The sequence below is a fragment of the Pinus tabuliformis genome, chromosome 6 (assembly GCF_031772625.1).
Source record: "Pinus tabuliformis cultivar Carrire ecotype Pingquan chromosome 6, CPIR1, whole genome shotgun sequence".
Lineage (NCBI taxonomy): Eukaryota > Viridiplantae > Streptophyta > Pinopsida > Pinales > Pinaceae > Pinus > Pinus tabuliformis.
In genome coordinates this window covers 25,454,098-25,526,186 of record NC_142292.1, presented here as the reverse complement: position 1 = coordinate 25,526,186, position 72,089 = coordinate 25,454,098, and the positions used below count along the sequence as shown (strand labels likewise).

Below are 72,089 nucleotides of genomic sequence, written 5' to 3'. Positions count from 1 at the left end.
ATTTCTTCCTCTTCTTCATGTGTCATAGTAGATATTTCAAGTTACTAGGTGTTTCCATTTCCTTTCTTCAGGTCATCAATGAATGATAATTATGCTTCACAATTCCCTTTGAATCACTTCAAACTACTTTCTCAAACAAGGCTTATGCAAATTAAAAAAGAAAACTACACAATTTTTTTTCTTCGCTTTATATGAGCTCGATCTTGAAATGCCTGTAACTTTGTAATTTCGCATCTCCAAGTTCTGAAATTTCTGCCTGTGATAGCCCTCTGAGTCTTCTTTCCAACTTCGCAAGTCAGATCTCAGTTGGATTCTCGAAAAAAGAGTTATGCCCAATCTCCTGCGATGACCTAATTATAGACTAGTTCAGTAGAGTGAACTTGTACGATGTGCCATGTGTCACTGTTTCGACCTTAGATTTTGAAAACAATACCCAAAAAACTACAGTATGTTTTCTTTTTGTCGATGTTTACAAAATTTGAATCAGATGCTCAGAGATAAAGTTATGATGATTTTCCCAAGGTGACCTGTTTGAGATTTAATTCGAGAGCCTACAAAAACCCTAACTTCCTCAGTTCATATCTTCGAAAATATAGCGAGACAAGATCTGAAATTCGGTCACACAGTTCATCACAATTTCGTGTCAAATGGGTTTTAATTTCAGATTCTGAAGCTTGATAGAAAAAAAGTTATAGTGAAAAAGCCACAATGACCTGTTTGAAGCAGCGAAACCTTAGAATCCAAATCTTTGTTACCAATTGTTATGCAATCAACTCACAAAATAGAAGAAAGGGATAGATCGATGGCTTAAAATGTAGCCTCTTTGAGGGGGAAACCTCCTTTACATTACACAAATGAACAATTCTTGTATGATACAAATGACAAGACCTCCTTTCTATGTATAGGAGTCTAAGCGGTCACAATATAATCAGAGTCGACATAACAATAATAATGTAAGGGCAAAAGAATAACAATAGTGGCTTCTATGGGGCACAATAATAACAATAGGGGGACAACATGGACACAACAATAACAATAAGGGGTACAATGACAATAATAATAAAGGAATACACTAGTATTATAGGGACCTAACAATTGACTAGCCACATCCCCTTTCAAGTGGGATTGGGATTTCAACCATTATGTCCTAGTGAAGTTGTAATGTCTCTTGTGACTACACAGACATAATCTGCACATGTTCTGACTGAAGTTGATAAAACCACCAAGTTTATTGAACACATCCACCAACAGGTTCATGATTTCCTGGATAAAGCCAACACCAAGGTACAAACAACGTCATGATCAACATCGGGTGCCACATGGGTTTCAAGTGGGTGATAAAGTTAGGTTTCATTTGCAGAAGGAATGCCTTACCAAAGCCCATTGGAAGCTTCGACCACTTTGATATGGGCCTTACACCATCACCAAGGTTGTGGGTGACAATGCTTTCGAGCTACGTATTCCCCCATTCCTTCTCTTGCACCTAGTATTCAATGTGGTTTTCCTTTGGCCATACTTTACACCATTGTTGAACACATAAGACATTACTGAGCGACTGACACCAAAAAATCTCAACTCATATTGCATTGAACAGACCACAATTGATCAAATAATGGACACACAAATTAAGAACAATTTCCAACGGAAGATCCAATTGTATTAGGTTGTCAAAGTCGGCTAGCTCCTGCACCAAGGCAAGTGGATCACCAAGGACCAAGTTCAGCAGTAGTTTCGCCATCTCATGGAGGCAGTCAACACAATGGGGACCATTGCTTCCTAAGGGGGGAGGACTAATCCTGATGGATATTAGTGACCACCCTATTCCACTTGGACCCCCAACACTATTTCCTTTTAATTTCCTATTTTCCAACATACTTTCTATTTTTAGCAGTTTTTTTTTTAGGTCCTGAACTTCCAAAGCCGTTTGAAGGCCTTAAACAACATTTTTTGGTGAAATGGGAAAACGCAGGCTAACGACTAGTTGTTTGTTGTTGAAAATTATAGTCCTCAGATATATCTTTCTGATGCAGGGTATACCCCCACTTACACCCATAGTATGCATATATGCATCCACACTTTTTTCCAAGGTATTTAACTCTCAAAGGAGTCAAATCTTCAACCATCAAATGGTTAAGGCCCTCTTTATCCATTCCTTTATATCAGAACTCAATCACTCCGCTAAAACCTCCTTTCGGGCTTTAAACAACCCTCAAGCCTTTGTTATGACTCTATTAAAGTCATTCATTAAATCCTTCCTATCGGGACTGTCAGGCTAGGCAGTAACTTTCCAATAGGCAGTAAAACTGATTCGATTTATTTCATTAGGTATGCTATTGTTATATACAAAAGGGTGTGACTGCTCAGTTCATCTCCTGATGACTGTTCACATTCCTAATTTAACTATTTACATAAATTCACCCAATCGCGAGGATTAGGTGTCAACATTCCACACCTTAATCTGAAGGGATGTTGGTGAGTCCAAGCATCGTTCTGAATCTTTCAAGCTTTTCTCTTCCAAGCGTTTTGGTGAAGATGTCTGCAATTTGCTCATTTGTGGAACAATGACGGAGATGGATTGTTTTGGCCTCAACATGATGTCGGATCAGATGATATTTAGTATTGATGTGCTTTGTTCGATCATGTAACTTTGGGTTCTTGGCCAACTTTATTGCAGAGGTGTTTTCAATCATGAGTGGAGTTGATTGTACTTGTTTTACCTGCAAATCTTCAAGAATTTTCCTGAGCCACACAATTTCTTTTGTTGCTTCAGCTGCTGCCACATATTCTGCTTCTGTTGTGGAATCTGCTGGAACTTATTGTTTGCGTGATCTCCAGGAGACAGCTCCTGATCCAAGACTCATAGCATATCCTGAAGTAGATACCCCAGTTTCTTTGTCTCCATCGAAGTATGAATCAGAGTATCAGATCAAACTGAAGTCATCCACCTGTGTGTACTTGATTCCAAAGTCTTGAGTTCCCTTCAAGTACTTTAGAACTCTTTTTGCAGCAAACCAATGTCCCTCACAAGGCTTTTGCATAAACCTGGAGAGGATTCCAACAGCAAATGAAATGTCTAGTCTGGTAGTAGTAAGGTAGTTGAGACTTCCTACAAGTTGTCTATACTTTGTTGCATCCTCAAATTCCTTTCCTTCAATAGATGTGAGCTTTAAGTTTTGTTCCATTGGAGTAGTAAGAGGATTGCACTCTGTCATGCCAAATCTGTTTAAAAAATCTCCAATGTATTTCTTTTGAGAAAGAAATATGGATTTTGGATGTTGGGTTACTTCAATGCCAAGATAGTAATGAACATAGCCCAAATAAGTCATTTCAAAACTTTTCCCCAATTCCTTCTTTATGGATGCAATGTAACTTTCATTGTTCCCTGTCATTAAAAGATCATCTACATATACCACAAGATATACAACTGTTTTTCCAAATTTCTTGACAAACAAAGTTGCATCATCAAGATCAAAATGATTGAAGTTGAGTTTCAGAAGATGCTCAGTTAGTTTTTCATACCAAGCTCGCGGTGCTTGTTTGAGGCCATACAAGGACTTCAAAAGTTTGCATACTTTATGTTCATGTCCTTTCACAGCAAATCCTTCAGGCTGGGACATAAAAAAATTCTCTTTTAGATCTCCATTCAAGAAAGCAGTTTTTACATCCATTTGATGGACTTTCCAACCGTTCTGGGCTGCTAGTGCAAAGAGTGTCTGGATGGTGGCCCATTTTGCTATGGGGGCAAAAGTCTCCTCATAATCGACCCCTTCTTTCTGTGCAAAACCTTTTGCCACAAGCCTAGCTTTGTGCTTGTCAAGTGAGCCATCAGCTTTGTACTTGTTCTTGTAGACCCACTTGCATCCAATTGGTTTGGTTCCAAATGGAGAATCAACCAGCTTCCAAGTGCCATTCTTTATGAGGGCATCATACTCCTTTTGCATCGCTTCTTTCGATTCATCATGAGAAGCAGCTTCTTTAAAGGAAGTTGGTTCAAAATCTGTAGACAAGTTCAATTCACAATCATAAGAAACATCCATATCAACATGTGAATTAGAGTCATCTACATTTGTCGGTTTGAATTTCTGGTTCCTGTTTTTCCAATTTCATCAGGATGAACACTTTCAAGTGTCTTCGTCAGCCACTTTGGGGGACCTTTCTGAGATGGTCCAGGCTGCTTTGTTGATTGAGTTGGGACTGAATCAAGATTGAGTCTCCCAATTCTATCAATTACATCACTTAAAGCATCATCCGTTGTTGGAGTTTCATTCGGTGGAGAGTGTTCTTCAGAAGAAGATTCTACATGTTTATCTAGAATAGGAATCCCCCCTTCAAGATGTGGAATCTGATTATAAAATTCTTGAAATGATTTTGTTTTTGCGAATCTATCCAAGCGATCAAGTTGCCGCTCAACAACATTGTCAAATTTGGATGATTCAAGAAAAATTACATCTCTAGATACAACAAACTTTTAATTTACTTCATCATAGAGGCGGTATGCTTTAGAGGTGTTTGAATACCCCAGGAAGATACACTTATGACTTCTAGCACCAAGTTTGTTTCTATGTACCTTTGGTATCAAAGCATAACAGGTGGAACCAAATACCCTGAGATGTTTTACCAAAGGAACATGTCCATACCACAATTCATAAGGAGTCTTGTTTCTTATAGCATTAGATGGACATCTATTCTTTATATATGCAGCACATAGAACAACATTAGCCCAAAACATTATCTTTACATTTTTGAAGAAAAGCATGGATCGTACCATATTCAAGATTGTTCTATTCATTCTTTCAGCTACACCATTTTGTTGGGGATTATAAGGCACAGTTGTTTGATGTTTGATCCCATGTTGCCAGTGAGAACTATTCCCACCATGGATATGATTCTAGGAAGCAAGTGAAGCATTAAATAAATCTTCATTTACTCCAATGTTACATTGTGCCTCAACATAGTGAGCGGATTCAGGTGCTTTACCTTTGTCTGTATCATCAGTTTTACCTTTCTGTTGGTTTCTTTTCTGCTCAATTTTTTCCCATGGTAGCTTGCATGTTGAGGCATCATGTGATCCATTTCTTTTGCAGCAAATGCAGTGCAGATCTGCCTTTTCTCCTTGAGAATGTTTGCCCCCCCTGCCTCTAAAATATTTTCCTCTTCCTCTTCGTCCACCTCTTCCTCTTGTAGAATCTTGAGCATGATGCTTTTCTTTATGAGCAAGGCACACGGTCTCTTCAGAATATTCAGGGGCTGTCTTCTTTCCAAAAGCTTTCTCTCTTTCAGCAAACTTTTTCACAAGAGAGTCAAAGGTTATATCTTTGAGATTTCCATTTGCTTGCAAAGACTCAAGATAATTGGAGTAAGTAGGATAGAGTGCCTTGAGAAAAGAAATAAGAGGGATATCTAGCTCAACCTTAGTGGAATTGATATCATGCATTATAGACTTTACTTCAGATGCAAGAGCAAGAGAATCATTATTTTGCAGTTCAAGAGTGAAGAGTTTAATCATGAGATGAACAACTTCAAGTGCAGAATGTGAGTCATAGAGTTCTTTCAGCTTTTGTAAGGCTTCAAAGGTAGTTGAATATGACGAAATATGGCGACTCACCTCTTAATTTACAGATGCTGCAATTAATGCATAAGCTTTGCTATTCTTGTTTTCCCAAATGACGAGCTCTTTGTCTGAGGTAGGTTGTACTGGGTCTTTGTCTCCTTCTCTGACACACTCCTTTCCACAACTCATTGAAGATGAGGGTGTGTTTTATCATCCGGGACCATTCAGGAAAGTTCTCCTTGCCAGTGAGAACTATTCCTACCATGGAGATGATTGAATGAATTCTGTAAAAAAAACTTTTGCTGATAGAAAAGAATATGTCTGCCAATGTACTCAAAAAAGCATTCTCAAAAGATTTCAAATCCATAGTGTGACCCATATAAATCCATCATTGTATAAATTCACCTCACATAAACCTCATATAAGTTTCATATAAGTCCATCATATAACTCTCATAAAACTTCACCTTATAAATCTTATATAAATCCTATAAATACCATGGTCATGCGCATTCTTTGAATTGTAATTTACAACGGTCAACCTCGGCAAAGCATCAAACCAAGTTATGGGTGAACCAAGTTATGGAGGCCAGTGCTCAAAACTTATTTGAAATTTGAACTATTCAAAGCAGCAAATGGAATTCGAACTATTCAAAGCAGCATTCGAACTATTCACGTATGGAGGTATGGGTGAACCAAGTTATATGGAGGCCAGCGCTCAAAACTTATTTGAAATTCGAACTATTCAAAGCAGCAAATGGAATTCGAACTATTCAAAGCAGCATTCGAACTATTCAAAATGTATTTGAAACCATTCACCATACCATTGGATCGTATACCATTCAGGCATGTCAAACCTCATTCGAACTTATTTAAAAACAACAGCTTCAAAACGTATTTCAGGCAGTATTAAAACATTTGTGATACCGCTTCCGCTCATCACGCTTTCAGGTAGTATTTAAAACAGTTGTGATACCGCTACGCTCACAATCACGCTTCCGCTACTGGGCTCATCACGCTTCAACAACCTTAACGGTGGTATGTCGACGGAGGGTAGTATAACAGTTCACCGAAAAGCAGCAAACATATATGAAACAATGTTCATATACCATGTCAGGCAGCATTCGAACCGGCAGCAGCAAACGTATATGAAACAACGTTCAATTCAAGCGTTCAACGTAACACCGCAATGATACACAATCAATTCAAGCGTTAACCAAGCAACAAGGAGGAGTGGTCAGGCGTTGAGGCAATGAATCACAATGCAGAGGACAGAGGCGTTGAGGACAGTGCTCAGGTTAGAATGACAGAGGACAGCGCTTAGTGACAGTGCTCAGACCAGCGTACAGCCCACAGTAGCAAAAATGAAGGGAGTTACAACTTAATTTGAGAACTGGCTCTGATACCATGTCAGGCCAGGCAGTAACTCTCCAATAGGTAGTAAAACTGATTCGATTTATTTCATTTGGTATGCTATTGTTATATACAAAAGGGTGTGACTGCTCAGTTCATCTCCTGATGACTGTTCACATTCCTAATTTAACTATTTACATAAATTCACCAATCGTGAGGATTAGGTGTCAACAGGGACTTTTAAACTCCTTAAGTCCACATATATAACCTTTCCCCTCTTATCATTGGTTATATATATATATATATATATATATACCCACAAAACCTTTTATTCGGTGTTATTCCTTATAAAACCATTTATAAAGGAAAACATATGCAAACACACCTTTTTCCACCTTTATACGGCTTCTGTACATTTCCCGAGGCTACCTCTATCGCAATCGGGCATCGCTCCCTTCGTAGTTCATGCATACATATATGCCTCACTCCCCCTTTGACTCCGATATGCGACTATCGGAATCGTTAATATATGTTTTAGCCTTAAAAAGGCTCAACAACACATCTATCGCAATTACATGAATTACGTTGAAATCCCGCTCTGAACACATATAGCGGATCTCAAATTCTATGCACCCGCATTCATAACTATCGTCGAGTCTACCTCCTTCGAGCCTTTCCGCTATAACTTTTGATCTCCCCCTTCTCCGATATGCGATAAGCGATCACTTCTGGACCGTTGATTTGGACTCTCGATCCGACGGTCTAAGATCCATCGCATTTTCGCAATCGCTCTTCTCGATGGTCGGACCCCTACACTTCAAAGCGCAGATCCGATCAATCTTCCAGACTCGATAAGGACATAAGCCACTCTTTATAAAATTTCAAATCCGGATTCCAAATCCGACTGTGTTTTGCGGCAATTCTTAGAGTAAGTTGGGTTTTACACTTGCGGGACTTAAGCTTTGTAAATAACTCCGCTGATGCGATATTTCGCTTTCCTATTCAGTGACATCATCTGGACCGTTGATCTTCCATATCAAATGGCTGCTGTGCACTGACACTTTACTCTTTCACTCCTCCTTTTTACTTAGTTTTTACGCTAAGTCTTCAGTTCTTCTGTGGTTTTGGATTTCTTCAAGGTTTCACCTTCCGCCTCCATTGCTCAACTTCCCTAAGCTTAACTCTTAAGCGAATTCTCACTTCGCTCCTTCTCTCCAGAGCTACACTCTGTCTCTTCACTTGGACTCAAAGATCCCTTTATGATTCCTCTGAATCATTTGCTCCTCTACGCGACCTTCAGAACTTTGCCTGCAACCCTGTTACAGAACCTACGAATTCATGAGTAATTCATCCATGAAATACTCTTCAACACAACATATATATATATATATATATATATATATATATATATATACAGTCAATTACATATCCGAGACTCTGTGTCTTGCACATGCCTGTTCTTCAATATCGTGGCCTCTTTTTGAGCTCTCCCATAGGCTTACATTTATGCCAGAAAGCTCTTTTGAACTAATCTTGGTTCAACTCCTAAATCCTCTGAACTGACTCCTAAATCCTTTGTCCACTTCTACTTCAATTAATTCCTAAATACTCTCCTTAGTTCCTCGAATCATGGAACTGCTTAAAGAGTCCTAATTGACTTTAGACCTTTTTGTTATTATTGTCCACTTATGTTCTCATTTATTTGACAACATTTACAACTTCCTCTCATTATCTAATTAATTCCTATTCTATGCTCAAAAGCTTAATATTACATTAATTTATCACTTAGGAATCCAATTTCCTAAAAATACTTGACCCCCTATGTCTACTTAATTACAATTATTTTATTTTGGGTGAATTCTCCTGCATCAGACTCCCAAAGTAGAAAATATTCATGATCTCCTGATCATGGGTCTTCTGATCTTTGTCTTCCTGGATCCCACACTTTGTGTTGTAACTACCCAAATGTCGTGTTCCTTTGTTGCTGCTGCACTTTTGCTGTCTTCTACTCCATCTTCTTCTTCTTGTCAATCAGGTTCAATTTCTGATTGATCATGCTTCCTATTGTTGCACTTCTGTTGTCTTTTGCTCCATCTTTTTCTTCTTGTCAATCAGGTTCAAGTTCTGATTGATCATGCTTCCTGCTGCTACCATTTTCCTCCATTTGGACTACTTCATTATCAGTTGCCACATTTCTTCAATAGCTGTCTCCAATACATCTTTGGACTGGTCCATGTTTTGTTTCTTACTTCTGCCTCTCTCTTTGTTTCAGGTTGTTGTTTCTGTCCACTAATTCTTCAATCTGCTGTTGTTTACTTTCAGTTTGTAGTTGTTGGTTCCTTACTTGTTCTTCTACTCTTGCTCTTGTTCCAACTTTTGCTTTGCTTGCTCCAAATTTTTCCTTGCTTGCTATGCTGACTACCTCCCTATCATCCTTACCATCTTTCATGATTATCTCTTCTTGTATTGAATCATGACTGTCTAGCACTCTCTCCAGCAATTTAACATCTTTGTTCCATGGATTGAATTCTTCTACAAAACCTTCTTCTTTCATATTTATTTTGCTACTCATCCGTGCCAAATTTCCTCCAGCATCCAAAACCTGCACTCACAAAATACTTTTTAACATCAAAAACATAAGACTTTTGTGCCTTATCTTCCTTTGGCAACAATTCAGCTTGTTGCTCTGTTTCTTTCTCCTCTGTCAGCACATCAGCATGCTGATTTGAATTCTCAAAAGAACTCATGAGACTGTCAACTAGTCTCTGTTATGCTCTTAACCTGCAAAGCGATACCCAAACATAGAATTTGCGAAGAAAAGATACCGAGAACACAAAATATGCGAAGAAAATATACCCAGAGCACAGAATAGCAATGATTTTATTATCAAGAGAGAAATGTTCACAGGCCTCTTCGAGGGGGCAACCTCCAATAGAGCAGAGCTCGATTACAAAACAAGACACAATACTCCTCGTAGGGAGTCTCTATCCTTTATATATGACTCATACATGCAATACCACGAGCCAGTATCGTGGATTTTATTAATACCATCTATCTAATACTACCGCCCATTTACCATCTAACTAATACTACCGCCCATTTGCAACTAACTGTGGTCCCGTCATTAATTGCGGGTTAACCACTTACAATTATTAATATGGGCTTTATTGACTCTTGACTATGACGTGATCCCATGACATAAATAAGGGGGTTAGGGTGGGACCCTAACATGCCCTCCCCCTTAAGACTAGCCTTGTCCTCAAGGCTGAAGCTGCGGAAACTGTTGAAGAATAGCGGTTGGTTCCCAAGTTGCATCTTCCGGCGAGGTGTCTTTCCATTTTACTAGGACCTCCTTAATCACGCGGCCACGCAGGTGCTTGTCTCATGTGTCTAGAACCTGTTCAGGTTGAAGCCAGATTGATCCTTCTTCATCCAATTCAGGTAGACTGGTTTGAACTCGGCAATTGTTCCCAATCACTTTCTTGAGGCACGATACATGGAAAACTGGGTGGATTTTTGCTGTAGGTGGCAAAGCCAGCTTGTAAGCCACTTCTCCAATGCACTGAAGTACTTGATATGGTCCGTAGAATTTTGGAGAGAGCTTTTGACAGCCCTTGTCTTTGAGTGATGTTTGCTTATATGGTTGCAGCTTCAAAAAAACCTGATCCCCTTCTTGAAATTGGCGCTCTGAGCGATGTTGGTCAGCCTGTTGCTTCATACGGTTCTGAGCTTGATGAAGATTCTCGCGCAAGTGGGCCAGCATGGTTGCACGGTGTTGTAAGAGTTGATCCACTGCTTGTACTTTGGAGCACCCCGTGAGATAAGAAGTAGGGGACGGCGGAAGTTGTCCATAGACTGCTTCATAGGGAGTCATTTTGGTGGTGGCATGATAGTTGGTGTTATACCACCATTCCGCCAGAGGTAACCACTGTGCCCAAAGGTGTTGTTTTTCTGAAGTGAAACACCTAAGGTAGGTTTCTAGACATTTGTTGATGGCTTCGGTTTGACCATCTGTTTGCGGATGATATGAAGTACTGAGTTTGAGTTGAGTGCCTTGTATTCTGAAGAGCTCCTGCCAAAAATTACTGGTGAAGATTGGGTCGCGGTCGGACACAATCGAAGTGGGCATGCCATGCAATTTGAAGATTTGATCCATGAAAGTCTGAGCAACCAAAGTAGGTGTGAATGGTTGGGGTAGAGCGCAGAAATGAGCATACTTCGATAGTCGGTCCACAACCACCATGATGACTGATTTGTTCCCAGACTTTGGAAGACCTGTAATGAAATCCATGGAGACCTCCATCCAAATTGACGCCGGAATGGGAAATGGTTGTAATGTGCCTGGTGTGTTGACGGTTTCCCCCTTGTGGCGTTGACAGACGTCACATTCTGCTACAAAAGTAAGGATGTCCTGTTTCATGCCGGTCCAAAAAAATGATCTTCTGGTGCGAGCGTATGTCTTCTAAAAGCCCGAATGTCCTGCAATGGGAGAGGAGTGCAATTCTGCCAAAATGCGACTTTTGAGGGTGGATGTTGGTGATATGACGACTCTGTCCTTGTAGCGAAGAATATCATTCTGCCACGAGTAGCCCTTGCTGGAATTAGGATCTGCCTGTAATTGAGAAATGAGTTGGGAGAGCTCAGGATGTGAAAACCATTCCCCGCGAGCCTCTTCAATCCAGTCAGGAATGGGGAGGGATATTGCGAGCAGAGTACTTTCCTCCTCAAATTGGCGTGACAATGCATCTGCTACCCTGTTGTCTTTCCCTTTCTTGTAAATGATCTCATAATCATAACCCAGCAGTTTGGCTAACCATTTATTTTGTTGGGGGGAAGATAGGCGTTGCTCCAAAAAATATTTAAGACTGTGATGATCTGTGCGGATTTGGAAACGTCGCCCCAACAAGTAAGGTCGCCAGGTCTCAACTGCATGTAAGATGGCCATCATTTCCTTCTCATAGGTAGATTGGCCCAAGTTCTTCCCACTTAGTTGTTGGCTGGTGAAGGCCAATGGTCGCCCTTCCTGCATTAAGACTGCTCCAATACCTGTTCCCGAAGCATCAGATTCAATGACAAATGTTTTGGTGAAGTCCGGTAGTGCTAAGACCGGAGTGGAACACATGGCGGTTTTGAGAGCGGTAAATGCCTGTTGTGCTTCTTCGTTCCAGAAGAAGGAATTTTTCTTGAGAAGTTGCGTCAGGGGCTTCGCTATGCGGCCATGGTTGCGGACAAATTTACGATAATAGCCTGTGAGACCCAAAAATCCTCTCAAGCTTTTCAAGGTCTTAGGTTGAGGCCATTCTTGCATTGCCTGGATCTTTTTGGGATCAACCTTGACACCTTCACGGCCCACAATGTGGCCTAAATACTCAACTTCTTCCATGCCAAACGCACACTTAGACATTTTGACAAATAGTTTATGCTTGCGGAGCAGTTGCAAGAGGATATCTACATGCTTAAGATGTGCCGCCCAAGTGCCACTATAGATGAGGATGTCATCGAAGAAGACCAGGACAAATTTTCTGAGATATGGTCTGAGGAGGTGATTCATAAGGCTCTGAAAAGTAGAGGGGGCATTACAGAGACCAAATGGCATGACCAAGAACTCATAATGGCCTTCATGAGTTCTGAAAGCTGTCTTGGGAATGTCAACTTCCTTCATGCGAATTTGGTGGTAGCCTGAGCGAAGATCCAATTTAGTGAAGAATTGAGCCCCATTGAGTTCGTCCAGCAAATCGTCAACCACTGGGATGGGAAATTTATCTTTGACTCTTAACTTATTGAGGGCCCTGAAGTCTGGACACATCCGCCACTCCCCATCTTTCTTGAGGACCATGACGACTGGAGATGAGTAAGGACTAATACTAGGACGAATGACACCTGCTTCCAACAATTCCTTGATGATTTTTTTTATTTCATTCTTTTGGGTGAACGGATGTCTGTATGGCCGCACATTTGGGGGTTGGGCCCCTGGGACCAATGTGATGCTATGATCATGTTCCCCTCGCGAGGGTGGAAGTTCATGAGGTTTGTCAAAGACCATCCGATGTTTATTCAAAATCTGTTGCATCTCAGGATGAATTGGCGAAGACATGGTATCTACTACCTGGATGGCATTAAATTGAGCTACTACTCCATGATGGCCCTTTTTTAACAATTTTTCCATACGATGCGAGCTTATGATAGAAGGGGCTCCCGCTTGTAGCCCACGGAGGGTATGTGTGTAGTCGTTCTGCTTAAAACTCATATATAACTCCTGGAAATCCATTGTGATTGGCCCAAGAGTGCGGAGCCATTCCGCACCTAGGACAATGTCGCAACCCCCCATGTGTATTGCAAACATGTGGGTTTTCAATTGATAATCCCCCATTTGAATTTTGACAATTTCACAGCGACCTTCACATTTCATTGTGCCTCCATCTGCAATCTGGACTTGGAAGTTAGAAACTGCTCGGACATAACAATGTGCTGCTTTAGCGATCTTTTGGTGGATGAAATTATGGGTACTTCCACTATCAATCAAAACTATTACTGGCCAATGTTTAAGAAAACCCCTGATTTTAAGAGTTTGAGGTGAAGAAATTCCTGCCAATGCATGTAGCGAAATCAAGTTCATCAGATACCATCTCCTGTTGGTTATCTTCTTCGGTCGCCTCTGGTTCCTCAAGTGGTGGATCTTCCTCGGTGGAGCTGTAGTCAGTGGCATCTATTTGAAAAAACTTGTGCTCTTTGCATTTATGACCCGGGGAATATTTTTCATCACAGTAGTAACATAGTCCTTGCTTCCTTCTTTCGGCCATTTCTGCAGGTGACACCTTTTGAATCTTAAGTGTTTGGGTCATATTGGGAGCATGTGAGGGACGACGTTTAGCGGGAAAGTTGGGGCGGCTGGATTGAGCTGTTAATGCCCGTTCCACCTTACGGGCTACCTGGCAAGCCTCGTTCCATGTGGGGGGGTGGTGGAGTAGAACCTGAGCTTTGATGGCTTCTTTAAGACCGTTGACAAAGCATTCCATGTAGAATTCATCTGTGAGACCCTTAGTACGGAAGGCTAAGGCTTCAAAAGCGGTAATATATTCATCCACTGTACCCGTCTGTCGGAGCTTAGTGAGACACCCCAAAAAAGAGTCTTCCTGTTCAAAGCGATTTCGAAGAGCTTTGGTAAATTGGCCCCAATTCTGAAATTGCCCATTGCAACGCTGATACCATTCCTTCCATTGCCATCGTTCACTGTCCAAGTACATGGTGCCCACCATAAGCTTAGTCCCCTCATCTATGGTATGATTCAATTGAAAATACTGCTCCATTTGTGAGAGCCATGTGGACGTGTGAGAACCGTCAAATTTATGCATATCCAACTTGGGAGGTCTCTGATTGGGTGGTGGATGGGTGTGCCAGACGTGAGGAGAGTGGCTAGACTCCCCCTCATGGTATTCATGACCCTTATACGCCTCCTCGTGGGCTGGCTCCTTGCCCTTGTCCTGTATTAGGCACTCTAATCCTTTAAGATGATTTTCTATCCTTTCCACCACAGAGTGGAGGGAGTGCACCTCTTCTTCTATTTTTTCTATCCTTTCATTGGCCATTGCTTGAGTCCTTTCATTGGCCATTGCTTGAGCGCGAGTTTCTACCATACACCCGTCTGACTAAAATTTGGGACCGCCGAAAAAAAAATTTGTGCCAAGAATTGAATGGTACCACTTTGCTCAGCTCGTCGTCCTGATTCTGATGGGCTAGGTCACCAATAAGCGCCCGGGAAGATCTCAGACTTTTTTTTTTTTTTTTGAAAACACCTAACGGAGTTTTACTCCTTTCTGATCAATACTGCAGTCGCCAAATCCTCAAAATGTCAATGCCACCAAAAGTCCTGCGAAAATTATATCCAGGTACAGGAACCCTTTCCAACTACTCCGATCTGGCTAATCTGGGAGATCTGAATGGTGGAACAACTGCTGCTGCTGATCTGGAATATCAGATCTGGTGGATCTGAGAGATCTGAATGGTGGAACAACTGCTGCTGTTGATCTGGAATATCAGATCTGGTGGATCTGAGAGATCTGAATGGTGGAACAACTGCTGCTGCTGATTTGGAATAGATGATGTGTGATCCCTCGAGAGAAAGGGAACTAAGGTCTTGGGGAGTGTCAGGTGCTACAGATCGCAATATACATAAGGGTCTGACAGTAGTACTCGGCCCAATGTTTCAGGGCTCTAACTAAGGAGGATCGACCGTACCCTTAGCCGTACAACCCGACTACCCTCTCGTACGGGCGAGTAATCTCTCCGAGTGCTGTTCTCGGTGTACTGTAGCAACAAGACGGCCGAAGGTTTATCTATGGCGAGGTTTCAAGGGAGCTAGGGGGCTTCCTATATACCCAGAGGGTACGTGGAAGATAGTCCGTGCGCGGTTCTGTCTAATGTGCTACTACTCGAAGGGGTACCCACAGGGGTTACAAGGGAGTCCAACAGACGTGACCACCTCTTGTATTTCCTGCGTGCATGCCTCCCCAAATCCGCAGGTTTATGCGCTTAACGACAGATCCCGTGGTTTAAAGACGCCGGAACACGTCTCTAGCCTAAAAAAATTTTGCTAAAATTTGGAGATCCCACCGAGCCCTGGAAAGTGCTCTGATACCACTTGTTATGCTCTTAACCTGCAAAGCGATACCCAAACATAGAATTTGCGAAGAAAAGATACCGAGAACACAAAATATGCGAAGAAAATATACCCAGAGCACAGAATAGCAATGATTTTATTATCAAGAGAGAAATGTTCACAGGCCTCTTCGAGGGGGCAACCTCCAATAGAGCAGAGCTCGATTACAAAACAAGACACAATACTCCTCACAGGGAGTCTCTATCCTTTATATATGACTCATACATGCAATACCACGAGCCAATATCGTGGATTTTATTAATACCATCTATCTAATACTACCGCCCATTTACCATCTAACTAATACTACTGCCCATTTGCAACTAACTGTGGTCCCGTCATTAATTGTGGGTTAACCACTTACAATTATTAATATGGGCTTTATTGACTCTTGACTATGACGTGATCCCATGACATAAATAAGGGGGTTAGGGTGGGACCATTAACATTATGTTTACAACTAGGATTGATAGAAACAATGATCTTCTCTTTCTGAATCAATCCATGAATCTGCAATAAGGGTATACCCGTAGGAAGTAACCCTTTAGGTTCCCTAGTTTCCTTCTTTTCTGTAAAAATGAAATCTTTGCTAGGCTGTGTGTCTGTCTGTGTGTGCTTATCCACAAGATTTGATTTACGTTCAAAGCGCTCTAGAAGAGCTTTTTTGAAGGCATCCCAAGTAAAAAACTCTCCCTTGAAACGTTGATGCTCGTGCCACCATTTGCATATGTCACGGTCCAAATACATTTTTCCCCTGATCAACTGTCTCTCATAATCATAGATGTATTGTGATTTGAAATATTCCTCCATTTTTTCTAGCCATTTAACTGGATGAGAGCCATCAAATATATACAAGTCCCTCTAGGCCCGCCATCACAAAAATATTGGTGAAAAATTGAAATGGTCACAGATCCGTCAATATTGCTCAGAATCTCTATTATAACCTGTTTTTAGAACTGGAACAACCTCTCTGCATCTGCCCATGTGGTAGAAATCTTGATCCAGACACTTGAAATTTCAGATCTGTGCTGCTACTCTCCCGCCGTCACCCAAAATTTCTGCAAGAAGAGCTGATTTTAATTCAGCGATATCTCCCTCATCCGGACTTCGATTCGACTGATTTTTTTTTTGAAATCATGTGTTTTTTCACAAATATTCCAGATCTACAATTAGATCTGGCACCAGGACTTCTAGATCTGCGCCGCAAAATCGCTGCCCTGAAAATTGTCTACAACCCCACTGATTTTTAAATCAGCGATATCTTCTTCATCCGGACTCCGATTCAACCGATTTTTTTTTTGAAATCGGCTATTTTTTCACCAGGAATACAGATCTGCAATTAGATTCTGCAGATCTGGCACTAAAACGTACAGATCTGATCTTCAATTTCGCCACCCAAAAATCCCTGCAAAAAATTAAAAAAAAAATTCCACGGTTTGCCCAAGAAAGTGCTCTGATACCACTTGTTGTAGCTCTGATACCAATTGTTGTAGATCTGATCCAAAAGATATACGATAACAGAAATAACCCAAGAACAATAAGATCAAATATAGATAGAAATTCTTCTTTATTATCAAAACCCTTATGGTAGGGCAACACCATACATTCACTCCTTAAGGAAGGAGAACACTCCACAAGCCATATGCTTGTTCATACAAGAATACTTCTCTTCATCTTCCTATGTGGAGTCTCTAGCCTTTATATAGGCCTCATACATACAATACCATGCATCATTACCATGGTTTCCTCATAATTTAACATCTTTGTTCCATGGATTGAATTCTTCTACAAAACCTTCTTCTTTCATCTTTATTTTGCTACTCATCCGTGCCAAATTTCCTCCAACATCCAAAACCTGCACTCACAAAATACTTTTTAACATCAAAAACATAAGACTTCTGTGCCTTATCTTCCTTTGGCAACAATTCAGCTTGTTGCTCTGTTTCTTTCTCCTCTGTCAGCACATCAGCATGCTGATTTGAATTCTCAAAAGAACTCATGAGACTGTCAACTAGTCTCTCTTCTACATCATCTGTCCTAATGATGTCTTCCTACTCTTGTCCACTGTAGTGAACTCCTTCTTTTAGAATCATGCTGTCATACTTTGAATTTTCTAGCAAATATTCCAGCAATGCAATTTCTTTGCGACACTTTGCAAGTGTTTCATCATCACCTCCAATCCTAAGTTCTTTCTGCTGCAATAAGTCACTGCTTCTCTCATTTAAGATAAATTCTTCATCCTCCTTTACTTCAGAGTTTTTATCTTCTAAAAGATACTTCTCCATACTTCTGACAGTTTCAAAAGATTTCTCAACCTCTGCAAAACACTCTTTTATTAGTGTTCTTCCTCCCAAGGTTAAATCCTTTGCATAGGTTATTTCTTAGCATCCTTCAATTGATGTCATTTTTCCTCAACAACTTCCATGGCTATTTCCATTGTGCCTATCATCATAGTGAATTGATGATCTTTTACTATGTTTTCAGCGAACATAGTCTCTTCTTCAAGTCTTTAATCTCTTGTTGTTTATCTTCTCCAAGAGCTATCCTTGTCTCACCATCTGCATTATCATTCTCCTTTATGACAGCTTCTATAGACTCATCCATAGACTTTTCCTTCTGTATGTAGTCAAATTCTTCTTCTTCTGTGAAGTTTTCTTTGTCACATTTTACTTCTAGATGTTCATCTACTCTGAAGATATCTTCAAAATGATGCTTTTTTCCTGCAATATCTGTCGTCATACACAAACTATCAGTTTTAAAAATATAAGACTCTGTGGTCTCACTTGATGGTTCAGCCATCATATCTCCTTGTTGTTCTAAATCCTTCATATGATTAAGAAATTCTTTGACCGTCTCCTCTTCAATTTCTTCAAGCCCTTCACTTGGTTGCTTGATATTTTTCTTCAACTGCATATGAGACCTATCTATCTCATCCTCTTCCAAAACATAATTTAGATTCTGCTTGTCTTCTTCCTCTTTTATGACAATATCAACAAATTGTCATTCTTTACATGTTTCACCTACAAACATACACAATTTGTCAGATTTAAAACCATGTGACCCTTTTGCCTCATTTGAAGTTTCAATCTTCAAGTCTTCATCTTCACTTTCTCCCAGAATTTCTCCCTGTCCTGGTTCACAAATGGACTCTTCCATTTCTAATTCAGCTTCCTTGAGTTTTCCCCTCAACCACTTTACTTTCTTTTGTTGTAGCCTTCTCTGCAGCTTATGCCACTTCACTGGCTTCTTCCTTAATACCCAACCTAGTCTCTGGCTTTCCTCTAGTATCCTCCTTAATGCATGAAGTTGTTCTTTTAACTCTACAATCTCTTTGTCAATTTCCTCTTGACTCATCCTCTTGCCATTTGCTTTGGCGTCCTCTTTCTTCATCTTTCTTATATTGTGGATTCTCTCTGAACCTCTGCTATGACTATCAGTAGTCATCTTCTTCTACTCTTTCTTCATGAGCTCCTCATTTATCTACAACAAGCCTCTGCAACAACTAGTCCTCCTCGCTGCAATCTTACCTCACTAAGCTCTCCTCACTTGGTCTTTTGGTAAGCACGGTCCTCTATCTGGAACCTCCTCTCGAGCAACACCTTTGCTCCTTCTAGGCTTCTACAATCTCTCACTCTCACTTGAGAACACTTCAACTGTTCTCTCTGTCCAATCTCTTGTTGGATTCTTCAGGTTCACTGCCACTTCTCCATCAGAGTATTTTCCTTACTCTATCTTCAAGAACACATCTGGTTCTCCTCTCACAGCTTCTCTTGCTGTCACTTGTTAACATAAAAAACATAAGACTTCTGTGCCTTATCTTCCTTTGGCAAAAATTCAGTTTGCTGCTCTGTTTCTTTCTCTCGTCATCACATCAGTATGTTGATTTTAATTCTCAAAAGAACTCATGAGACTATCAACTAGTCTCTCTTCCACATCATCTATCCTAGTGATGTCTTCCTGCTTTTGTCCACTATAGTGAACTCCTTCTACAATCATACTGTCATACTCTGAATTTTCCAGCAAATACTCCAACAATGCAATTTCTTTGTGACACTTTGCAAGTGTTTCATCATCACCTCCAATCCTAAGTTCTTTCTGCTGCAATAAGTCACTGCTTCTCTCATTTAAGAGACATTATTCATCCTCCTTTACTTCAGAGTTTTTATCTTCTAAAAGATACTTCTCCATACTTCTGACAGTATCAAAAGATTGCTCAACCTCTGCAAAACACTCTTTTATTAGTGTTCTTCCTCCCAAGGTTAAATCCTTTGCGATGTCCTTCTTCCTCAATAGCTTCCATGGCTATTTCCACTGTGCCTATCATCACAGTGAACTGGTGATATTTTACTATGTTTTCAGTGAACATAGTCTCTTCTTGAAGTCTTTCTTTAATCTCTTGTTGTTTATCTTCTCCAAGAGCTATCCTTGTCTCACCATCTGCAGTATCATTCTCCTTTATGACAGCTTCTATAGACTCATCCATAGACTTTTCCTTCTGCATGCAATGAAATTCTTCTTCTTCTGAGAAGTTTTATTTTTCACCTTTTACTTCTAGATCTTCATCTACTCTGAAGATATCTTCAAGAGGTTGTTTTTCTCCTACAATATCTGTCATCATACACAAACTATCAGTTTTAAAAATATAAGACTCTGTGGTCTCATTTGATGGTTCAGCCATCATATCTCCTTACTGTTCTAAATCCTTCATATGATTCAGAAATTCTTCGATGGTCTCCTCTTCAATTTCTTCAAGCCCTTCACTTGGTTGCTTGATATCTTTCTCCAACTGCATATGAGACCTATCTATCTCATCTTCTTCCAAAACAGAATTTAGATTTTGCTTGTCTTCTTCCTCTTTTATGACAACATTAGCAAATTGTCCTTCTTTACATGTTTCACCTGCAAACATACACAATTTGTCAGATTTAAAACCATGTGACCCTTTGGCCTCATTTGAAGTTTCAGTCTTCAAGTCTTCATCTTCAATTTCTCCCAGAATTTCTCCCTGTTCTAGTTCACAAATGGACTTTTCCATTTCTAATTCAGCTTCCTTGAGTTTTCCCCTCAGCCGCTTTACTTGCTTTTGTTGTAGCCTTCTCTGCAACTTATACCACTTCATTGGCTTCTTCCTTAATACCCAACCTAGTCTCTGGCTTTCCTCTAGTATCCTCCTTAATGCATCAAGTTGTTCTTTTAACTCGGCAATCTCTTTGTCAATTTCCTCTTGACTCATCCTCTTGCCATTTGATTTGGTGTCCTCTTTCTTCATCTTTCTTCTGTTGTGGCTTCTCTTTGAACCTCTGCTATGACTATCAGTAGTCATCTTCTTCTCCTCTTTCTTCATGAGCTCCTCATTTATCTGCAACAAGCCTCTGCAACAGCTAGTTCTTCTCGCTACAATCTTACCTCACTAAGCTCTCCTCACTCAGTCTTTTGGTAAGCATGGTCCTCTATCTGGAACATCCTCTCGAGCAACACCTTTGCTCCTTCTAGGCTTCTACAATCTCTCACTCTCTCTTGAGAATACTTCAGTTATCCTATCTGTCCAATCTCTTGTTGGATTCTTCAGGTTCACTGCCACTTCTCCATCAGAGTATTTTCCTTACTTTGTCTTCAAGAACACATCTAGTTCTCTTCTCACAGCTTCTCTTGTTGTCACTTGTGCGTTAGTGTAAAAACACACATTCTCAATTTAAAATAGAACATATTACCTCACTTTCAAGATCTTAGTATGATCTTGTTTCACCATTCCACCTGTACTTTGAATGGATTTCCTTTGTCCCTTGCATTTGCAAGTTCTGCTACACATCATCTCTGTGGGCCTACTTTCTGTCAGATTAGAATCTGATCCTTCCTTGCCTGCATAAACATCTTTGACACATAACTTTGTTCTCAATTATTTCACATAGAATTTATTTGTTCTGTTTTAATACCAATTGTTTCAATTACAAACTTGCTCTGATACCAAATGATGCAGGGTATACCCCCACTAACACTCACAGTATGCATATAAAAATGCATCCACACTTTTGTCCCAGGTATTTAACTCTCAAAGGAGTCAAATCTTCAACCATCAAATGGTTAAGGCCCTTTTTATCCGTTCCTTTCTATCGGAGCTCAATCACTTTGCTAAAACCTCCTATTGGGGCTTTAAACAACCCTCAAGCCTTCGTTTATGACTCTATTAAAGTCATTCATTAAATTCTTCCTATTGGGACTTTTAAACTCCTTAAGTCCGCACATATAACCCTTTCCCTCTTATCATTGGTTATACACACACACACACACATATATATATATATAGCCCACAAAACCTTTTATTCGGCATTATTTCCTTATAAAACCATTTATAAAGTAAAACATATGCAAACGCACCTTTTTCCGCCTTTATACGGATTCTGCACATTTCCCGAGGCTACCTCTATCGCAATCGGGCATCGCTTCCTTCGCGGTTCATGCATACATATATGCCTCACTCCCCCTCCGACTCCGATATGTGACTATCAGAATCGTTAATATATTTTTTAGCCTTAAAAATGCTCGGCAACACATCTATCGCAATTACATGAATTACGTTGAAATCTCGCTTCGAACACATATAGCGGATCTCAAATTCTATGCACCCACATTCATAACTATCGTCAGGTCGGCCTCCTTCGAGCCTTTTCACTATAACTTCCAATCTCTGCCTTCTCTGATATGTGATAAGCGATCACTTCTGGACCGTTGATCTACACTCTCGATCTGACGGTCCAGGATCCATCGCATTATCACAATCGCTCTTCTCGATGGTCGGACGCCTACCACTTCAAAGCGTCAATCCAATCAATCTTTCGAACCCGATAAGGGTATAAGCCACTCTTTATAAATTTTCAAATCCGGATTCCAAATCCGACTGTGTTTTGCGACGGTTCTTAGTGTAAGTTAGGTTTTACACTTGCGGGACTTAAGCTTTGTAAATAACTCCGCTGATGCGTTATTTCACTTTCCTATTCAGTGACATCATCTAGACCGTTGATCTTCCAGATCAAACAGTTGTTGTGCACTGACACTTTACTCTTTCACTCCTCCTTTTTACTTAGTTTTTACTCAAGTCTTTAGTTCTTCTGTGGTTTGGGATTTCTTCAAGGTTTCACCTTCCGCCTCCGTTGCTCAACTTCTCTGAGCTTAACTCTTCAGTGAATTCTCACTTCACTCCTTCTCTCCACAGCTACACTTTGTCTTTTCACTTGGATTCAAAGATCCCTTTATGATTCCTCTGAATCATTTGCTCCTCTACGCGAGCTTCAGAACTCTGCTTGCAACCCTGTTACAGAACCTACGAATTCATGAGTAATTCATCCATGAAATACTCTTCAACACACTGACATAGTCAGAATAAACATATATATATATATATATATATATATATATATATATATATATATATATATATATATATACAGTCAATTACATATCCGAGACTTTGTGTCTCGCACAGGCCTGTTCTTCAATATCGTGGCCTCTTTTTGAGCTCTACCCGTAGGCTTACATTTATGCCAGAAAGTTTTGTTGAACTAATCCTAGTTCGACTCCTAAATCCTCTGAACTGACTCCTAAATCCTCTGTCCACTTCTACTTCAATTAATTTCTAAAAGCTCTCCTTAGTTCCTCGAATCATGGAACTGCTTAAAGAGTCTTAATTGACTTTAGACTCTTTTGTCATTATTGCCCACTTATGTTCTCATTTATTTGAGAGCATTTACAACTTCCTCTCATTATCTAATTAATTCCTATTCATGCTCAAAAGCCTAATCTTACATTAATTTATCACTTGGGAATCCAATTTCCTAAAAATACATGACCCCCTATGTCTACTTAATTACATTGATTTTCTCTTGGGTGAATGCTCCTGCATCACTTTCTAACAAGTATCGTGCACACCAATCATAGATCGTATGCCAAAGTTGCTACCTTGGGAAGTTGATGTTCCAACTAACCCCATCAGGGCCCACAAATTTTTGGTGCTTCATCTCCTAGGGTTAGGTTTTTGGATATTTAGGGTTTTTCGTTGTTTCTTCATGATAAAAAGGCCTCAAAGCCTCATTGTAACTCAGTTTAGAAGACATGGAGCAGTCATATCTCTTCTCAGAGATAAGTTACCATCTCCCAAGCTAGTTTGTTTTTTTTTTGTATGTAAACAATTTCCATAAGTTGCTATATATTAATTGAAGCTCTGTATTCATTGTATATCTATGTTTTTATTTATATTTGTATTTCATTTCGTTCCTTCAAAAATATGGTTCAGTGGTATTAGAGCGGTCTGCTCTTTCTTTGTTTTTTTGTTTATGTCCCCAATGAGGTCAGAGTATAAGGAGTTGGGACTTGAATTGGTTGAGTCCTTGCAAGATTAGCCTTGCCGAACGTGACAACCTCCCATGGCGGAAGAATAGAAAGATGAGAGAGCAGGAGATCCTTTCAAAATGTTGCTTGAAGAGGCCCTCGAGCGACAAAGGAATGAGATGATGAACATTTTTCCCAAATCCTTCAATGGGTATTAGTGGACGAAACATCTTCATCCAAAAATCACTTTAGAGGTGTCGCCCCCTTTAAGGTACAAGTTAACTTTGACATTCTTATATTTGAAGGCTAGATAGACGCATATGCGTTAGATTGATTGATAAATTTGCTGGAAGAATATTTTTTTGTCTATAATTTTTCCGATAGGGAAAATATTACTTTTGCACTCCTCAAAGTTGCCCCCCATGTTAAGGATTGGTGGAAAACTTACTGTGAGAAGAGGGGCAAAAAGGATCCCTCACTATTTTTAGTACAGTTATGCACCACCACAAATTTGAAGCATTTAAAACAAGAAAGAAATTTTCAAACAATATGTGAAGTCTATATTGTTATGTTGAAATGTTTGAAAAGTTGTTAAGTATGTTGAACGTTGTATCAATTTTTATTTTCTATTTTCTCCATGTGAGGCTTAGTGGTGATCCAAATTGGATCATTATATTGTTTTTCATCCATCTTGATGCTTCTAGAGTGGAAAAAGTGAAGGAATTAGCGCACATGACCATTCAATACAGGGGGGACCTAGTTTGGCAAATTGGGTTCTAAAACATTCTGTAAGTATTTTGACGCATCAAACAATGTTTTTTCTGGGCAAAAATTTGCCTCTTTAGTGACACATCCTTTTCTCCCATTGTACACACAAAGAGCTTTCCAACGATGCAAGAATCACCTCAATCGAAATCTGTAGGCAAAAGTTATGTCACTCGGAAGTTGACCTTCCTATTTTGACCACCATAATTCGATATAATGCTACGACAGCCCCCATTACTCATTAAAACTGGGCTAGCCACATAATCATGATGAAGAATACTCTAGAAGAGTACATATTGTAACTCTAGTAATAGTTGAAAGAGTTAAATCTAACCACTAGTAGGCTATTGAGTTGTATTATAACTGGACCGCTAAAAGAAAAACGAGTTCCATTCTTTTCGATTGCATTTTGTTCCATAAATGAGCAAAGTAGCCGAGAGATATAGGGAGAAAGCACAAAAAGATAATTTGTACAATATAGTAGCCCACAGGCCACATCCTTACTTCGTTGTACTTGTAGCGATTTTCTATTTAGAGAAAGAGAGCATAGCGACTTCACCTTCTAACTAGGCTTTCTCCCAAAAGGGTTTCACCAAATAAATCTTGTGTCAAAGGTGCCCTGTCATTTCAATGTTCTCTATTTTCTGCATAATTAAAATTTGCATGCATGTGTAGTAAATAGTAATTAATAGATCTAGAAATCTAAAGAGAAATAAACCCTCATAGTGTAGATTTCGGATTTGATCTGTTGTGACAAACTATCTAGTGGAATATCCACAACAATTTACAAATCATATTGGTATCTGAACAAGTTTCTTTGGTTATATTGTGGAAAATTGCAAGGAATCTAGACCAGTTATGCCAAAAATCATAGAAGCCCAGTCATGGTTGACGAATCTATGAATAACCTGCTTGATTCAATAGAGGAAAGGTTTTCGCAGTTGGAAGCATAAGTTGTAGATATAAATCATAACATGAATCTCCTCATGGTGGACCTAACCAATAAGCTCAGGCTATTCGAAGAAGATGGGGGTTCTAATACAGAGGTTTGATCATAGGGAAGATCAATAGATCAAGAAGAAACTGAGAAGGAGCCAAAGAAAGAACACATAAATTGTCAACCCAATTCAAGTGTCGTGAACCATTCACAACCCCTGTTCAAAATGGAAACATAGGTCAATATCAAGATCTATCAAGGTCAAATTAATGTTCTAAAGCTAATGCAACAATTAGAAGTTTATTTCAGTGTTCATCATATAGAGGAAGAAGAAAAGATCTCATTTGCATGACTAAAATTAGAAGGCCATGCTCTGACCTAGTGGGAAAGCCAACAAAGACCTTGAGGTTGGAGGAAGATCCCCTAGCGACTAAGTGGGAGGACTTTAAAACTCTCATAAAGTCACAATTTTACCCCGTCATGTATGTAGAGGACTAGTGGATCTAGTGGCACTAATTCAAGCAAAACCAAGGACAAATTGTATAGGAGTACACCACAAAATTAAGAAAGATGGCCATAAGGTTGGGTATCTCCCCAAAGAATCCATATGTACTCCTCAAGTATCTGGAGGGTTTACATAATGATTTGCAGAAACAAGTGATGTTGTTCAACCCATATTGGTGGACGAGACTTGTGTATAGGCACAATACCTAGGGAACATAAGCCTTAAGAAAGGGTTATCAAGTGGAGGGAAGCATAAGGAGCACACAAAACACTTCTAAAGAGGGGAAAAATAAGTGGAAATGGAGAAAAGATAAAAATAAAGTACCCACAACATACTAGTGCAAAGATTCCAACAACCACTACAATCACTGTAACATTAATGGTCATACAAAGGAGAAGTGTTGGAAGTTGCATCCAGAGCTTAACCTGAAGAACAAAAAAGAAAGATATTAAGAAGAAGAATCTCATGGTGATTGATTCGAGCAACTAGGTTGAAAACAACTTGGACATGGATGAGAAGATGGTATGTACATAATTGTAAAAGGAAGTGAAGTGAAGTAGCCATCAACAACAAAAAGAAAACGAAAAGACTAGGCTCCTCCATATAAAGATATAGGTTAAAAATACCAAGATTGATGCTCTGTTTGACTAAGGATCGCAGAAAAACCTCACTATATCAAAGCTAGTTAACAAATTCAGATTGAAAGTTTGTGATCATCCAAGCCCATATCTACTGGGTTGGGTAAATAAGGATGCAAAGATAAAGGTAACCAAATAGTGCAAAATCAGATTCGCTATCATTTTTTATTTTATTGATGAAGTAGAACTAAATGTAGTTCCCCTTGATGTATGTGGGGTGGTGTTTGAAAGTCCCTATATGTACATGCGAGATGCAATCTTCATAAGAAAAATTGTTCAGCATTAGCACACACAAAGAAATGTAAAAAATTACGTTGGTAAGTGCCAACCAAACCAAGAAACTGATTAGTTCTAGCAAAATGTATGTTTTACTATTTTTAAGAGAAAATGAGTTTGTAGAAGAGTTAGTGAGAGCAAATGCGCCCCTGGAGGAGTGTACTAATAAACATAAACAACCACTAGAAGAGTTGCTACAAGCATACAAGCATGTGTTCGAAGAGCCTAAAAGACTACTACCCAAGAGAGAAGTGGAGCAAGAGATCCATCTATTGTCGGATCCCCCATTTCAAAATATTGGGCTGTATAGGTTGCATGTTATAGAAGCAAGTGAGGTGAAAAAACAATTGCAACAACCACTAGAACATGGTGTCATTTGACCAAGTGCATCACCATGTGGATCTCCCATCATCATTATGTTAAAGATGGATGGGACTTGGCGAATGTGTATAAATTACCGGGTATTAAACAAAATTACGCTCAAGAACAGGTACCCCCTACCCAAAATAAATGATCTATTGGATCAATTGCAGCAAGCGAAATACTTCACCAAGCTAGACTTAAAGTCTAGGTATCACCAGGTTCGAGTTAGAAAATAAGATACTTGGAAGACCACCTTGAAAACTAGGTAATGTTTGTATGAATGGTTAGTCATGCCATATGGCCTATGTAATGCACCAACTACGTTTATGAGGTTAATGAATGATATACTACGCTCTTTTATACATTCATCTATTATTGTCTATTTGGATGATACATTGGTATACAATGCTACCTGGGAGGAACATATCTCACATTTGACGCGGGTGTTGTAGACATTAAAGAAGCACCAACTATTAGAAAATCTCAAAAAGTGTGATTTTGCACAACAATGTTTGATGTATTTGAGTTATGTGATAGGTGGAGGATAGTTGAAGATAGATCTTATTAAGATGGAGGCCATCATGAAATGGTCAATGTCTATTAATGTTTTTGAGGTCAGGAGTCTCATTGGGGAAACACAATACATAAGGAAATTCGTAGCCTTATTTTCAACAATAGCAACACCACTCCATGCTATAATAACAAGTGACAAGAGTTTCCAATGGGGAAAGGGCCAACGTAGGGCCTTTAAGGATCTAAAGAAGAAGACCAATCAAGCATCAATTCTGACATTACTAAACTTGCAACAACCCTTCAAAGTGGAGACAAATGCGAGTGGATATGTTATGGGAGCAGTCTTGATGTAGGGAGGAAGGAATGCATGCTACCATGTTGAAGTATTTCATGGGGCAATTCTTAACTACCCTACCTACAACAAGGAGCTATGTGCCTTGGTGCAAGTTGTGAAAAAGTGGAAACACTATTTGATGGTAAAGGAGATGGTAATCCACACAAATCACCAACGAAAACAATACCTACAAGCCCACAGTAAACTACAACATACCCAACATTACAAGTGGATGGAGTTTCTATAGTTATTTCATTTAGTGATCAAGTATAAGAAGCGTGACACAAACAAGTTGGTCGAAATGCTTTCAAGGCCACCCACATCAAAGATCACAGTTTTGGGAACTCTGATGCACGTGGAGCCATTCACCCATGATGCATACAAATAGACATTCGGAGGATGCAGACTTCAAGGAGTTGTTTCAATAGTTGCAGAGCCAAAGTCATGTGCACAACTGCAAACACAGTTGACTACCACCTCCAAGACAAGTTACTCTATAAGCTAGATAAGTTATGTGTTCTTAAAGGTGAGCGATTGCAGCAGATTAGAAAGAGTCACACCTCTAAGGTTGCAGGGCACTTTAGTGTAAGGAAGACAACGACCAACTTGGATAGGTATGTGTATTGGCCCTAGATGCAAAAACATGTAGCTAGGTTCATAAAATGATTCATGCTTTGTTGTACCAACAAGTCTAGTGACATGAAATGGGATCTATAGCATCCTTTCTTGCATTCACTCATCCTTGAGAAGCATCTCCATGGAATTTGTGGGGGGTTTACCAACAACTAGGAAGGGACATGATTACCTATTCATGGTAGTTGAAAAGTTTAGCAAGATGTGTGTTCTAATGCCCTGTAAAAATACCATCAATGGGAAATAAGCAACAAACTTGTTCTTTGGATAGGTCTGGGTGCACTTTGGGATACCGAGAGCATCGTTTTAGACAAGGACACAAAATTTCCTAGTGCATTCTAGCTTACATTGTGGGAGAAGATGGAGATGAAGTTAAAGAGATCGGCAACATTTCATCCACAGACATATGGACAGACAAAAGTAGTTAGCATGACTTTGGTGCAACTTTTGAGGGATTACAATTAGAAGCATTGAAGGCCTAGGATGAAAATCTAGTATTCCTACACCAATATTATAATAGAACAATCCACACTTCTACTGGTAAGTCCCCATGTGAAACTGGTTTTGGATATTTGCCACCTTCACCTTTGGATATTGTATATGGGCAACAAGGAGTGAGGGACAATTTTACAGGAGATGCCTTAAGGGTAAAAAGATTTGTAGAAAAGACTAGGAAAATCCATATACATGTATAAGAGACATTGCAGAAATCATAGGAAAAATATAAGATTGACCATGATCAACATAGAACATAAAAGTCGTTCAAGGTGGGAGACAAAGTATGATGACAGTTGAATAAGGAAAGGCTATAGTGTCCTGGTAAGAAAATCAAGGCTTTGTAGTATGTTCCCTTTGAGATATAGGAAAAGATGGGAGATAACACCTATAAACTCAAACTACCCCCATACACGCACATTTACTCAATTGTGAATGTAGAGAATTTGAAACTATATGAACTTTTCATGCTAGATCAGCAAGAGGAACAAGTCCTACCTTCTATAGAGGATTTGGCACCAAATACTCGAGCAAAGATGACAAAGGATGCAATTTTACAAAAGATGTCCAGAACTACACGACAGGGGTAGCATGACCTTTGGCAGATTGGGCAAAAATGAAAACTTTCAAGGAAAGCTACATGGTACACCCGAAAAAAGGTGGAGGAAAATTTTCTTCACCTTATTCAGTGGTAGCTTCGGGGGACCAAAAGCGTCCAAAAATGGGGACATGTGATCCAAATTCGATCATTGTATTGTTTTTCATCCATCTTAATGCTTTCAAAGTGGAAAAGGTGGAGAAATCAATGCACATGGCCATTTTTACTGGTGAGACCCAATTCGACAAATTGAGGTTTGAAGCCTTCCAAAAACATTTTGGGCATCAAACAATGTTTTTTTGGGGAGTAAAACTTTGCCACTTTAGTGCCACATGTTTTTTTCGTATTCTACACATTGAGCTTGCCAACCGGAAGAATCGCCTCAATCAAAGTCTTTATGCAAAAGTTATGCCACTTGGAAGTTGAACTTCTTATTTTGACCACCATAATTCGAAAAAAAAATGCCACGTCAACCCCCATTACTCATGGATAAGGGCTAGCCACGTGATCATGATGAAGCAGACGCCAGAAGAGTCCATATTGTAAATCTAGTTAAGAGTTGAAGAAGTCAAACCTAACCACTAATAAGCTATCAAATTGTGTTATAACTAGACCACTAGGAGAAAAAGGGGTTCCATTATTTTTGAGTGCATTTTGTTCTATAGGCGAACAAAGCAGTCGAGAGGGAGAGGGAGAGAGTACACAAAGAGGATTTATGCACTATAGTAGCCCATGGATCATAGGCCTTACTTTTTTGCATTTATAGTTGTTTTCTATTCATAGAAAGAAAATACAATAGCCTTAGTTTCCAATTGGGTTTTCTCCCGAAAGAGTTTCATAGGATAAATAGTGTCAATTGTGGTTTATGAGTTTTCATTTCGTTGTTCTCTATTTTCTGCATAATTATAATTTGCATGCAAGCACAATAAACAGTAATTAACAGATTCATAAATTTAAGGAGAAATAAATTAACATAATGTAATTTCGAATTTGCTCTGTTGTGATAAACTATCCAGTGAAATATCCACAGTACTTTACAATCAAGTAATTTAAACCTCTATAAGAAAAAAAGTACATTGAATAACTTTTGATGACACAATGAGTATAGGACAAATAGCCGCTTTGGAAGCTTGCAAAAGCGGGTGTTGGAAGAATAGCAACACACTACACTTGGAATGAATCTACACTGTTTATGAGTCTATTTAATAATTCGACCCAGAAGCTCACTCTAATGCTGAGCTCCATTGAGACTCCAATTAAGAGCGATTCCACCCGAATCAGACAAACCAAAAGGAAGAAAGAAGGTACATGAAATAACTTTTGATGACACAATGAGTAGAGGACAAATAGCCACTTTGGAAGCTTGCAAAAGCGGGCGCTGGAAGAATAGCAGCACACTACACTGGGAATGAATGTAGACTGTTTATGAGTCTATTTAATAATTCGACCCAGAAGCTCACTCTGATGCTGAGCTCCATTGAGACTCCAATTAAGAGCGATTCCACCCGAATCAGACAAACCAAAAGGAAGTTTTTCTCAATGTAGCCTTTATAATTGCCTGTGCAACTTTCAGTAAGCGTTCAAAACATTCATGTAGAATTATGCAAATCTATCTCGAGCCAACAAAAGAGGGTATAGAACTGATTTTCATTTAATTGAACCACTTGCTCTATCTCTTTGTTCCGAGTGCTCGCTTTTCTCATATTAACTCATGTAAATTTTGAACACCTAAATATCTACTTTAGGCATTTTACAGGTGGTAATTCTAGTTTAATCCATCTAAAAGTATGTCAGATAATTTATTTTGAGAGAGAAGATTTGAGACAAATGATTCTAATATATAAATTCTACATATTATATTTTCCTCAATCTGAATAGATATTTATCATTGCTAACATAGTTGATAGAATTCCCAGTACTTCGCATTGGAAGGCCGAATATAGTCCAGTGAAGGATGAAAATAGAAGTCGATTATAAAATATATGGCAGGTTACCAAAAAAATGCTTACCACTAAGAATACAAAAACACGATCATTGCGATAAAAATATCAGCACAATAGAATACAGATACTGCAGGAACACAACCGCAAAAATACTAGTCATTTCTGTGGCAAGAAAGGTAAAATGTACTCTTATTAAACGCATAGTTGTGAATGAAAATAGTTCAATACATTCAAAATTCCAACACAATTTCATTACAATAGAAGTGACTTCGACTTGAATGTTCATTGAAGCATTTACATGCACAAACAAAATATACTAGATTAGAATAAAATTGCAAAAAAGGGCATTGTGCCCTTCTTAGTGAATATATAAAGATGTTCTTCATGTTGGATTGCAGTTTAATTGCTGTTGAGGGACGTCTCACAGTTCATCCTGGCAACATAAGAAAAGAAAAGATCAGCTGTATTTCTCCTGAGTCATCCTGAAATTCATTGGGTATCTCAAAAGAAAAGAAGATATCAATTACCAAAATGAAATTAAAGACTTTCTTCTCAGAAGCAAACATTTGTGCTCAATATTTTCGAGAAAACTCACACAACCCATAATCTGGACAGTTTATTACTTACATGGTAATCATCGTAGTCGTCATGCTGCTTGCAATCAACAATTGAAAAGTCAGTCACCATTCATGACTTATAAAAGTGAGAAAAAGAAACTAACAAATACATTTAAAGCCATGCAAATAGTAAAAACTAATTGTATGCTGATTGTCAATGGAACCCTAGATAGGATTTTAGCTTGGGCAAAAAAATATTTCATAACACACGTTTAGTAGTTTACCCAAGGAGAAAAACAGTAAAATTGTATGTAAAATGAAATGAACAATAGTTTTAATATGAAATATCCAACAACATAAGGACAATGAGTTGAAATCTGTATAGGATAATAATTATATAATTGAAGAATATTGAATGAATAAGATATGAGATTGATACAGTGCGTTGTGACAGTACACTTATATGCATTGACTAGTCACAAAGGTGAAGGGTTGTGTCTCTTAATTATCATTATTATTGTTATTTTAGTATGATTATTATAGTTTTGTTTTTTTGTTTTGTTTTTTTTTTTTTTTTTTTTTGGTATATTTTATGTTTTTTTACAAGAAAATAGATAGCGTGTCAGTTAAAAAGATCTACTTCTCTGCATAAAGGTATTTTTCTCAAATGAAAGGGTAATTAAAGCACTAGGTGGAGAGCAACTAGGGTAAGAAAATTAAGGGAGAAATTTAGTTGGTCATATATTCTAGAATATTTTGTGGCCAACTTTAGCCTAAAAAATGACAGATTTAATTTTTGAAGGAGAATCCCAGTTTTTGGAGAATGGAGGTTGCATATGCGATTTTCGACAATACGATTAACTAGAAACTATTTTCTCAAAGGCTTCCTCCTATAAAACTCTATAATATGGTAGTTGATGCCATGGGATATTTAATCTCTCATTGGGTGGGCCAAGGCCTGATTAGAGGGATATCCCTTCCTAAACAAGGAATCAAGCAACATGTTAATGGGACTTTTACAGATAGTTCCTCAAGGATTATGAATCTATGAACACAATGGAGTTCCTTCCAATTTCTTGCATTATTGTTGTTTGGAACTTTTGCTTAATTCAATTTTTGCGAATAATCAAACAGTGAAATTTTGAGCATATTGAGAAAGAGTTCAAGATATGTTTGGTAAAAATTCCATATTTTTTTTCACTATAAAGCCGAAGATATACCTTGTGGAAGTTAGGGTTTGTGAATGGTCTTGAAATCAACTTCAAAAGAGTGATCATGGCATCTTCATTATAATTACTTTTTTGGGACACTTCATAGTTCATACTGTGAAATTTTTAGAGATCTCAGGAGATAGATCGAAGTGATTTAGGCGAAAAATTCATTACCAAATATAAAGAATTGGACATGTGACATGCCATACAAGTTTGCTCTTGGGAAAAAGCCAAAAATCAACAAGTTTTGGGAAAGTTACCGTACAAACAAAGAGATTGGTGTCTCTTGCTAAGTTGGTGCTTAGAAGTTAGCAGTGGGGACTGGTGCCTCCAACAGATTGGTGTCTATGAAGATTTGCAAGAGTAGATTGGTGCCTACCACAGTTTAATTGATGGGGATTGGTGTCTCCAATAGGTTGCTACCTACAAATATTTGTAATAGTAGGTTGGTGCCTACAAACAATTATAAAAATAAGTTCTGCAATTTTCCCCTAGAAGGGTTTCTACATATATCTTGTGTTCCATGTTATGCAACTCACAGATCTCATATGTGAATGTTTTCTTATGGTTCATGAATGTTTATATAAGTAAAAATTGTCTTATATTGAATCAATCCCCCACCACCACCGCCCCCCTCCCCCCAACTTCTTAGTATAAGTGCGTGCTCAACACAAGACCCAATGCTATAAACAAAGTTCATGGGACCTCTCTGAGACACTATGGTAGCCCAAGACCTTTAAAAAGCGCTCCGTCATTTCATCATTACTACACTAAACACAAACAATATTTGTCACATCAATTTTATGATTCAAGGTATCCCCTTGCCTTTTCAAGTCTTGTATTGGAAAATTTGGGGCATGGATATCCAACAAATGGAAAAGAAAATTACGAAATGGCTAACCAAACCTTTGGCTATTGCTATTAAGTATCAAATTTGTAATAATATTTGAGCAACCACCCATATCTATTACTCATTGAGTTAGGTGTTGTCTATCGATGCTATCATCGACTTGAGAAATCTCGTTGCAACTTCCTTTGTGCGAATATGGAGGGAGGTAAGGGCTTTGATCAAGTTAATAGGAACCTCTATTGCACTCTCAATGACTAGGAAGTATAAGGACTCATCAAAAGTTAAAGGCAATACTTCCTTATGTGCTAGATGAGTTATAAAGGTGTTAGAAGGTAACAAAGCCTAGAAAATGCTTTTGTGAATTTGCATTCATCAAGGAGCCTTGTCAACAATAGATCGCGATTGTGCTTGAACTTGCAAACTTTCATTGTTACCTTAGTGGCAAGATCAAAGGAATCTTTGTTTCCTAAAGCAATTAAAAGGCTTGTAAGGTTGTGAAGTCTTATCTGAAATAGAAAGGTTGAGGTTTTAGGTTTGGCTTGTCTTTCAACAACCATTAATTTTGGTGGTCCCCCATCCCACTAAATGGAGGTAAAGTTTTGTTTGAGATAGCTTGCTTCTCAACCTTGGGACTTTTCAAAAGGGGCATCATCATAGTCAAAGGAATCTTTGATGCCTAGATTAGGGATTGGAAACTTTCCTTAAAGTTGAAAATAGGTTAGCACTAGCCAATCCAAATAAACGTGTGTATAAGGGAATCAAGGACACTTGCCCAATAATTATTGTCTAAGCACTTGGAGTGTGGTAACGATAGAGCAAGGGGTTGGCTTGTTTCAAGAAACTTCCAAACTATTGACCATATTTTCACACTTTTGATCATCATTGAGGAGGCTTGCCAACGATTCTCTACAAGTCTTTTGTTGCTTTCTATCATTTAGGTTATGTTGATTTTGAATTTCCCATGGATTCTTGACCTTGTCTAGAGTATTGTCAGAGTCATGCATGGGTCCTTTCTCTCACAAACTCTTTTGTATTTACATAGATGAGCTTGAGGGCTTTCTTCACCAACAAATCCATGTTGACAACAATTTTATGTCACATCATGTCTTGATAATCATACTACTTTATATTGATGATGTGGTGTTCATCCATCATTCTCCTTAAGATTTAGAAAGAAATCTATACATGCTTGCTTTTATGGTCTCAACTAGATGTTAGTTTACCTTAGTAAGACTAAGGCTATAATCTTTACTATCCAAGGATGTTCTTTCCTATTTCCAGTTCTCCTATAAGCGAGAGCATATGGATCACATTACTACTTATAATACTTATTGAGGGATTTGATTTATTGACCCACACTCAACCTAAACCCTCCCTCCTAGTTGCATCTTTGTAAGGATATGACTCCCTCTTTGTCATGTAACATAGTGCCTTCAAATACATTTCTAGTATAGTGCTTCAGAGAAGTACCCTTTCAAAATTATCATTAAACCCACAACTATTTATGGGTCAAAGGCCTAGAGTCCTAGTTTAGAATCTATGGACCACTTTGTGGACCAAGCATTTATTGAGAGGGTTTAGGCTATCGTGCTTCAACATATGATCATGTGCAAGTGAATTGTTCCTTTGTGAATTGTGTAGGCCAATTTTGTTGCACATCCTCTTCGTCTTGAGAGTATTTTCAAGTTCACATTCTATCTTCATGGACTCCAATCCTTGGGTGATTTTGCATTAGGTCTAAGTAATAACCATATATGGCATTGAGATCCTTAGAGAGGATCACTTCCTTAGGTTTCACTGGGCATCGTCAATGTCAATATTCTAAGAGTAGCTTGATTCTTCAATATATCAATATCTCCATTGATCAACTTCCCTCTTTCAGGTACTCCTTGGATACTCTCTTCAACCTTTTTCCATTGAACACAATGATCAATAGAGCAATAAGAGATGATATTTACCAATAATCTATCTAGGTTACTACGACCTTTCCTCTAGAGCGCCTTGGCCCCAGAGCAACCTTCTATATTGAGTAATTGTAGATGGCACCACCATTGATCCTAATTATCTCTAGTGTCATTGGTCACACATCCTGAGGATTTCGCTTGGTTAGTTAAGGGTCTGCTTCCACCTATTACAAGCTAAGACAGATCACCATATTCTTTGTGGTGATAGGATATGTTGCCTTTATTTTTCTAAGACATGGATAATGAATACTTGATTTTCCAATGCCCCATTTATTTTGTGATTTAAGGGAGATACTTGTTAGTATAGAGATTTAGAGGCTCCTACCGACCTTTTACCACTATCTCCATCAGGTATGCTTAGCCCTTTTTCAGGGAGATACTTTCAAGCGTAGAGCTTTCTAGGAGAACACTAGGGCCAATACTAGGGCTACCAAGCTTATCAAATCCTTCCAACCCATCCCAGACATTGGGGGTGCTAAGCATTTTAGATGTTGTCATCCTACATTTAAGCAAAGATAGGTTAGTGAGATGGTATCTTCCTCAACATGCCACTACTAGAGTACCCTAGTATCATTTCAGACATCATCGGTTTTCCTATATACATTTAGGACCATTAGTGCTCTTCCTCTACATCCTAAGTCAACAGGGCATGTGTGCATCGCCCACTTTCTTTCTACTTCTAGAGGTTCATCGACCCTGGCAGTTAGTAAAGATTCTAGAGGGGGTCACCATACTTCCTTCGATGATTGTGCACTGTACACCTCTTATCCTAGGCATGCTTCAACAAATATTATCAGATCTTGTTTGGTCTTATAAGGGTGGTAGATGATGATATCATTGGTCCCTCTACTTCCACTTTGAACATTGGTATAGACATGCAACAAGACTGATCTCATCTTGGTTTCTAGCTTTGGTCTTCATCTTTCCTTGATGGTGTTTTGTACATGTACTTGGGTTTTATAGCTTGGGTTTACCTCTCTCTTTCTATTTGAAGTGAGTACTTGGTTCACATCATTTTAGCATCCTAGTGTTTTAGCTACTTTTTCAGTACCTATGTTTTTTCTACCTTAGTTCTTTTCTATTCTACTAGATGTAATATTGAGTCCCAATGACCTACTTTTGGTCTTTAGTGAACATTAATATCATTTCTCTCTCTTTCTTTCTCTCTAGTAAGGTAAGATCTTGGTTTCCTACAACCTAGTGGAAAAATTTGAATTGGAACAAAGGCAAGGCTTTTAAAAAGTATAAGATGTTTAATGGCTACAAGTGGCTCTTTTATAAAATTGTGTTGGATATTTGATTGAATAAGAAGTGGGGGTTCAAATCCAAACAATTGATTTGCCTCTTGTTTGTGTAGTGCTTGGAAGCCTTTGATTGAACATAAGAAGGTTTTCTTCGAATGGTCTCTCATTCTCGAGGGTCTAGTTGTCAACCACAGATTGCTCCACCTTGGCATCCTTGGCTCAAATATCTTTTATGTGGTCACCTTGGGATTCTCAAACACTTATTTTAGCTTAGTGTCTATGCTAAGTAAACCAGGAATCCCATCACTAAATTTTGTGGCCAGTTCCTCCTTTGTTCCAATCTCTTGAGAGGTTGCTCTCCAAGGAGACAAATAGTTATGGGTCATTAAATTTCAAGAAACTCGATAACTTCTAGGAATTAAAGTATTGTTTCTATTATGAAAGAACACAATAAGTCTATGTTCAATCGAGCTTAGCCTGCTAAGAGCTTTCCCTGGTTTAATAATTCTTTAATCTGGGCCAACCTTTCTATGCAAATTATTGTTCGGGTGTAAAATGTGGTGTTGGATGTGGCACATCTGCACCAGCTATTGGAGTTCTAGGGAGGGGCTTCGTGTACCATGAGCAGGGAGACTCCAACAACTTCTACCCTTTCTACCCATTCCAAATAGTCACAATGTTCAAAGGGTATACCAAGGCACAAAGCAGGCTGCATTGTTTGTGAAAGGCAATAGCACTGCAACAGCTTTCCTTGTAGCCTTCTAGCATGGCCCCAAAATGGCAAATTCCTGACACTTGCCCCTGCCATCTTTGAAAATGAGAAGTCACTTGACAAAGCATAAGAGATTAATGAAAGATAAGGGGCCATCTTTCCTTATTCCAGATCCGATAATATATTTTGTAGCCCACTCCCTTTGACAAAGATGATTTCACTCCAAATGCTGGTCTCATCCAAGCAACTGCCTAATTATATATCTTGGTTACGGGTGACCTGTGCATTTTGTGCCTTAAAGAGAAAATGGTTTTTATGGGTTTGTGCCAGCCACCTTACAAGGTCTGTATGCTTTATTCTATGCTCAATGGTGATTTCACAGGAAGTATGATCATGGCCAATTTTGACAGCTAGTAGGGCTTTAGCTAATCTTTTCTACCTTGCCGTGGCTGCCTAGTGGCCCTAATTTTTCTGGTAAAAATTACTATTGTGTACACAATTGTTTATATTGATATTTAAAAGAAGCATCTTATACCCAAAGAAAACTTGTGTGCAGATACCTTCTTCTAATACAAAATGTTAATGCAATAAAATGTTTTGTTTGTATATCTATTGAAATTTGAGTCGATGCAGCCATGCTTTTGCTCATGGTCTGAGAAAAGAGCAAGGATTCATGCAGGAAATCTTGTTATTTGGTGATAAATCATGATCACTGTGACAAAGCTCTGCTGGAATTGATCTGCAGAATCAGTGAGCGTTACTAACTGTTGTGAATTCGGTTTTGCATTGCAATCATTGATGAGTATTATGAACTGGACTTAGAAAGCAGTTCCAGTAAATTTCCTACGGATTGTAGTTGTTACATAGTATGGGGTGCAATAAAGGAGAGTATAGGGGAAGTTTGTATAATCTTGATTGATATACTAAAGGAAGTTCTATTAAGATGTCGGGTAAAGTGATGCCACTTCAGATTGTACATTTGGAAACTATTCTCAGGGTGACTATGTAAGGTTAGAAAGCAGGGGTTGAAGCGATACTATGGTCTTCCTTTAAGCTATAACTTTGTCATTTTTAGTATAATCAAAGCATATATTATTTGTCTTGAGCCCTTTAGCCAATATAAAAGCCTACATCAACCCAACATGAAATATAAATTTCCTTTATTTAGAAATGAGCAAAGAACAAAGAATATGCTACCGGTTGGTGTCTCCTTCGAAGTCGTTCTCTCATGCGGTCTTTATCATGGTATCTCCTATCATGATCCCGCTCACGTCTCCTGCGCTCCCCTTCTTGTCTTGCCCGTTCCGCTTCCTATAGAGAACAATGAATTCAGAAATCGATATTGCATTTCAACTAGAAAATTTACTTGCCATTTGAAAATCATCTTGTCTATTCATCACTATTTTCCAATTTTGGAATGTAGTGGAGAGACCATAATATAAAAGGGAATAATATAAAGAACTAGAACATGGATTCAAACACAACATAAAAGCTTATAATATAAATTTGATGTTAATACCTCTTCCTCTTCAGCGCGCCTCTTTTTCTCTGCCTCCTCAAAAGCTTCCTTTTCCATCTGCAAAGTAACAGCATCCAATGTGATGGGAATGAAGCAAAAGTTAATAACCAGCCAAATTTAATCAATGCATTGCAGAAAAACAAAATCATTCAAATTCTAAAGCAGAGGCTAGAGCTATAGCTAACAAGATGGAGATATAAATACCTCCCTGTTTCTTCCCCATGTCTCCTCAGCAACCTCCCGAGCATACTGAGGATCATCACACACTAAAATGTTGTCATAAACCGAGCCTGCCTTCACCTGCATTAAAGGTAAGAATTATTAGGATGTGGTGAAAATTTACAAGTAAAGATCATTTATATATTAACAGTATTTTAGCTCTTACCTGCCAGACTTCAATCCCCACATATTTCAAAGGCTTGAAGACATAAAGATCTGGATCATCTTCAAATTCTGCGAAAATAATCATGCAGACAAAATTAATGACATGAATGAACAGGAAACGTACCCATGAATTTTCATAAGAATAATGAAAAGATGGTGATCACTCTGAACAAGAAGAACCAATTAAAAATGTTAAAATGTTTTTCCCTAAAATCAATGAAGTGCTGACCCATACCTGGATTGTCAACCCATGGAGTTTTCCACTTCCCCTTGTAGTTGGGATTTTTAATTTTCTGTTCAATAAATGTAACATGATTTTACAAAAATGAGGTTTTTGTCAAACATTGATATGGACAGAAAAAACCTATGGCATGACTAAAATATGTCAAATATAGATGCATTCCAACCCATACCTTTGCCTTCCAAGGCCCCTTGTATGCTGGATTGGGGATCTTTGGTGCTTTCCATATCCCATCATCTTCCTCCTCCCAGTCATCAGGCTATAGAAGCAACAGAAGAAAACCCAGTGGTGAATAGGAGGTTGAAATCTAAGAAATTGCATGCAATTATACTCTGGAAGCTCATGTATTTATTATAGCACAAACAAAGATTCCTTTCCACAAGTGGGATGGAAACTTTAGGTTAATTAGACAAACCTTTTTTGCCTTTGGATCTGGTATTTCTGCTGGAATATTATCGTAGCCCTGTATGATATAATTGTGCACATTGATCAATTTCAAAACTTCCAGTTTCAGAAGAATATCACAATTTCAATCTCAGCTATATAAAAAAATAAGCACTGATTTTAAATGTACAAATTTACCTCTGGTTTTGTGGCATCAGGATCATCAATATACTCTCTATCATCCCAATCTTTAGGCTGTCAAAGTAAGTACATATCAAATGAGTTAATAGAAAACTCTGCCATATCTATCACATGGAATGGACTGCTGGATCTAAGTTCACAGGAGACGGAACTAAAAAGATGCAATACTTGTGATGCGGTAACCGTTAGAGAAGAAATATGCAAGAAAAATATCAGACAGTATACCTTTTTGGCCTTCAAATCTCTGATTTTTCGAGGCGGAAGAATATCCCAATCAGTATAGAGGCTTCCAAATTCCCTTTCTCTATTGTCAATTAGTATGCTGTAGGATGCGTCCGGTCTTATAATTAAAGTGTAAACATGAGTAAGCTTGTCTGTTTCACAGGTAAGATCTTTCTTTATCGGATAATTCTGACCTTGATATGATACTATGACATGGAGCTTCTTTTTGTCTGTGCCACAGATATCGGGACCAAACATTACACTGCAGATAAAAAAGCACAACAGATTAAAAGACCATACATAGTTGAGTTTCCAAATTCTAAATCATAAAATACACTTCTTAATACTGAGGCAGGCCAGATAACAGACCCTATTCAATATCATTACCAGTCACCCTTACTAAACAGGGTATCCATGTTCACTGTAAGACAACTCCCAAAGGGTGGTATGACTAAACACGGAGCATAAAAACATTTAATCTTCCACTGACAAGAAGCTCTGGAACATGCATTTCTTCTCTTTCAAAGATATTTTTACACAACAGACTTACCTTCCACCAGCCCTATGTTTCATCATATCCCTGAAAATCGTCTACAATTAATAAATATCCAAGCCTTGGGTTTTATGCCCGTCTTTAAAAACCAAGACTTTATGTAAACAACACCAAACCAATCTTCCCAGTAAGGGGGATGGATCTAGAAGATATTGAAGAACATTTTTCATTGAGGTTGATCTAGCAGTGACTTACCAGCCATGGGGAAGAGGGAAGCCGGAATAGCATCCTGTGGTTCATGGCTAAATCATAAGAGTGAGTATCAAAGCTTTTTGAAGGGGGAGAGTGTGTTATGTTTCTCAGACATGTTCCTGTAATATATGCTTTCTTATCCTTTATTCATAATACATATCTTTCCTTAAACAATGTTGTGAGTTGGAAATGTATCATTACCCTTCACATCTTTTCTTCTAATTAGGAACTCTCTCTCATTGGTAACATTCCTCTAATCAGGGGTTATTGACCAGTGGAGAGCTACGGTGCACAAGCTGTACAAACAAGTCAAAGCCTGGGCCCTGGATCAGGATCCAAGAGGTCCTATCAGAGAGTTTTAGCACTAATGTTGGGGTAAAGAATGGATGTCCCCTCTCCCCGATACTATTCAGCCTATATATTGACAAATTGTAGGACTTGATTAATAAGGAAGGCGAAGGTGCAGTAAACATAGCAAGTATTATAATAAAAATCCTTCTAATGCAAACAATGTCATCTTAGCAGCGAGAGTACTTGGCAGCTAATAGGGCCATCTCTCGGCACAAGAAACATTTTATAGGGAAGTGGGAATGGAAAAGTCAAATAGAACCAAAGAGGATATTCTCCCTCCTAAAAAGAGACACATCAGACTCAAATCAGGGAAAGAATGAGCCTCTGAAGATAATCCAGCACTACAAATGCTTGGAATTAGAGTTCAATGAAAGGTTGAATTGGGAAAATGAATGAGGAAGAGGCTCCAAGACAGGTGGAGAGTTACTTCCCTTCTACAGAATACTCACACAAATGAAGATGTGAGAAGGGCAGACGGAAAGAGCCCAAAGAAGGATTACATGATTTGTCAAACATGAAGATAAGCGGAAGTTGAAACTTGAAAAAAAAGAACAACACTTCTCGCTTTATTGTGATGCATACAAACACATCAGAAATATTCCAAGATTGACAGGTTGAAGATATCGCATAAGGACTTCAAAGATGATGCACTTAAGGGACATGTTGGCAAGGGCAAGCCAGACTGAATTAGTTGACCCACTGCAGGGAGTCCACCCAAATAAGTAGTTCACTGACTCGTGCAGGGCATGCTTCATAGACGTGTCCTTCTTCTTTACTATTTATTGTAGCAATTCTACAATCCAAATTTCTTACTTTTGCAAAGGCTTGGCTTCAAAAAGTAACTCTTTAGTTCCATAGATCATTTGGCCTTGTGGACATTCAATAAAATATTAAAATCCTCTACTCTTCTATCCCTCTCTCTCTTTAGAAACATACTTTCTGATTATTGTGGACATTCAATAAAATATTAAAATCCTCTACTCTTCTCTCCCTCTCTCTCTTTAGAAACATACTTTCTGATTATAATTGCAACTGTATGTAACCACTACCCCTACCTCTTCTATAAATAAGTCATCGTATGTATAAGGAGGGCATGTTGAATATTGAGAACTTATGACTGCAGGTTGCCCCCTCAATGTGGAAATGGAGATTGCCCCCTAAAAAGTGGCCGATAATAAAATCTACTTTCATAATTGCCAAGTTGTATCCTTCCAAACTTTAAGAAATTATTGCTAAAATTACAATGACATCTAGATAACTTCAATAGTTCCATTAAACTAGTTGTGATTTATCAGCCCAACTAATAACGGTGGCCAAGGAAAGACAACCTAGGAATTCAATACAGGAGATACCCATTAGTCAGAAGTTATTCTCAAATTCCAAATCCAATGTGGAATCTGATACAAAATAAGCAAAGGAACATCAGAGAACACCAATGGATTATGGGACAACCTAATGATATGACCTATTTGATAGGTTTGAATATTTTTCTTGATAAAAGCTTCCGGTCAACAACGTGCAAGCAAAACCTTCCAATGTGGGATATTACAATAAACCAGATACATCTCACAACACATGGAATTAATCAGTCAACTAATATACCATGATTACGGGTTATCTATTCCGCCAAATTCACCCAAGACTTGCACCTGGCCCCAACCAGATGAAATGACCCACTTACACAAGTGAGATTGTCCACAACATGTGAACATGTCTCTGATGGGACTGAAAATCTGGTGTGGGGATTAGCAACAGCCTCCACTTTACCAAACAACCGAGCACTCAGTGACAATGGCTTCAGAACTTATTTTGGAAGAAACTGAACAACATCCATGTCATTGCGCTCTAAATTTTTCTTGATGAATTTTATGTACAGAAAGCTTGAAAATATTTTTCATAGATAACTGTAATGTGCAAAAGGTCCTTTGCTCAAATTGGATAGAAAATGTATATGAATCCGTTGTTGAAGGATCTGTGTAGACGTGGAACTAACTATGATCTTGCAGCAAGAGGTGAACAAAGAAGGTGCAGTGCTGGGGAGAGAACAAAAGATGCCACTCACGAATATCACTGACCCCATTGCAGGGATGGCAGATGGGACATCACATCACACAGATTGAACCAGAAGGAAGCCCTGGATCACAAAATGGAAACAGCAAAATGCATAGTAAAAGAACATGGACAGAAATGCCAATAAGAGATGGAAATGTAAGGAAGAAGGAAGCACCTAGGTGACAGAGTGTTCAACTCCCTGAATCAAAACAAGGAAGCCACAAAAAAGAGCTTGAAAATAAATAGAGAGCTGTAAAGAGAAGGAAATGGTGCGCAAGAGACTTCCCTCCATCTCAACTCAAAAGCCGTAGAATATCAGATAACTATTGCATAACTGTGGAAAGGATGGGATTTCAATAAATAAACAGATAATTGATTCAGGACCAGGAATGGCCTGCCAAATACATATAGGCACTCTAAACTCCTGAGTCTCCGAACGGATGCGATGATAATATTACAGAAATTAATATCTGACTAACAGTATACAATTACATCACCGATTAGACAGCCAAAGTCAGATGTGCTGTTTCTACAAGAGGTGAACTGAGAATGAAGCGGGATTGAGGGACGGACACTCCCATCATCTCTATAAGCTACATAAGTAGAATAAAAGTTTGGCAGTTTTATCAACAGATTAGCCCTGGACTGTTGTGAGGGAAGAAAATGTAACACCAAGGGCATATTTTTATTAACACATGGAAGTTAAAAGAGGAAAGCCTGTGTTGACTTAATTATAGGATATACACACTAAGAATGCTTGAAATCATGAGGACAAGAATGATGACAAGATGTTTGGTCTTTGTCCCCTATGTGTTTTAAGTCTTAATGGGATCAGGGTAGACCTTTCAAACCAGTGAGCTGATTTCAGTATATTATTTTCATAGTATCAGATTTTGTGCAAAGAAAGGTTCTAAGTAAATTGCAGCAATCCCTAGGATTCATTCATTACATGCAACTGCAACAAGGAAATAAAAATTGCTATAGCATAACTTATCTCTTATCTATCTATAGCATACCTGTATGGAGTGTCTCCACTGAACTTTTTTTGATTAACATAACCACTAAGGAGCTTTATATACCCGCCACCACATTCAATATCCTGCTCAAATTTGATAGAATACTGAAGTACCAAGGTCCTGCCTTTATTGGTAAATTCTGGTATCTTGGCTGATATTGCATAATGTCTGGCATCCGGGTAAGTTTGAATCCCTACAATTATCAATTGATACATTCATCAACATAAAGATAAAATGGGCAGTGTGAAGACACTCATTAATGGATATCTCCTTAAGCAAAAGAGCAAGATCAGATAATTTTACTGGTGTCTAAACAAAAGATAGTTCAATGGGACTAGAAAGCATAATCATTTATACCAATCTGTAAGGCTACCCTGGAAGCATAAAGCAAGATAAAACAAAAAATCATATAAAGAAAAGAAAAGTAGTGCTCTGTCACTGTGAAGGCAATTTGTAAAAATGCCCAATCATTATACCAATATGTAAGGCTACCCTGAAAGCATAAAACAAGATAAAACAAAAGCATACAAGAAATACATGAACTATATATCACATTAGAGAAAGGAAAAAGTATAGAGACTGCAAGAGTGAAAGAGGAGGAAAAACTACTATGATAGCTAAGGAAAATTTATGTAAGGTGGTAATCATATAAAGGAAAGAAAAGTAGTGATCTTCACTGTGAAGGCAATTTGTAAAAAAGTAGATAGACTGACAGAGTGAAAGAGGAGAACTGCTATGACAGCTATGAAATTTATGCAATATAATAATCATATAAGAAAAGAGAAGCGGTTCTCTGTCACTGTGAAGGTAATTTGTAAATAGATTGGAGACAGTGCACGAGTGCAAGAGGATTTACAAACTTCCATGATAGCTAAGAAATCTACTTAAGGCTGTAAGCTAATAATCATATAAAGGGAAGGAAAAACCGCTGCTCTGTCACTGTGAAGGTAATTAGTATTTATCTTATACGCACCCCTACGTGAGATTACAACAGTATCCAGTAGAGACCAGTGGATGCCATTACAACAGCTTACTGGTAACAGGCGAAAGATAGAACTTGAGTCCTGTACTTGGCTATGTCACACCTTGGGTGTTACATTTCTCTACTTTGATGTTAGACCACAAGCTCATGTACTAATAAAAGAAAAATATTGCTGTATCAAAGACCTGAAAAGTAGGAGAAGGGAGATGAAGGGAATACCTTTGTCATCGTGGTCTCCAGCCCATTTTCCGGCAGTGTGTTTAAATGATCCAGCTGTTCCTTCACTTCGTTTCCAGTCAGACTTCACCCATCGACTTTCCCACCCCTCTTCAACATACAACAGCAATACACGCACAATTTTTCAGATCCTACACTCATTTTTTGAACAGAAAACAAAAACGTAACTGTAGCAAACAGCCCCTGCTTTGAGCAAAGACAATCTTTCTTCATTCGCAGAAAACCCCAACGAACTAGAGCCTAAAACACTGTTTGGGCATGCTATTCCGACACGTCTGCAGAATATGAATGACCACAACATGGCCTAATAATAATATTATAGTATTCTCAGCTCGAGTCCCCAATTGACTCAATTAATACATACAAAGATCCATCAAACTCATATACCATCTACTACAAAAATCTATAACAACCCAAAAGAATACCTAACTGAAGTGATAAAAGTAGAGAGTGAGTATATTCTCGAAGATATAAATAGAAAGAAGTAAGATAAGTGTAGTAGTACCCACCATCAAACCTTTCTTCAAATATGACCTCCCCATTGAAGCAGCCGAGATGGGAGAACACAAGCAATATCAGCAAAAGCAGAAAAGAAGAAACACTCCCCATGGAAACGAGGCAAAACGCAAGGCAACTAAGTTATGCGAGCATTGGGAAATGCATTCTGGGATTCAATCCTCCAGGCCTCTAAATGGAGGATCATAGGAATAGACAACTGCACAAAGTCAATGCGTCATTCCAATCTGGGAAGACTTGACCCCTGACCACAAGAAACTTAGTGTTAATCAATGCGTGGGTTGTGCCCCTGCTACCCAATTATATCACTTGACAGCGCATAGGAGGCGGTCTACTGGGTCGCAGTGTGATAAAGTACGCACTAGATAAGTCTGGTCTGTGAGTCAAAGTCCTATTTTTTTTTCTCCTCGTGCAGTCGCGATTAGATTCTTCGATGAAGGTTATCGTGTTTGTGGCGTTTGCGACGGGGCACTCAAATGACCCCGTATCCCACGCTAACGTTTCGCTCATTTTAACCATAAGGGTACGGCCACTACTGTTGACTTGACGCCCTTTTGGCCTGGTTCAAATTCAAGACACTGTGCTAGGAAGCCCTTTTGGTCTGGTTCAAATTCAAGAAACTGAGTTACTGTACTAGCTTTCTATCATTGAACTTTCCTTCGCGATTTTGTCGGGACATTAACATTGAATATGCTTATCACATCCAGAAAAGTTGTTTGTTTGTGTTAGTCCTCGTTGCAAGATGTTAGTTGTTTGTTTGTGTTAGTCCTCGTTGCAAGAGGTTAGTAGTTGAAGGTGGGAGTTATTTGTGAAATAAAAACTGATATCAGTTAAAGTGTTGAAGTTTTTTAAGCTCGATTTAACTTTGTACAATTTTTATAACATTATATGGGTGGAATTGAGAATCAGAATTAATTGTGAAATAAAACTGATATGAAAGAAAGAAAGAAAGAAATTATTTTAATGTCCACGAGGCTATAGCCTATGGGACAGATTGTTTTTTCATCTGCTTGATGTATTCGTCCTTTTTTTTGTGAAGCTTCACAATAAATGCTCCCGTCTTCTCGACAAACCCCTCGTTAAATAGATTATCCCAAAAGCTAGCTGCCAGCGTATCTGCATAACTTTCCATGTTGTCTTTGAAGGCCTCACATTCTAAAATGAAATGTTTTTTTGTTTCCACTTTTCCGGAAGAACAAAAAATGCATACCCTTTCCTCCCACATTTCCTTTGGCCTTTTCCAGCGCCCTGTTTCACAACGGAGTTGATGAGAATTAGTCCTTAACTGAGCAATAAGAATTTTGGCTCTCCAAGAGATATTGGCCTCTATGTATGCTTTTAGTTGATGATTATGAGTGGGATTAAACACTTCAATATAGTAATTTTTCTTTCTTCCTAGCTCCTTCTCCCAAGTACATTTGTGGAACTTTTCCATAACAAAAGCTTTTATCTCTTTGCTGTTTATGGGGCACGCGTTCAAGCAAATATCCCATTTACTAAACCATTTGTTATTTTGTTGCATCCAAGTTTTTTTGCTCTTGCACAATCTATCATTAAAGACAACCTTAGGCCATCTACCCTCTTCCATTTGCTCAATTTTTTTTAAATAACTTATGACTCGCACCATAGCGATTGCTTCAATAGGAGCAGCCCCTGTTTCACTTAACAAGATATCATAAGGCACTGCACTTTTAATCTTGAATTTGTTTGTAATCAAACGCTTCTGAATTTTCTCAATTTGTCTCCATTGCATGTCGGAAGTACTGCTAGCCCACAGTTCACAACCATATATGTATTAAATGTTTAAGTTAGACATAATTTCACAAAAGGTTTATTATAAAAATGCTTCTCAAATTCAGAAAAATTGGTTGGTGTAGTTTTAATTTTTAAAAGATGGGCATGATTTGAAAATGAAAACTAATGGCCAAATAAAAACTCATATCTATTAAATATTTAAACTCCACTGAACTTTATAACCACATTTTATACTTGACCATTTATTTTTTCATTTAATATTAAATTCATCTTAAACTAAATTCAATTTATTTGGGAATAAAAATAAAATCCACTACTAAATTTAACCTATGACTGAAATGTCAGATTGTTACCTGAAATAAAAAATTGTCACATTGTGATGATTGAAAATATATTATATATCATTTGAAAACGTCAATATTTAATCATTATTATTATTTTGTTAACCTTAATTATGATTTATAAGCAATGATTATAAGCAACAGCGTCAACTTCATGGAAGTTTGAAAAGCACTTCCGGGAAATTTCGTGAATCTAATAGGTAAGTTAGGGTGAAATCCTGTAACTTTCTTTAATTTATTTTCCGTTTCACTTTAAAAGTTATTGTACCAGAAAAATTAAATTATAATAATTTTTGTGAACCTGATAGGTCAGCTAAAGGTGGAATCTTGGATTTTTTTAAATTTATTTTATTCGTGATTTCAAAGAGAAGATGAGGTTGAATCATGTATTTTTTCTTAAGTTATTTATCTATCACTTCAAAGTTGAATAAATTTATATTATTTTATAATTTCTGGACAAGTTCATGGAATTTCCCTTCTCTGTAACATCAAAGTTCAAAAAAAAATATTATTATATGATTTCTAAACACGGCAAGAGCATCAAAGTTCAAAAAAAAAATATTATTATATGATTTCTAAACACGGCAAGAGCTTGTGTGGTGGGATAATTTTCCGATTCTTATGATTGTATTTAGACTTTTCTTTGTTTCTTTGTGCCGGAGGTGTTTGTGAATAAAATAAAATAAGTATAATCAAGCGATATATTTATAGTGTGATGTTTTAAATAGATTATTTTAAAATGATTTTTTATTTTTGTTTATAAAAAAGATAATGATAATAGTTAAAAGTTTATTGATTTTGTGTATGGTTTTTGATAATTTGGTTTTATTACTAATTTTTTTTATTGTAATCAGATCACGATTTACAAATGTTTTTATATAGAATTTGAAGGTAGAAATAGATTCATCACTCTCAAAAAAACTTATAGCTCCTAAAATTTATAGTTTTACAATTGTAACTTGAATCTACAAAAATTTCAAATAGATTTTTCCTAAAACGTGTCAGAAAAATCAATATTGTGAGCATGAAATTGTCACCTATTTAGACTACTTTTTTTTTTAACTGTGATGAGAATATTGTATTAAATCAAGATTATTTTGATGATGAAATTGTCACCTACTTAGACTACTCTCTTTTTTTAACTGTGATGAGAATACTGTATTAAATCAAGATTTGTGTCTGGAATGCACCCTGTAATGTAGGTGAGTATAATGAAAATCCTTAGAGGCCACCTGCATTCGTTTTTATTCTCAATCTATATGAGTCATTTTGCTATCTTAAAGGACACGTGGTCTTTGTGTACAATGAAAATCCTTAGAGGCCAACTACATCCATTTTTATTCTCAATGTATATGAGCCACTTTGCTATCCTAAAGGACACATGGTCTTTGGATGTGTGGATTCTCCAAAAGACATGTAAAAACAGATCGTCTTCATTCTCAACAGATGAAAGAAGCTAATAGTAGAGAAGGCTAATTTCACATTCCTTATTCGATCAATAATGCTTAGCAACTTGTAATCCTTACACATAGATCCACGAACAAGGTGATAAATAACTAGCTGTGAATCTCCCAACACCATTGAATCTTCTATGTTTTGCTTCCTTGACTAAAGAGAGCCCTTGCAATAATCCATATGTCTTTGCCACATTATTTGCACAATTACCTAACCCCCAACTATACTCAATTTTAATTTATCATCAATGTAGTGTCTCATGGGATTTTTAGAGTGCTAAATCCATTTATACATTTAAATATTTCAAATAAGAAAAAATCACGATATCACTAGAAATTGTATTGCCAACAAAAAAAAAAACATTTCGTCCTATTTCATATGTTAGTTAGACTATATTATTTTAAAATAATCAATATTAATTATTTTTTTTATATTTAAAATTTTGTAGCGATAAAAATTAGAAAAAAAAAAAAAAAATATATATATATATATATATATATATATATATATTTAAATTATTATTTTTAAATTTTTGATATAAATAAAATGTCACAAAAAATATAGAATGTTTTAAAAATTACAAACCAATTTAATTTCCAAAAAAAATTCACCTCTTTCAAATATATTATAAAATAAAATATGAACTCGAAACTTTTATTTCATAAATTTATTAAAATGAAACAAATCAATAAGTTAAAAGAACACTTTATTAAATCTATTAAAAATAAATACTGTGAATACTTTATTTAATCCATTCATCTACACTGAATAAATTATTAAAATTTTATCTAATTTTTATTATAATTATTTGCTTTTTATTTTTTAAATATTTATCTTGTATTTATAATTTATTACTTGTAGTTCACTTGGGGTAGCTCAAGTGGCAGTGGTTGTGGAAATAAAGTCTCAGTGAACTGAAAATTTTAGGTACAAAATCCTTTAGAAAACAAATTATATATATATATATATATATATATATATATATATATATATATATATATATATATATATAATTTGGGGTGATCTATTTACCATCTCTCTGCGGTAATAATTTAGGGTGATGTATTTACAATCTCTCTGCAGTAATAATTTATGATCTCTCTGTGGTAATAATTTATGATCTTTGCGGTCATAATTTACGATCTCTCTGTAGTAATAATTCACGATCTCTCTGCGGTAATAGAAAACAATCTGGGGCATGTGCGTCTGCGGTCCGGCTTGCTGATAATAGGTGCACACATTCCTTATATTTTTCTAATACATATCTGCTCATATATTTTCAAATATGAATAATTCACCACAATTACCAAAGGTAGACCTAGCGCAGTTACTCTACAGAGCCTCTATGAGTATATAGAGCCTTTAGAGAAACGTAGAGAAGAAAGAGAAGTCTAGCTACAAACAGAGTTAGCAACCATGCTGGAAAATAAGTTCACATCTCTTGAAGACAAGATCCAAAAACAAATAGAAAATAAAATAGAACTATTGGAGAATAAGATGGAGGCAATGGAGACTAGGTTGCAGGTTATAGAAAAGCAAAACCAAGATATGAACCAAACATCCCAACAAGTAGATGCTGATACTTTAGAGAGTCTTAAAATGAAGGACATGATTAAAGAGCTAGAAGAAAAAGTTAATAACCATCGCACCCTAAATAGTGTTGCAGGTAAGTTAGATATCCAACTAATTAAAGATGAAATGAAAAAATTGATAGAATTAGACCATGAGCGTAACAAAAGGGCCTTGAACCTTATAATCTTCGGTTTGAAAGAGGAGGTAGACGATGATATTTAACCATAGTTCAGACAAATTTACATAACATATTACAAATTGAAACAACGTGTCTCACAGAAGCAACAAGGTTGGGGAAACTAACTGAGAATAAAGGAAGGTTGATCCGAATAAATGTGAGCTCTACTAACCATAAGTATGACATACTTAGTAAAACCTCAAGTCTGAAAAGAACGAGAATATTTATAAATGAAGATCTCATTCCAGAAGATCAAGCAGAATTGAGAAAGGAGGTTCAAAAGGTAAAGGAAGCTAGGAAGGAAGGAAAATGGGCAATAATCAGAAATAGAAAAGTCGTTATTCAAGGTAAAAACCAAAAAGATAATAATAACTAGCAATTCAACATGCTCTGGATTCTTTCTTGGAACTGTCGGGGCTTTCCATGGAACAAAGGCCCCAAGCTAAGTTGGATCCTGCATGATGTTAATATTATTTTGCTTGTTGAAACTTGGGAGCACGAAGAATCTAAGGTCCCTAACATAGATGGCTTTACATTATGGTATACCTGGAATAAGCAATCCTCTTGTAGAGGCATTGGGGGTATAGCTTGTTGCATTAAGAAGAACATCTCTCCCCATGCTAGGATTTATAAAAACGACCCTTACAACCAATATAGTTGGATAGAAATTACTGACATTTATGATAAAAATACCTACATAGCAATCTGTTATTTCCCCCCATCAATTCTAACTTCTATAAGAAAAAGAATCTAGATAAAAATAGTCCTTACAATGGTTTAGAGAATAATATTTCTAGCCTAAGGAATGAAGGTAATATCCTTTTAATGGGTGACTTTAATGTTCGAACTTCAAGCAACCAAGCTATTCTTCTAAGCAATCATTCCAACCCTAATCCTCTTTGGTTAGACGAAGACCTTCCTCTGGCTAGCTGGTACAAAAGGAGCTCTGAAGACCTCGGGGAGAATTTGTTTGGGTCGGAGCTAGTCAAGCTCTGTAGTGCTCAGGATCTCATAATTTGCAACGGTCTAAAGAAGTGGCCCAATTCTAGCCAAATGACCTGCATCCATGGGCTTGGTAGCAGCGTGGTAGACTATGTTATCTCCGATCTCCCTCTATACAATGAAATAACAAATTTTGGCATCTTAAACGACCTCGAACTTGACTCTGATCATAGGCATTTACTTATAACTCTCAATTTTGTCATGCATAGAGATACCATAGAAGATAATCCTTATAGCCAAAAGAAGTTAATTTTTAATAGAAATAAAAAGGATCTCTTTCTAAATGAATTAAAAACTAATTTTCTTCCTTTATCTAATATAGACAACATAGAAGATCTCTATCATAATTTTACTACAACCCTCTCATATTCTATTAACAAGTTCTCAATTGAAGTTTCAAGTAATAAAAGAAATAGCAAAACCAACCCATGGTATGACAAAGATTGTAAAAGTGCGAGGAGAGCAATTAAGGAAGTTGTTGATGAATCTCTTAAAATTGGCAAGATAAAAATATACAAAGTCCTAACTCAAAGGAAAAAAAGGCAGTATATTCGTAAAAGACAAGAGAATCTCTTACACTTCTCTAAGGTAGCTCCTAAGAAATTCTGGAGGCAAATTCTAACTAGGAAAACTAAAGATAGTAATAAAATTGCTTTACACGACAGGAATTCCTATCTTAATAAAGCTTTATGAATCTCCAAATGTCATGGATATCTTTGAAACCCTACTCACAATGAAAGAATTTTTCTCATTAGAAGACATTGATTTTGGGGTTAATCGCTTGGCTAAAGGGAAAGCTAAGGACATTGAAGGTTACCAGGTGGAAATCTTAAAAATTGGAGGTCCTGTCCTCGTCCCCCAGATTCACAAGCTTTTCAATCAAGCAGTCAAGCAAGGGTTCCCTAAACCATGGACTCAAAGCCTCATTATCCCTATTTTTAAAAGTGGGGATACAAATAACCCCTCTAATTATCGGACAATTATGATCAGCCCTCTCCTAGCTAAGTTATATGTTATTATTTTGGAAAGGAAGTTGAACATATGGCATGAAAGTGAAGGTAAGCGGGCTAAAGGCCAAGTAGGTTTTAGAAAGTAGCACTCAATAATAGACCACCTCGTTACGCTTAGGATCATTGTGGAGGAATGTCGCAATGATAAATCCAATCTCTTTTGTTGCTTTGTGGACTTTAGAAAGGCTTTCGATACTGTTCCTAAAAACAACCTTTGGAACAGATTAGAAGAGCTAAACGTTCCTTTTGAGTTGAGAGCTTCCGCTATAAGGTTATACAAGAATGTAATTGCCAAGTTAAATAGCAATGAGGGGTGGTCTAAAGATATTAAGTGTAATATCGGAGTTAAACAAGGTTGCCCCCTCTCCCCTACCCTATTTGGCATTTACATTGACAATCTAGAAGGTTGTTTAGAGGAAGCAGGATGTGCTGGCACGATCTTAGCCGGGATAGTCATCATCCTTCTTCTTTACGTTGACGATATTGTTCTTCTCGCAAGGTGCCCATCTGATCTTGATAAGCAACTTATACTTCTTAAGGATTTCTGCTCTACCGTGGGTATGATTGTTAACACTGACAAAACAAAAGTTATGATTATCAATTCCAAGAAGGACACTTACGCTAATTTTATGTATGACAATAGTAACTTGGAGGAAGTGTCTTCCTACAAGTACCTAGGAATTGATATTCATCACAAGCTCAACTGGAACTATAGTATTGAGAAAAGGATTAATGGGGGATGGAAAGCTTATTTTGGCCTTGAAAGTAATTGTAAAACGACAAACCTCGTAATGTGAGATAGAATGAAGTTCCTCTTTGAAACTTTAGTCACTCCAGTTATCTTATATGGATGTGAGGTTTGGGGTTGTAGCATATCTAAAGAATCCTAGAGAAAGATTGAGCAAATCCAGAAATGTTTTATAACGTATAACCTCAAAATTAAAAGCAACACACCCTATCATATTCTCCTTATAGAATTGGGTCTTTCCCCTATAGAGAGCCTAGCTATGACTAGGCTTCTGTTGTACAAGCACAAACTCAATAACATAGGAGACCATAGACTTCCTAAGCTAGCTTTAAATTCCAGCCAAAACCACTTAAGGCTCAAATGAGGTTGGTATAAAGACACCAGGGCCTGGTTAAACCATTGGGAGATCGAGGAGAATGTTGCATTGCAAAACATTAATAACATTAAAAATATTGTTTTTTTTTTTCTCTGCGAAGACTAAAATCTATTAACTTAAAAGTAGAATAATTTTACAAGGAGTTGAGGCCTCAGATAACAATACCTGAGAGCACTCAACACAGCAAAACTGCCCCAGTATAGAAGGAACCTGGGGAGACCAGTTACAAGAAGCTAGAAGACAGATATAGGACCCAGAGATAGACCAATAGAACATAGGAAGAAACATGAAAGCAAGAAAGCCAATGTACTTGGCAAACCAGACGGTAATTAAATTGTCACTGCCCTGGAGGGAAACAAAATCATCAGGTTGAAGATGTTGAGCCATGACTGTAAACAGAGTAGCCTAGAAGTAGTCATCTGAGCGATAGCAAAACCAAAAAGAGAGAAAAAATAGACCCAGGTGGCCTTAACCTTCCACATCCTCACCAGGAGTCTTCTTCGCTACCGGACACGCACTGCCAATCCACAAATCTTCACTGCCATCCTTCTCGCCCATTGGGTTCGCCAAGGGATGATTAGTGGCTCCAAGATTCCCTTCCCCTACCATTGGGAAATTGTCTTCAAGATGCGGGATGACTCTCGGAACTTCATCCTGGCCAAGCTTATCACTCATACGTTTCTCCTGGCTTCCCCCATCCATTAATTGCTCACTGCTTTGAGAAGGTTCAGGAGCCATGCATGACAGAGGATAGAGCCGATTTTCTTCTTCCGAGAGGATTAGAGTGATATGAGCAGTGATCAGAGGCCTATTAAGATTGCTTTGGAATTTGAAATGAATGGTTTGGAAAGCACTGTTCGGAGTTGGCTTGCGAACAGGGCTCGGAGGGGGCACATTCACTTGAGAGGAGGGAAGATTGACAGGAGATTGTTCAGGGTCCACAGAATGGTTGGCCATCAAACGTTTGCCGCTACCACGTCGCCCCCCAGAACGATTCCTCCCACTCTGGCGAACCATAATGAGGAGTGAAGGGGAAGGCATAGAGTAACCAGAAACAACGACAGGAGGACAAAAGGACTAAAACAAAGACCAATACAAGCGCACAGAGTATGCTTGAGAAGGAGAAGAAAATCGCCCAATTCTAAATTCAAGAGCTTTGGAGAGCTTACCCCTTAATGCAACACTAATCCTGCGTGGGGACTCTTAGCATAGTAATACCAGCTCTAGAATAACAGAGAACTGGCCTGGAGCTTGCCTCTGTTAGCAAAGTCCCGCTTGCCACCAAAAACCGCATCAAACCCAGGCCCGAAGCAATAGGAATGAACGCGAAGTGTGAAGGGAATGAACAGGATAGCCATGATTATAACTACCACAGTTTTGCTTCGAACAGTGCACACCATTAATGCTGAAATCCTACCATATCCACCCTTATTAAGACTATCCCTCTTACGCGAGGTGAGAACCTGGGAAGCCACGATGCCCTGCAGCTGGCAGTACCTGGTCCTACGATCTGTCATGAATAACATTTAATTCAATTGTGTCACCCGCATCCGGGGAACATTAAAAATATTGTTACTTTTAAGTTCAAAGAAAAAATGTGGTGTGAGAAAGATTTAGCAGCTAAAAGAAAATTAAGATATTATAAGGAGGTCATCAACCCCACCCTAGAAGATCAAAAGTATCTCTTTGGTTTAACTAGCTCAAAGAAGAAAATTAATATAGCCAAGATTAAAACGAACTCTCATGAGCTCCATAGTGAAATGGGTCATTGGGATGTTCCTAAAACATCATGGATGGAAAGGTTTTGCTGTCTCTGTGAGAATACGAACATCGAGGATGAAAATCACTTCCTCTTAGAGTGTGCTGCGTACAACCACATTAGATCTCAGTTTCAAAATCTTTGTTGCAATACTAACCTTCCTAGCCTTTTACGTTGTCAAAATTATAGTGAGCTCTGGAGGCTTCTCTCCAAGATTTTTGAGCATAGGAATAAAATCTTAAATCAAACTAAATAATTCGTTTCTTTAGGCTCGATAGACCAAAGTTTGGTCTCAATGAACGTTAGTCATCATCATCATCAATATTTTTAATTATATATATATATATATATATATATATAAATTATGAAAACCATTTTTATAAATTAATTATTCCATACATATATACTAATCAAATCTCTATTTAAAAAAAAAATTAAACTCGAATTTCATGTTCAAAACATCTAAATCACCTCCTAACTTAGCTAAATATAATAAAAGGGTTATTTTATTATTTAAAACCTTGTTTTAACAAGTGCCTTGAGAGTGTCTCTCCAATGCTCATCCTAGATTCACCGGTTGAGCTTTTTGAAGATGGAACCTTCCTTGCACTCGTTGTGGTCACTCCACAATAAATCGGCTTTACATTTGGAGGAAGGACCCCACCCAAGATGATAATATTGGATTATTATATGTAGTTGGACCTCATGATGCACATTTATTTGATTATTAATATTATACATTTATTCTCATTACTAGAGATGTAGGAAAACATGCACCTCTAAATATAGCCAAAAATAGAGTTCTATACGGTGTGCAATAAAACCCCAAACTAGATGGCCTAGACCAATTCTTTTTATTAATTTTTTGTGTGATTTTGTAAACTATATTTATGATATGTGATATTTTATATAAGATTAGTTAAATTTATTTAATTTATAATTTATAAATTATAATTATTTGTTTATTAAAATTATATATATATATATATATATATATATATATATATATATAATATAATAAATTAAATTCAAGAACATTGAAGGTTGAAATTTTTAAAATTAGAGGGCTTATTTTCATTCCTCGCATCGTATTTTACTTATTTTTAAGAGAGGTAATAAAATCATGGATCCCAGAGGATCTTCACAATTAATAACTCAAGTTAGTTTCAATTTCTATCAAAGTTGTCTTTACCATCAACAACTCAAGTTAGTTTTAATTTCCATTAAAGTTGTCTACACAATAAAGAGTTAGTAAAGAGTTTTTGGACTTAGTGTGAATGAGGTCAAGAGGACTTCATATGTGAAAGATGTGGCTCATTGAAATTTTTAAGCAAAATGATAAAATGAAATTATTAATACTTCCTTTGAGCTTCGGTGCTCATGCAATATGTATTTTTCATTTTTATTTTTAACACGTAACTAATACAAATGTGAGAACAATGTAAAAATTATTAATACTTCTTTTAAGCTTCGGTGCTCATGCAATATGTATTTTTCATTTTTATTTTTAACAAGTAACTAATACAAATGTGAGAACAAGGTAGTATCAATGCAAAAACTACTTAACATTGTAATTTCATAGTCTTCAAGGTAGAGTTGAGACATTCATGAATTTTGTTTTTTAGTCTCGAGGGAGAGTCAAGATATTCATGGAGAGTTGAGATCTTCATGGGGAGTTGAGATTCTCATGAGCATGGTTGAGATATTTTCTCAAACCAATCCCTTGAATGGTGCTAGATCGTAATATGTGGGATATTTGGGAGTTATTCTCTCTTTGATATGGTGAGGTAGTTCTCAAATTAATAACTATTTAAACCCTCTTTGGAGAGGGAAGAGGAAGGCTTGTACTCGTTAAGCTATTCTTAGGCTTGGACTCACTAAGACCCCCTATTGGGAGAGTTTTTGTAAGCCCCTTATGGGAGAATCAACCACTTGATGTGAGAAGCTTAGCCTGTTTTGAAGAAGAACCAACCACTTACTAAGAGAAGATTTCAACCCTTTGTAAAGGGGTACCAACCCCTTATTGGAAGAAGAATTCAACCTTTTTTGTAAAAGGAGAAGTCCTCTTTGAGGGAGAACTAATGAAATAGTTCAACATTTGTGTGAACTCAAAGACGTAATACTTAGTGAACTCCATTATCATATCAGTAAATTGAGAATTTTCACGTTAATGATGGTAAATTGAGAATTATAGAGTTCATTCAAAATTGGAAAAAAAACTGAGTCAATTTTATTATGCCCGATTTTGGATCAAGTTGGTATAAGAGCAGTGAGATCAAAGGCCAAATTTGAAAAGACTGGATGCTTGAATATTATACTCGGTAATTTTAGTGGGTCATTATTGTTAGGGTCCAACCCTAACCCCATTATTTATGTAATAGGGTTGAGTCATAGTTATAGTTAGTTAAAGAGTCAATAAAGCCCGTATTAATAATTGTAAGTGGTTGACCCGCATTTAAAGAAAGGGACCACGGTTAGTTGCAAACAGGCCATGGTATTAGATAGATGGTATTAAGAGAACCATGGTATTGACCCATGGTATTGCATGTATGAATCCTATATAAAGGATAGAGACTCCTCGTTGAGGAGCGTCGTGTCTTATTTTGTAATTGAGCCCTGCTCTATTGGAGGTTGCCCCCTCGAAGAGGCAAGTGAACATTGCTTTCATCTTTGAATAATAAAATACATGCTGTTATTTCTCATTTTGTTCTGTGTTCTGGGTTGTGTTTCTTTGTAATTTTGGTATTCTGACATCTTCTCGCAGGTCAAGAGCATAACAATTGCAAAAGAGTCTATTGGAAATTGCATTGTAGTAGTATGATGTCAAGATGGAAAATTTGTGGTGTTCACAAGGTCGATTTTGTGCCATAATCTTTATGTGGAAAATTGTATACTTTCTTCATTGTTGATGCTAGTGGGGTTGCAAAAGTCAAAGAAAACATATTGCGTCATCTACAAGCTCAATTTGGACTTGTGTTACTAATTGGTACACAATTATGTCATTTGATGACCTTCTATCCACATCGCACTTGCATATGGTTTGCTTACCTCATATTTGCATATGGTTTGGTATAGAGACCTCATGGTTGTAATGACCATGACTATGTTCACTGACAAAATTATATTAGTTATGAATTTTACTTCTTCGCAGGGACTTCTCCATTCGATGTTGTCCAAGGCTTAGTTATAATTAGCTCTAGAGAGTTTCATGTTACTTGGAGCTTGAATAGGAACCATGGCAGGGAGTTTCCATGGTGATGGCTTGTACTCTTAAAAATGTTTCACCTCCGGAATTTTGCCAATATTTACGTTACTCATATCAAGTGTTATGATGGCATTTTTACCAAATCACATGTAGAATTAAGAGTGGTTCTGATTGCAAGAGGTTCCTATTTTTTTTCCATACTCCATATGGAACTAAGGGAAACCAAAATATGAAGTTTACTCTTGAAACCAACAACAGGTGTTGGAGCATGGTGTTGGCATTGATGTCAACCACGGTGAGTCAGCCAGCGTTGGGCATTAATGTCAACATGAGCAGTTGATCTAGGTGGATGAGGTGGCCACACGCCCGTTCCACTTGGACCCCCACCACTGTCTGTTTCAATTTTTCAATTTTTGTATTTGTAGCAAAATTTACAATTTTTGGTAGTTTTTCAAGTCCTGAACTTCCAGAGTTGTTTTGAGGCCCTAAATCACGTTTTTTAAGTGAAAACCAAGGTAAACATGAGGTTGCAGCTATTTTTTTCCATTCAAACATTATAGTCCTTAGATAGATATTTCTAACGAGGTATTGTGTGTGTCAAACAGAGATCGTATGCCAAAGATACGACCCCAGGAAGTTGATGTGCCAATTTACCCATTGCGGCCCATAGTTTTGGTGCTTCATCTCCTAGGGTTAGGTTTTTGGATGTTCAAGGTTTTCCATTGTTTCTCAATAATAAATAGACCTTCAACCCTCATTGTAACACAGTTCAGAGGCATGTAGTCACCACATATCTTTTGAGAGATAAGCTACCATCGCCCAAGATAGTTTATTTCCATTATGTTTGTAAGCATATTTCAGTATTTTATATTAATGAAATGAAGTGTTATTTATGCTGCATCTCTATATTTATGGTTATATATGTAATTTCTTGCATTCCTATTTAAGTTCGGATCAATGGTATTAGAGTGGTCTTCTCTTTCTTTGTTTTTCTTTGCATGTCCCCAATGAGGTCGAGATATAAGGAGTTAGGGCTCGAACTGGTTGAACCTTTGCAAGACCAGCCTCACAAATTTTGACGGCCTCCCATTGTGGAAGAGAAGGAAGATGAGGGAGCAGGAGATCCTTTCAAAATCTTGCTCAAAGAATCCCTCGAGTGACAGAGGAACATGATGATGGACAACTTTGCCCAGATTCTTCAGTGGCTACCCAAAGGCGACGCATCTCCTTCCAACAGCTACTCTGGAAGCGCCACACCCTTTAAGGTACACGTTAACTTTGACATCCTCATATTTGAAGGTCAGATAGATGCGAATGTCGTAAATAAATGGTTAAATCTGCTAGAAGGATATTTTTATGTTCATGAATTTTCTAGTCGGGAAAAGATTACTTTTTCACTTCTCAAAGTTGCCCCCATGTCAAAGACTAGTGGGAAACCTACTGTGAGAAGAAGGACGAAATTACACCCTCACTATTTTCAGCCGCACCCACTTGGAATTCGTTTCGGGGCACCATCAAGGAGCAGTACTGACCTGTCGGCAGCTATGAGCATAAATACACAAACTGGACCACGCTGCGGCAGGGAAGTGACCAAGACGTGTCAAAGTTTACCAATGTTTTTCATACCCTTTGCACAAAGTTGGGTATCAAGGATTCTGAGTGAAATTTGGTACTCAAGTATTGTGACTATCTACACAGGTACATCCAGAATGAGATGGAGTTCTTGGACATCTCCTCGCTCGACACGACGTATCGATATGCTGCCAAGATTGAGTAGAAGTTTAAATAGAAGAAGTGAGACTTTGGATCTGTGAATTTGAAACGAAGAAAAGGCGCCCCCAAACCGCAGAGCAAAGGAAAAATCCAAGGCGGGGCAACCCAGGACAACCCTTTGAAGCCGCAAGCAAATAACAACACCACGAAGACAAAGAAGGACACAGGAAAGTGGTGTGAGTTTCATAAGAGCTCCACTCACAACACAAGTGAGTGTTGGGCCAAGCAGTAACTGGTCGCCGAGCTAAAGGCTTTCGAATCAGACTCATGTTCCGACTTTGAGTCAGAACCTGACAAGGGGAATGACAAAGGGAAGTAAATCATTGATGTGGAGCCTAGTGCCACCATGGCCACCACCAAGATCCAGAAGAATGATTCTGAAGATCCAAAGGAGAGGGAACACCTCTTCCACTCACAGATGTGGGTGAAGGGTTATTTGCTGCAGTTCATTGTCAACAGCGAGAGCCAAAAGAATCTCATTTCAATAGTGGTCATGAAGCGGTTGGGCCTACCGATTACATCACATCCACAATTGTACACCATTGGGTGGCTTCACCAAGGACGAGATTTCCACGTCAGCCAACAGTGTCGCCTTCCCTACAACATCAAGCCCTTATGATCTAGGTGGACATTGGTGGCCATCCACCTATTCCACCTAGACCTCCAATCAGTTTCATTTGTTTCCTTGTTTATTTCAACATTTACTATTTCTAGCATTTTTTCGGGGCTTGAACTTTCGGAGCAATTTTGACCCCCTAAATGACATTTTTGAGGTTCGTTATAGGTTGAAGCCTATGACAAAACCTATAATACTCAGAGAGACCTTTCCAACAAGGTATCATACACGCCAAACAGAGTTAATATGACCAAGTTATGACCCCGGGAAGTTGGCTGCCCAACTAACCCCAACGGGGCCCAAAAACTCTTAGCGTTACATCTCCTGGGGTTAGGGTTTGGGGTGTTTAGGGTTTTCTCATGTTTTTTAGCAATAAATATGCCCTTGATCCTCATTGTAACACAGTTCAAAGGCATGTAGTCACCACATATCTTCTCAGAGATAAGCTACCATCGCCCGAGCTAGTCTTATTTCCATTCTGTATGTAAGCATATTTCAGTATTTGACATTAATGAAATGAAGTGTTATTTTTGTTACATCTTTGTATTTTTGGTTATATCTGTAATTTGTTACGTTCCTGTTTAAATTCATATTAGTGGTATTAGAGGGGTCTGCTTTTTCTCTGTTTTTCTTTGTATGTCCCCAACGAGGTCAAGATATAAGGAGTTGGGGCTTGAACTGGTCGAACCTTTGCAAGGCTAGCCTTGCAAATCCCGATGGCCTACCATGGCAGAAGAAAAGAAAGATGAGGTGACAGGAGATCCTTTCAAAATCTTGCTCGAAGAGGACCTCGAGCGATAGAGGAACGTGATGATGGACAACTTTGCCCAGATCCTTCAGCGGCTACCCAAGGGCGATGCATCTACTTCCAACAGCTACTCTGGAAGCACCGCACCCTTTAAGGTACAAGTTAACTTTGACATTCCCATATTTGAGGGTCAAATAGATGTGGACACCGTAGATAAATGGTTAAATTTTCTAGAAGGATATTTTTTTGTTCATGATTTTCCAGCTAGGAAAAGATTACTTTTGCTCTTCCCAAAGCCACCCCCCACATCAAGAACTGATGGGAAACCTACTCTAAGTAGAAGGATGAAAGTACACCCTCACTATTTTCAGCCGCAACCACTTGGGATTTGTTTCAGTAGCCATCAAGGAGCAGTACTACCTTGTCGGGAGCTATGAGGATAAATACATAAAGTGGACCACACTGGGACATGGAAGGGACTAGGATGTGCCAAAGTTTATGATCCGGATTTAAGCAGGAACACAATAGATTACAGAGATAACCATAAATACAGAGATGTGATAACCATAAAAACAGAGATGCAACAGAAATAATACTTCATTTCATTAATGGAGAATATTGAAATATGCTTACAAATAGAAATAACCCAGCTAGGGCGATGGTAGCTTATCTCTGAGAAGAAATGTGTCGGCTACATGCCTCTGAACTGTTTCGAATTGTGTTTAAAATGAGGCTCGAAGGCCTATTTATTATTGAGAAACAATGGAAAACCCTTCACATTCCAAAACCTAACCCTAGAAGATGAAACGCCAAATTGTGGGCCCCGTTTTGGGGTGAGTTGGACAGCCAACTTCCCGGGGTCGCGAATTGGTCGTATTATCTCCGTTTGACGCACATGATAGCCCGTTGGAAAGATCTCTCCGAGGACTATGACGCAAGAGGCGATTTTTATCAAAAAATTGTTGGAGGTGGATTTCCCAAAAAACGTCGTTTAGGGCCTCAAAATGGCTCCGGAAGTTTAGGACCCAAAAAAACTGCTAAAAATAGTAAACTGCGCTATAATTAAGGAAACTGAAAAACTGAAAGAGATAGTTCTGGGGGTCCAAATGGGATAGGTGGGTGGCCACCAACATGCACCTCGATCAGTTTACCAATGTTTTTCATACCCTTCGCACGAAGTTGGGTATCAAGGATTCTGAGAAACAATTGGTACTCAAGTACCGCGATTGCTTACATAGATACATCCACGATAAGATGGAGTTATTGGACATCTCCTTGCTTGACACGACATACTGATACAGTGTCAAGATTGAGCAGAAGCTTAAACAGGAAAAGCGAGACTTTGGATCTGCAAATCCGAAGCAAGGGAAAGGTGCCCCAAAATCATAGAGCGAAGGGAAAAGGCCAGGCAAGGTGACCCAAGATAACCTGCCAAAGCCACAAGCAAAGAACAACACCATGAAGAAAAATAAGGACACGTGAAAGTGGTGTGAGTTCCATAAGATATCCACTCACAACACAAGTGAGTGTCGGGCCAAGCAGCCATTGGTGGCCGAGCTGAAGGATTTTGAGTCCGACGCAGGTTCTAACTTCGAGTCAGAACCCAACAAGGGGAATGACAAAGGGAAGAAGATAATTTACGTGGAGCCTAGTGCCACTGTGGCCACCACCAAGATCTAGAAGATTGAGCCTGAAGATCCAGAAGAGGGGGAGTGCCTATTCCACTCACAAATGTGGGTGAAGGTTTCTCCGTTGAAGTTCATTGTCGATAGTGGGAGCCAAAAGAACCTCATTTCAGAAGAGGTCATGAAGCGGCTAGGCCTGTCGACTACAACACATACACACCCATACACCATCAGGTGGCTTCAACAAGGACGAGATCTCCACATCAGCTAGCGGTGTCGCCTTCCCTACAACATCAATCCCTTCACGGATGAGGTACTATGTGATGTCGCTCCTCTTGAAGTTTGTGATGTATTATTAGGACAACCATACTTATGGAAGCAACATGTTGTATATGAGTCTATACCTTGCTTTGTTATTATTTATTTGGGTAAAGTTATACAGGATATAGGAGGTAGCCCCACTTACTGCCATCTCTTTGATCTCTGTTAAGAAATGCAGTAAGGTCATCTCTCAGACTGGGAAATTTGTTTTCTTTCGGAATCACTCTCAAAAGTAAGGGGAAGGTCGTGGCCACATCCATGGCCCCTGGGAAGGGTTCCTGCAATCAGCAGAAGTAGGTGGATACAGTCGTGGAAGAATACAAGGACATCTTCTCCTCACCCTCAGGGGTACCCTTGCATTGGCAGGTTAATCATTCAATCAATTTGACTCCTGGAGCACCTCTACCCAAGGGGTCGATATATCGTCGCTCCATTATGAAAAATGAAGAGATCAAACGACAAATCCAAGAGTTGCTGCAAAAAGGGCACATCCGACCGAGTTCCTTGCCTTTTCTGAACCCGATTGTACTTGTACAGAAGAAGGATGGGACCTGGAGGCTCTGCATTGATTATCGGGCGTTAAACAAAATCACTATAAGGAATAGGTATCCAATCCCATAGATTGATGAGTTGTTGGACCAACTCAAGGGGGCCAAGTATTTCACCAAGATCGATTTGAAGTCTGGTTATCACCAGGTTCCAATAGAACCCATAGATGTATGGAAGACTGCCTTTAAATCCAAGGAAGGTCTTTTCGAATGGTTGGTTATGCCCTCCGAGTTGACAAATTCCCCTGCTACATTTATGAGGCTAATAGATGACATCTTGCAGCCCTTCAACAACTCGTTCGTGGTGGTTTATCTGGATGACATCCTCATCTTCAACAAGAGTTGGGAAGAACACCTACAACACATTTGGCAGGTCCTTCAAGCCCTTCGACAACACAAACAGTGTGCCAACTTGGATAAATTCACCTTTGGCATGAGCCAGGTCCAATACATGGGTTACATCATATATGAGCATGGCGTGCATGTGGATCCGACTAAGATCCAAGTCATTAGGGATTGGCAAGCCCCGACCACTCTAACGGAACTTCACAGCTTTTTGGGCCTTGCAAATTTTTATCGGAGGTTCGTGTTGGGATTCTCCCATATTACTTGGCTTATGGGTCAGATTACTAAGGGTGGGGTGAAAGAAAAGTTTTCCTGGTCCGAGTCCCAATAGAAGGCATTCATTGAGTTGAAGCACTACCTCTACTCTGCACCAGTACTCACACTGCCAGACCTGCAACAGTCATTTGAAATCGAGACAGATGCCTCAGACTATGCTATTGGTGCAGTCCTCACCTAGCACGGGCATATAGTGACCTATCATAATGAGACACTTTCTGATACAATTCAAAAGTACCCCATCTATGATAAAGAGATGTATTCCATTATGCAGGCTTGCCAATAGTAGAAGCACTACATTCTAGGGAAGGAGATGATCATCCACACCGATCACCGACCTCTTTAGTTTATATAGACACAGGGGAAGTTGTAGAACGATCACCATCAGAAGTGGTCTATATATCTATAACAATTCCACTTGAACATTAAATACAAAAAGGGTAGCACCAATCATGTTGTAGACTATCTCAGTTGGCCCCCAGTTGCAATACTAACTATTGTTCTCAACTCTTGTGTTCATGAGACCTCTGGACGGCCGCAATTATACAAATATGATCCAGAGTTCGTCTCCACATACCAGATGCTAGTAGATGGAAAGCAAGTTCCTGATTTCCACCTCCAGGATGCATTATTATGCTACCTAGGCCACCTTTGTTTTCCTTCAAGCGAGCATGCCAAGCTGATTTGGGAGGCGCACTACAGTTGGGTCGCAGGACACTTCGGTGTGGAGTAAATTGTGGTTATTCTACAAAAGTACTTCTATTGGCCCAAACTCCAACTAGATGTTGGGAAATATATCAGATCCTGCACTACCTACGCCATCACCAAGCCAACCATCAAGAAGTAAGGCTTGTACACTCCTCTTCCTACTCCCACCTAGCCGTGGGAATCCATCTCCATGGACTATATGTCTCGTCTCCCTTCTACCAAGCATGGTAATGACTGTGTATTCATGGTCGTGGACAGATTTTCTAAGATGGCTATATTGGTGGCCTGTAATAAGAGTATCACCATAGAGGACACTGCCAAAATATTATTTGAACGAGTATGGGTACATTTTGGGATCCCGCAAACCATTATATCATATCGGGATACCAGGTTCGTAAGCACATTCTAGTCAAGCCTCTGGACACTATTGGGCACCGAGCTCACCAATGTCGACTGCCTTCCATCCCTAGATTGACAATCGGACGGAGGTCGTCAATACGATGATAATGCACATACTCCACATGTACAACTCCAAGCATCCTCAAATCTGGGATGAGAGTCTTCCATATGTGAAGCACAGTTATAATAGAGCTCTCCATAGCTTGACTTGTCACAGTCCCTTTCAAGTGGGTCTGGGATTTCAACCATTGTGTCTGATTGATGTTTCCATGCCTCATGCAACTACATAGACATGTATTTTCTGAGGCTAATAAAGCGACCAGATTTATTGAACGCATCCAACACATCCACTAGCAAGTTCCCGACTTCTTGGAGAAGTCAAATGCCAAGTACAAGCAACGACATGATCAACATCTCGTGCCACACAAGTTTCAGGTGGGTGACAAAGTTTTGTTGAGTTTGCAAAAATAATGCCTTACCGGAACCCCTCAGAAGCTCATACCACTCTGATATGGTCCTTGCACCATTACCAAGGTTGTGGGAGACAATTCTTTTGAGCTCAACATTCCCCCATTCCTTAGCTGACACCCAGTTTTCAATGTGGATAGCCTTCGGTCATACTTCCTGTTAGGATTCCAGGAAACTCTCCTAGGTTGTAGCTCAGATCCTGGTAACATATAAATTAAACTATTTTTACAGAGATTTATTGGAAGGGATGATGGTTTGGTTCAAGCCAGATAACCACTTCTACTCTGTTTTCACTCCAGACATGTATGAACACCCTCATACTACAAGGCTTTAGACCACCAATGCTCAACAGTTTCGGAATTAGGTGAATATGGAGAATATTGACCACACCAGCAGATACACACAACCATGTGATGGCTGGCTGCAACCAGTAAAGAAATTTGTAGATCTAATCTATCAATGAAAAGACAAGATGACAGTTGTTTTGCATTAGACACAGAAGAAACCTGAGCGGCCTACTCACTGATACATTCAATATTTCAATACAGAGATAAGATGACAATTATCTAGTATTAAACATGGAAGAAATCATGAATACAGCGCCACAGGCACAAGCTTAGAACATAGAAGAAATGGACAGTGAGCATGTAACAACAAAAGAAGCTTGCATTGCTGAAAATGAAGATGAGACGCTGCAAGTTACAGAGTGTCTACAGTCTCCAGAAGTTGAACCTTACATCAAATGCCAACCTTATTACATCTTTCTGTTGGTTATTTATAATTTAATATTACAATGACCTTGGTCGCTTAGGGATGGAGGTGTCTTAATTGACCACCAACTGCATTTAACTGTCTGATAGCATCCTTGAATGCAGTTGCTTTCTCTGTTACGAAAACTCCATTAGTCTGGTACTGTGTTGTCCTTCAGGCAGTTGGATTGATCATGGCAGAGGAGTGCCATAACTGTTTAATTCGGTTGCTGAGTCGTGCTGTGTCCTTTTCTCCATTTGGCCATGCTCTTTGTTTAATTCGGTTGTTGGGGTCAGACTGGATGTGGGGATGGAGCACATGGGCAGATGAACGACAAGGGTGGTAGTGGATAGTGGTCGTTGGATTGAGGATACATGTGGCGGAGATCAATTTGTAGAGGCTAACGGTTTTGGTGGGAGCGGGATATGTCAGGCCATTAGATCTTTGGGCAAGTAGATCGGATGGTTATCGGGTGGTGGAGATGTGAGGGTGATAACGGGCGGGGTGGTTTAACTTCAGCGGTAATTGTTTTTATCGCGCGGACATCGGGCGGTGAGTGGTAAGTGTCAGAAGCCGTGCGATTCCATTCAACGAATGACACGTAGCGGGGGAGGAGAGAGAGAAACTGCCCATATCGCGCGGGTATTGTCGGCACTAGTTGTTCGTGCGATATGGGTGAGGACTGTTAGATCTAGCGAAGGTGATCTGATGACGAAGGGTGATTGGGCAGGTTGCCTTTATCGGGAAGAATATGGGCCGTTGGATTGGCAGGAGAAGATCAACGACGGAGATGCGGTGCGGTGAGGTGAGTGCATATGGTAGGATTTTATGGGTGCTTTGGGCTTAAGGACAAAAGGGTGTTTTGTCGGGGTTTAGAAGGTGAATGAAGGAAATGGGAAGGGTAAAATGTGAGCGGGGTGAGAGGAGAAGGGGAGAATGACCCAGGTGGGTCCCCTTTGAGAGTAGTAGAACAGACCGAGCCTCCCTTTAACCTTCCAAAAGTCAGCACTGAACCTTAGGGCTAACACTTCCCACCATTACTGGACACATCAGACATTGTAGAACAACTCACACCAACATAGTTAAATCCAGACTACATGGAATAGGCCACAACTGATTGAATTATGGACACACAGGTCACGAACACTTGCCAACAGAATATCCAACTATATTGGGTTGTCAAAGCCGGCTAACTCTTGCACCAAGGCAAGTGGCTCACCAGGGACTAGGTTCAACAGAAATTTCCTCACCTCATGGAGGCTCTACGCTCAATGGGGACCATTGCTTCCTAAGGGAGGAGGAATGATCCAAGTGGATATTGGTGGCCATCCACCTATTTCACCTAGACATCAAGTTAGTTTCATTTGTTTCCTTGTTTATTTCAACATTTACTATTTTTAGCAGTTTTCAGGTCACAAACTTCTGGAGCAATTTTGACCCCCTAAACGATGTTTTTTTGAGGTCCATTGCAGGCCTGTGTCATAGTTAGGGCCTGCAACAAAACCTGTATTACTTGGAGAGACCTTTACAACAAGGCATTTTATGCGCCAAGCAGAGATAATATGACCAAGTTATGACCCTGGGAAGTTCACTGCCCAACTAACCCCAACGGGGCCCACAAACTCTTGGCGCTACATCTTCTGGGGTTAGGGTTTTGGTTGTATAGGGTTTTCAGAGGCATGTAGTCGCCACCTCTTCTTAGAGATAAGCTACCATTGCTTGAGCTAGTCTTATTTCCATTCTGTCTGTAAGCATATTTCAATATTTGACATTAATACAATGAAGTGTTATTTCTGTTGCATCTCTGTATTTATGGTTATATCTGTAATTTTTTGCGTTCATGTTTAAATTCAAATTAGTGGTATCAGAGTGGTCTTCTCTTTCTCTGTTTTTCTTTGCATGTCCCCAACGAGGTCGGGATATAAGGAGTTAGGGCTTGAATTGGTCGAACTTTTGCAAGACCATCTTCGCAAATCCTGATGGCATCCCATGGCGAAAGAAAAGAAAGACGAGGGGACAAGAGATCCTTTCAAAATCTTGCTTAAAGAGACCCTCAAGTGACAGAGGAATGCGATGATGGACAAATTTTCCCAGAGCCTTTAGCGATTACCCAAGGGTAACGCATCTACTTCCAGTAGCTACTTTAGAAGTGCCACACCCTTTAAGGTAAAAGTTAACTTTGACATTCCCATATTTGAGGGTCAGATAGATCCAGACATCGTAGATAAATGGTTAAATCTGCTAGAAGGATATTTTTTCTATTTGTGATTTTTCCAACTAGGAAAACATTACTTTTTCTCTTCTCAAGGCTGCCCCCCACGTCAAGGAATGGTGGGAAACCTACTATAATCAGAAGGATGAAAGTACGCCCTCATTATTTTTGATTGCACCCACTTGGGATTTGTTCCGGTAGCCATCAGGGAGAAATACTACCCTGTCGGGAGCTATGAGGATAAATACATAAATTGGGCCACATTGCGACAAGGAACAGACCAAGACATGCTGAATTTTACCAATTTTTTTCATACCCTTCGCACGAAGTTGGGTTTCAAGGATTCTGAGAATCATTTGGTACTCAAGTACCGCGACTACCTACACAGGTACATCTAGGATGAGATGGAGTTCCTAGACATCTCCTCGCTCAGTACGACGTATTGATACACTATCAAGATTGAGCAGAAGATTAAACATAAAAAGTGAGACTTTGGATTTGCAAATCCGAAGCAATGAAAATGTGCCCACAAACCGCAGAGCAAAGGGCAAAGCCCATGCGAGGTGACCCATGATAACTTGTTGAAGCTGCAAGCAAAGAGAAACACCACAAAGACAAAGAAGGACACGA

General features: G+C 38.6%; 1 protein-coding gene across 1 annotated transcript; it reads right to left on the bottom strand.

The window, feature by feature from the left end:
* Window positions 1-32,040: 32,040 nt before the first annotated feature.
* CRT3 (calreticulin 3) lies at window positions 32,041-47,745 on the bottom strand. The gene is made up of 14 exons (XM_089413512.1): window positions 47,263-47,745; window positions 46,736-46,843; window positions 45,535-45,727; window positions 41,374-41,632; window positions 41,146-41,202; window positions 40,979-41,026; window positions 40,736-40,822; window positions 40,558-40,615; window positions 40,324-40,391; window positions 40,143-40,238; window positions 39,939-39,995; window positions 39,617-39,730; window positions 32,509-32,532; window positions 32,041-32,314 (listed from the first exon to the last, which is right to left on the bottom strand). Exons 1-14 carry the CDS (start codon window positions 47,360-47,362, stop codon window positions 32,303-32,305), a joined length of 1,281 nt encoding a protein of 426 aa, XP_089269638.1. The 5' UTR covers window positions 47,363-47,745; the 3' UTR covers window positions 32,041-32,302.
* Between the last annotated feature and the right edge of the window lie 24,344 nt (window positions 47,746-72,089).

Bases quoted from the DNA above. Each gene is read 5' to 3' on its own strand.
- CRT3 (XM_089413512.1), bottom strand. From the start codon at position 47,362: ATGGGGAGTGTTTCTTCTTTTCTGCTTTTGCTGATATTGCTTGTGTTC. The intron at 40,823-40,978 runs GTTTGTCTAATT...TTGCTTCTATAG, and splicing joins CAGATCCAAAGGCAAAAAAG to CCTGATGACTGGGAGGAGGA. The intron at 39,996-40,142 runs GTATTTATATCT...GTTACTTTGCAG, and splicing joins CATGGGGAAGAAACAGGGAG to ATGGAAAAGGAAGCTTTTGA.